Source organism: Sminthopsis crassicaudata, chromosome 5 (assembly GCF_048593235.1).
Source record: "Sminthopsis crassicaudata isolate SCR6 chromosome 5, ASM4859323v1, whole genome shotgun sequence".
In the NCBI taxonomy this organism is placed as follows: Eukaryota; Metazoa; Chordata; class Mammalia; order Dasyuromorphia; family Dasyuridae; genus Sminthopsis; species Sminthopsis crassicaudata.
Window position 1 is genome coordinate 205,156,612 of NC_133621.1, and position 72,089 is coordinate 205,228,700.

The 72,089-nt window shown below is 35.2% G+C and overlaps 1 protein-coding gene across 1 annotated transcript; it reads right to left on the reverse strand.

Moving 5' to 3' along the window:
- Positions 1-8,187: 8,187 nt before the first annotated feature.
- On the reverse strand, positions 8,188-54,507 carry RAP1B (RAP1B, member of RAS oncogene family). The gene is made up of 8 exons (XM_074269691.1): positions 54,211-54,507; positions 23,397-23,485; positions 22,246-22,314; positions 17,965-18,021; positions 16,879-17,019; positions 11,123-11,266; positions 10,445-10,560; positions 8,188-9,512 (listed from the first exon to the last, which is right to left on the reverse strand). Exons 2-7 carry the CDS (start codon positions 23,451-23,453, stop codon positions 10,474-10,476), a joined length of 555 nt encoding a protein of 184 aa, XP_074125792.1. The 5' UTR covers positions 23,454-23,485; positions 54,211-54,507; the 3' UTR covers positions 8,188-9,512; positions 10,445-10,473.
- Between the last annotated feature and the right edge of the window lie 17,582 nt (positions 54,508-72,089).

The window sequence follows — 72,089 nt, forward strand, 5'->3', positions numbered from 1 at the left end:
GGGATATTTAGGTTAAAGATAAATTTAGGGTCAAGGTCTGAGGAGGAAAAAGCATGATAACTGTCTTCAAATAATTGAAGGGCTGAAACATGGGAACATGAAATTGGGTTTTGATCTAGATTCAGAGGTCAAAACCAGGACTAATAAATTCTGTGCCATCTTTTAGATTAAACCTTTTTGATCTTGATGCTAATTCTTCCCTGCTCTCCCTTTCCCATTTCCCTCTCCCTCCTATTACCTTTTATCTAGGCCTATAGAGGTAAGGTGGTAGAGTGTAAAGGGTGCTCAATCTTGAGCTTGAGAAACTGGCTTCAAATTTCAGCATTTAATATGTGATCTTTAACTTCTTTGCAAACAATCTGTCTTCTCCTTTATGTACAGATGGTTTTCTCCAGCTAGATGGAAACCTAAGGGCAGGAATTTCTCCTTTTTAAAAAAAAACTGTAGCCCACAAGTTGTTGAGTCTGTCCAACTCATTGTGACCCATCTGGGATTTTCTTGGCAAAAACACTTAAGTGGTTTGCCTTCTCCTCCAATTCATTTTGCAGATGAGGAAATCAAGGCAGACAGACCTAAGTGACTTCTCCAGAGTCCCATAACATGAACTCAGGAAGATGAGTAGGTGCTAAAGCATTGGTAATGTAGCTGTTTGAGCCCTATCAATCACTCATCAAACTACATTTGAAAGCAACAGACCACAAATTAAAAATCTTAGCTTTTGCCCAGGGAGGTTGCTATTGCTTGTCCTACCACTACAAGCAAAGGGATTGGATTGGAGGGAGGGCTGGGCAGGTTCACCTGCCTCACTTTCCCCTACAGGGTCAGACAGAGATCAGGATGACAGAGACGGTCCTGGAGGCAGGGAGAGTCCTCGGCCTTTTTAAGGGTCTCAGTTTAACTGGACAATGACCCATTCTGCTTGGTATAGTGGGGCCTTCCTGGAATCCCCACCAAGGCTGGAGAATCCTGAGAGCTGACCTGATGGAATAAGCCATTTTTTGGTCCATGCTGGTTGAGCTGGAATAGGTTGTTTTTTTTTGTTTTGTTTTTTGAAATATCAGTGGGATGGGGGCATTAAATTCTAAGAAGAGGTAAAGCAGCTTAAACTGGAAATGGTACAGACCAAAGGCTGCCAACGAGATTAGAGTGAATCAGGTTTGTGAATACTTCTAGCCTGGGACAGAATAGGAGACCTAGTCTTAGAAAACAAAGCAACTCCAAGAATCTCACGAAGGGGGTGGACTGGATCAGAGGTGTCAAAATTGTGACCCTGGAGGATGAGGCCCAACATTGCTAGGTGCAGTCTGAACTAGATCACAATGTAATTGAAAACTACTTAGCAAAATAAGTTAGATATTAGTTTGTGGGTTTTTCTTACCTGCAGAGATCTCTACTATGGTTCAGTTAAAAAAACTACCTGTTTTGATTTGAGTTTGACACCCTGGATTAATGTCCTCTAAGATTCCTTCTTGTTCAAAATAGGAATCACTTAATCAAAAGTTGAGGATTGGGGAAACTCCGATGTCACATAGGTGTAAGATTACTATGGATAATTTTTGTGAAAATGATTGCTTGGCTCACAGTGCCAAAATGTCATTAGCAAAATTATTCAGATTAATATTTAGTTTTCCCTCTTTGGACCTAATTCCAAAAATTCTACATTATTACAACCTGTTTTTTTTTTTTGAAAGATTCTGAAAAATTCTTCCAGAGGCAGCTTCATTTTTGCATTGTTAAACTACTGAGGAGATAGCTTTTAGGGAGGACAGAGGCCAATTTCTCTGACCTTGTGCAAGGGCCAGTTAGCAAATGATCTAGAAGGAGACAAGCTCACACATCAGCAGTCAGATTCAGAAGTGGGAGTGGGAAGGTTCATAGAGGGGGAAGTGGTTTGAAATCATCCTGCTTGGCTGGCCTTGCCCAAGATCATACCTGTGATAAGTTCCTTAGAACCAGAGTTGTTTAACTTGTTACCTAGGTTTCCAGAGTAAGTAAGCAACAGCATCTGGGTTCCTTGTGGCTTAGGACATTCAGTCACCATCACATGAAAGGTAAACAAGAGTGTGGTAAGACCCTTTGGTTTATCCAATTCCATCTGCTCCTTTGTAAGCTACTACTGACAGTGTGATTCCTAGGCCGATAACATCTTGCTGAGGCCAAGTCAGTAAAATTTAGTGCAGGATAAAAACCACTGATGGCAATCTTTAGTGACACAGCAATGTAGCAACAATAGATCCCCAAAGATTTGGGTATTTAGAACTCCTTACATTTTTTTTCATTTAGAGATCTTTAACCCTCAGAAAAAGAAAATAATCCTATTTTCTCCAAAAAGGAAAAAAAAAGGCTTGGGCCATTAAACATAGTTGGAAAAGTTGGACAAAGTGATATATTTGCAAAATGCATTATGAGATTATTTCCATTTAAACTTTTGTCATCTCTGGCTTCCCAAAAGGCTCTTTTATGATCTCTCTAGAGAAGAGTTACAAGCACCCTGAGTTAAGTGATGGGGAACATATAGTTCCAAGGAGCTTAGATCTAACCCCAGGGTTTGTGTGTGTGTGTGTGTGTGTGTGTAACATGCAAACAGAAAAACATATAAGGTGTTCCAAAAGAAAAAGCTTAAAACTACAATAAGACTTTTAGGACACCTTGTATAAAATGAGGAAGAGACTATTAACAATTTGAAGATACCCAATATTCTTAATTATCCCAGTAGGTTGAAAAGATCGCACAGAATTACAAAGATACTTCCACCCTCTCCCAAGCCCTAGTGACACCTATATTTTCCTGCATCACTTTACAACCCTATTCCTGGACCTGGAGCCACACTTAACTTTCATGATCCTGGGCTTGTTACTTCCTTCTTTTGGGGCCAATAAAACCTGTAGGCCCTAACTCACTAGGTTTGTTATGAAACACATTAGCATTTCTCATTTCTAATCATACACTTCCAAGATTCTTCCTGTACCAATAGTAGGGTCCTAAAGAACTTTGTAATGAAGCATGTAAGCCAAAACAGCACATCTCCCATCTAACCCACCACTATTTAAAGCAGCCCTACATGAAGGAATAACAATTTTGATACATGAAAATGTTACTTTCATCAGCCAATGAACACATTTCCTAAGACTGTTAGCAACTCATGATGAAAGATCATTTCCTATACAAATTACTCCCATTACTTTCAAGAGTCTTCCTCCTTTATTCATTCTCCCCCAAACCTATGCTATTTGTCATCATAGAAATGACATATTGACTTAGTTTATTGTCTCTAAAAAGACAAGACTGTAGAAAGTGGGCATTATCAATTGGAGCCAGAGATTTTAAAGTAAGAGCGACATATAGCTGGTATATTTTGCTCATTTGTTGTTTTATAAAGATTCTATGGAGAATACTGAAGTCAGTCAAAAGCCCATTGTTTGTATAATGAAAAGATCTTTAATAACATTCTCTTATTTTTGCTTGTAGCACTCTCCAGAAATTATTTCCCAACATACTTCCACATATGGATTAAGTTCTATTAACATCTAGGAACAAGAAAAACCTGTAGTTGAACTGAGCTATTACTGATGACAGACAATTCTAAAGAATATCGGCATTGTTTAAGGAAACCTAGGAACATTTAGATTCAATAAATTTTTATTAAGGACAGGGGCAAGTTGCTGTCTGAGTATTCATCCCAGGAGGTAAATATACATAATGAAACAGAAGGTGGTTTGAGGAGGGAAAAAAAACAACACAGGTGCAAAGCTTGAAGGGGCAGGTTAGAGCCAGACTGTGGAAGGCTTTAAATGCCAACCTTGTTAAAATTTGCACTTAAAATTAAATGCAACAGGAAGTCACTGTGGATATTTGAGGCTAGCAACATGGTCAAATCTGTCTTACAAAAATTATGATTAGGATGGAGAAAAGACCATTAGAACCAGACTTAAGAGTGACAACTTCTGAGACAGCAGTTTCAGTTTGTATTGAAAGCTACAGAGAAAATGAAGAGCATTGATAAAGGCCAGTAAAGGAAGAGGAGGGATGAACTATAGGTGTCTTTCTTAAGATCAGGGGAAGAGACACAGGACAACAGTGATTATAGATGGTCAGATCAAGTGTATATTGTCGATTTTAAAGACAGGAGTGTGTGCATGTGTAGAAAGTGGTACAGTAGATAGTGAAACTATACTGGAGTCAGGAGAAACAGAGTTCAAATGTGATTTTGGGTACTTACTACTCCGTATGTGACCCTAGGCAAGATACCTCACCCAAATTTCTCTTTCCCCCTCAAGGGCTTTTATAAGATGTAGGCTAGCACATAGCCATCAGGCAAGGAGCCAATAGCCAGAAACTTAAGATGACCAAGTATGATTGGGCAATTTGTTGGAGAAGTTGAGGGGTGATGAGATCAAGTGCACATATAGGAAAGAGATTTATGTTCCTTTTCTTCATGTGGAAGAACTGGACATTGGAAATGTGACAAGTCAAAGGTTAAAGGAATAGGAGTGAATTATAATGTAGGAATGAGTTGATTCACAAATGGTAAATACAAAGATTTGGGCCAGGTAGGTGGTTAAGAGTGCTAGGCTGGGAATCAGGAAGACTCATCATCCTAACTTCAAATAAAACTTCAAACATTTACTGGTTGTGTGACCCTGGTCAAATCGCTTAACCCTGTTTTCTTTAGCTTCCTCATCTGTAAAATGAGTTAGAAAAGGAAGTTACAAACATTCCAGTATCTTTGTCAAGAAAACCCCAAAGGGAGTGAGTCAGCTATGACTGAAACAACCAGACAACAAAATATACCAACAACATAGGAAATAGAGAACCGTCTGCAACCATGACATCTAGGGAAGGAAATGAAGGATAGGGGGAACAGCGGTCTCACTGAGGATAAAGAAACCATAAGGCAGAGATGATAACATAAAAAATATGATTAGAAAAGGGTATTTTAGAATTTATAAATATGGCAGTAGAATACTTGTGTGTGCTGGTATGATCATTTCTGTGTATCTAAGGTGATAACAATGAAATGGATAACAGGGATCAGGTAGATAGAGGAACTATAAAGTAAGGGAATATTCAAAGGGCTATCATGTATGTTGAAAAAAATCATAAAAGAGGGGAAAGGACCCACCATAAGCAAGAACATTACAAGCAGGTCTTTTGGTGGCTGAAACAACCAGAAATTAAATGGCTGACCATCAATTGGGGAATGGCTAAATAACTTATAGTATATGAAAGTAGTATATTATTATTATTCAATAAGAAACGAACAGGCTGGTTTTAGAAAAGCCTAGTTATATGAAGTGATGCTGAGTGAAGCAAGCAGAACCAAGGAAACATTGTACACAGCAGCAAGACTGATTAACTGTGACACACTTCGTTCTTCTCAGCAACTCAGTGATCTAAGTAAGGAAACTCCAATAAACTTTGGATGGAAAACATCTGCATTCAAAGAGAGAACTATGGAGACTGAATATATACTATTTTAACATATTTGTGGGGTGTTTTTTCCTTTCTGTTCTGATTTTTCTCTCCCAACATTTCCTATGGAAATGTTCTTTAAAAAGCCATACAGGCATAACCTAAATAAAAAAATATGTACGAATGGACCATGCACTGAACTTATTGAGGAAAAATGAATGTCCCAAGGGACCTAGAGATAACTGGAAATTAAGATCTGGAATTAGTGATAAATTTGATAATGTGATGCTCAAATTAGCTGTGTCAATGAACACCAAAAAGTAAAAGATCTCTCCCACCATGACCACTAAGTTGGGCAATATTAAGGCAGTGTGATCTGTTTTGGAAAGGGTATCAAGGGAACTACTGGGGTTAGGAGAATCTTATCTCAGTGGTGGCTAACAGAAATGAGACCAAAGCAATTTAGAGACTAATATAAGTTTTAAGGTTAAAGATTGTTAATTCTGGAGCAGGCATTCCATGGACCACAGTGGAAGAGCTGGGCAGATCTGGAGTGGGACACTGGTGGATTTGAGTTAAGGGAATGACTTGGGAAAGTCAAGGTAAATTCCAGTGGGCCACTCATGTCCAAATTTAAATATGTCAAACATGACCACAAATACCATTAAAAAAAAATCTACAAAAACAACTTTTATAACTGGATGAAGATGATTTTAGAATTAACTCTGATACTGTAATCTGGTTTGAGAAAAATGAAAACATGACTGATTTTTGTTATTAAACAAACATAAAACAGTTGAAAACTTGCTCAATAGAAAAAGTTAAAATCCTTTATATTTTAAATATTTAAAAAAAAAAAGATGAGGCAAGAAAAATCAGAAAATTCAACTTAAAACAATTAAAATAAAATCTGAGCATTAAAAAAAGACTAACACCTTTGTCACATCTAAAGACTGGAAGTCCTCTAAGTAAACAATTTTGAAAATCAAGATTCTTGTAAAGGCTCATCAGTTAAAGTGTAGCTACTCTGTTCTAACAACAAAAAGCAAAACCAACATATTTTACTATTCTATACAATTAAAAAAAACTTTCGAATAAAATATTTTCTCCTAAAAATTGAAATTACTCCAAATGTCCTTAGGGAGCTGAACAGGAATTGATACTTTTTTCCCTAGCTAATAGACAAATATTTTAACCATTATTAAGGAGGTGCCATCTCAAAATAATTATTTGTATTCTTAAGCTTCAGTTATTATGCTTTTGAACAAAAACGAACAGTGCTTTTTGTGAAACCACAGAAGTATTACTATTAACACTTTAAAAAAAGTTTCTGGAATATGCAACAGGTTTTTTCTACTTCCTTAAGCAATTTGATGAAATGTTTTTCTCTAACAGTGATAGTTACATTTGAGTAATTCTAAAATCTAGGCCTTTAAAAATATTCACAGATGATTTTATTTAACAACTAAAATATAACTCAATAATGCTAACTAAACCTTTTCCATGAGACAAATTCTTTTTAGACTTTGCTTCTATTAAAAAAAAAAAAACACTAAAATCTTACTATAGTTTATTTCCTCTAACAATATTGCAGAGGAATTAACATGTAAAATCAGTTCAACAATGAATTAAAAAAACAAAAAACAAACAAAACAAACAACAACAACAAACCTGTGCTTTTTAAACTTTCCAGTATTGGAAATTTTTTCTTGTATGGTTAAGGCACCCCTCCCCTCAAATAAATTAATTACAGTATTATTCACTTGTCATGATAGTAGGCTTAGGTTAGAAAAAAGGGACCTGAGATATCACACGCTCCAAACAACCCTATTTTAAACAGATAAGGAAACCTGAGAGGCTGTATTACTTGGGCTCATTTGGAATACATCTATTATGAAATACAGAACTATTATTCTCCTAGTTAGCACTTTTAAATTTAATCTTCTCAACTTGTCCCAAGTGACTGATATGATCCTGCTTTTATTAGAGCAGATCACTTATTTCTTAAACCAAATGAAGACCTTTGGTTGTAGGATGTTTACATGGTACTCATTCTTGGACTATAAGGGAACAATACAGTAGACAGAAATCCTGAGATCAAATTTCACCTTTCCCCCTCATTACTATCACTTGGATGACGGTGGAAGGTGAGAGGGTTGGACGGGATTGCTAAAAAAAAAAAAAAAAAACACAAAACAAAAAAAACCTAACACTTACTCTACGATCAATGATATCCTCAAAGTTAAGTTATGAAAACATCTTATAATGTTCTATTCCAATAGTACAGATCTGGAGGCTATGCCTAACCTAAATCAGAGCATTTCTCCTATTAAGAGTTGATATTCTTATACAGTTGATTGCTATGAAAACTCAACTTGCAGAGCTTTCCACAAATGGGCAACAAATTACAGTGTATCTTCAAGACAAAAACCAATCTTGTTTCCATCTTAAAAGAAAGTAGTACATAATTCCACTTCATTCAAAAACATTTATAACCATGATATGCTAAGTATAATTTCATCATATATAAAAACAATTAAAATAACATGTGTTAAATTATTTGTAACGGCTTACCCATACTCTCCAAAATAACTGCTAAACATTACCAAAAAAATGCTCATAAGTGATATTGCTCGAGTTACAAAATGCTTTTCCAGGTGGCTATGTGGATATTAAAATATAAGCAAAATATGACATCTTTCATTCCTGCCATTATTGAGAAGTTGGCTTGCCCAAATGGTAAATTATGAAACCACACTGTGCAGAATGCACCCATTACATTTAAAAAAGTTAAACCCATATTTATTTACTAGCACTGTTAAAACATTACACAAAACATTCAAGTGGCAGATAATTATAATGCAAGCCCTTGCATGGCAATCCAAATTTATTGAACTACTGATGCTAAGTTATACAAAATTGCACCACTTTAATTAAGGCTTTTAGTTTACATTTGGCCACCTCAAAGTAGTTGTAACATTAGGTTGGTCAATTTAAATACTGTGGCTCCCTGTTGGATATACACACGATCTTTACACCCAAACGTTAAATGCATACAAAGCAACAAGGCATTGTTAAATAAATCTGCAAAAAGTTAGTTACTGCAACTTAGGCCCTGTGACCAATTACACATGATTAAAATTACTTCCCACATTCACATCCACAGTACTCTTCCACCATTTAACATCTCAACCAAAACGTTACACATGTGAAACAATCACTAACAGGCAAAAGTACTAAACCTGCATATTTGGTATTGCAAATACACTTATGCATGAGCAAGCAAGGGATTCACAGTGAGAATCTACAGCTGCAGAAGCCTGAAAATGATTTACAAAATTGTTAAATCATTAAAAAATTATCTGAAAATATACACTTCTTGTTGTAGACCCCCACTGTACACACAACTATAAACATTGTTCCCTATGTAAACAAAAAGGAAACATACAATAAAAGATTGAAAAGTCTGGACATTTCCTTCCCAACAGATATTAAAGGCAACGTCTTTTATCTAAGACATTATACTGAGAGGACTATCTTATTTTTTAAAGACAAGATCACTGTCTCCACAGGTTTTTCAAAAAATTAAAAAAACTATATAGCTGTGTTAATCAAAGCGCTTTTGTACAATGATGATGACCTTGTATTTCTTTTAAAAAAAAATTACAATAAGCTACAAATATCAAAGAAGCAAAGTTATCTGGAGTAGTCTATATAGGAGCTCTTTGGACTTTCTTTTATTATGCTAAAATAGTGGTGCTTTTAGAATTTACATTATTGTACTCTCCAATAGAAAGCATGGGGCATGTTAAAGTATACAGTACGACATTTTCATAATGTACAACATTGGTGGATGAACAATGTCTCTTAGCAATAATACTGGATGTAGCCTCTGGTTTTACCAGTTGCATACTCAGACTACTATAAGTAAAAATCTTTCATGACACTGCAAAGTGATTAGAATGTGCAAACTGATAATAGTAGCTTTCATCCACTTCTTAAAGGGTACCACCACAGGAAAGTCCGTTTAAGATGTTGGTAGGTTTAATTAAAGTTGGAATGCTGCTGGCACTGTTGAATTGGGCAACAGTTCTTCAGACCTGAAAGAATTAAGATCTGAATTATGATCTGAAAACACCTTGAGAAAAATTTAAAACATTAAGAATCACATTAAGGGAGTAACTAACAAGATTTCTGCACCCCGAGTTTAAGAATCCTACCCTTTTAAATTTTTTCTTTATACTTAGGATATCTACTTGTGGATTGAACATACACACTTAGGAGCTGTTTTTCCATTCCTTTATCGTATAATCCACCCTGTTACTTGACATCATAAGCATTGGTATACTGAAGACCTGGTTAAGTCACTGAGACAGACTTAGCTTCCTCATCTGTAAGATGAGGTTCTCCATTTCAGTTCTATTCTGATATCACAGGAAAAGTGTCCAATATTTCATACTTTAAGGCTGGAGTTTATGTTAAATATGATCTGAAAATTTAGTTTAGGTCAAACTAAGAACACAGAAAATACATTTAAAAAAATCTATCAAAGAATGTGAAATTACATGACAATATTTAAATAAAGGCTATTTTCCCTAAAAAGCACAATCACTCATGGAATGTTTAACTCATCAAAACCATGATTATTATCCAAATGTATGTAACTAGCTCATTAATAGCAATCTTACAAACTCCAATAAAATATCAATAACATAATTGGCAATGATGATAATGATACCCCAGAGTCACAAATGTATTACACAAGAAATCAAGCAAGCATAGAATAACTTTTAGAAATATTAAAATTTTTGGTGTCTGAATGTGTGAACTTCAGCTACCTGAAAGATCAACTTATGCATCCTTGCCTCTTGCTAGATAGGACTTCTTGTTCTACTTTGTTAGTGAAATACCATACTAATCTAATGATCATTCTTTTTGAGGTTAAAAAAAAAAAATCTTTTACTTAGGTTCTCCATGTAACAGTAATTTATGAGACTAAAATTGAAAGATAAAAAGTATCTACTAGACATACCTGGCTCAGAGCTACAATGCATCTCTATATTAAAGCAATTGACACGATGACTTTTTACGTGCCTTCCCAGGCACTGGAGTTTTTCTGTTAATTTGCCGGACTAGGTCATAAAAGATCTGCAAATATAAATGTAATTCAGTTAATAAATAAAAATGAAAATAATGCATGGTTGTTCACCAAGAAAGCAAACATATTTATTTAACATGAAAGTATTATAGCAGCCAAATTTATCTGATTGCTCTAAGACATCCAATTCAACAAAGATGTTGCCTAACATGTAGATCTGGCATTCCAGGGGAATATTTATGGTCTCTTTTTTAGAGATATCGAAGAAATTTTCCTCCCGTGACACCTTCTGTTCTCACAGGTTACGCCATGAAAACTCGATTTCTATTAGATCAGGAAAGTCTGTAGGTTGCTAGAAGATAAACCTAACTAAGTAAAGAGAAGATCCCATAAGGATTTTTTTTTTTAAATCTTAATTTGCAATATAAAGAATTAGCAGAGGATGTATTCATATCAATATATCACTGATCATTGAAGTTACTGAAGAAGTTACTGAACTACTGAAGTTACTGAAGAAAAAATCCAAACAATCTCTAAAACTTTTCCTGCTATTTTATGGTGTATTTTCCCCCCTTATGTTAAGATTTTCAAAAATATAGACATTAATCTTACCTCATTAACGTTTATCTTTGATTTAGCGGAAGATTCTAAGAATGCACAGTTGTTCCATTGTCTTGCTAGGTTCTGTCCTTGCTCTTTACCTACAACTCTTTCATCTTCCAAGTCACACTTATTACCAACAAGAATCATTGGCACCTAAAAAGCCATTTTTAAGAGATTTGTCAAATGGACCCCAATAAATATCAAAGGAATGAAGACTTCAAACCATAAGTGTCTAAGCTTTTAAACATAAGTTTAGAAAAACTAAGTCTCTAAATCAACTACTCCTCTTAACATTTTCATTACAAGATTGTAGTAGAGGAAACTAGTACCAAAGATGAAAGGATTTCCTTGACAGCACACAAATAGCACAACTGGAAATTAAACCCAAGCGTCATGACCAAATTCAGAATTGTTTCTACCATTCTGTATCATTTAGCATATTTTAGAAGTTGACTTAATTTGGATTGTAATGTAAACTAAAAATTTGACATCATACAACATGATAACTGACTTAAGATAAAACCACTGGTATTTTTTGTCAATTTTCCTGCTATGCTGCTCCAGGTTTTGTAGGACACTTTAAAGGAAAATGATCAATCTCAATAAGATTGTGGCAATTAGCCTTTTTCCTCCTAGACAAGAAGAAATTTGGCTACAGCAAAAGATGTTATTTGCATCAGGACTATACTTTAAGAAGACTCAAAGTACTAGTTTGTTCATCCTTGTGCCTGAAGGAAGATTTAGGGTTATTGCATGCTATTAAACTCATGTTCACTTAAATATATATTTATAATCTAGTTAAAAAAATTCATGGAAAATTATGTTTAGTAAAATGATAGAGAAAAAAAAAACCACTCATTTCAACTCCCATTCCAGAAGTGCCTACCAGCTGTTGTTAACAGTTATTAAACTATATCTCTAATACAATATTTAAAACCACTTAAAAACATCTGATTTGCTCTTCCCCATTGCTGGCACTCTTTTGTTACTTTTGCTATGAATGGGAACCAATTCATATGTGAGGATATAGCTTCTAGATAATTTAGTTTTAGGAATGGAAGAAAGGAAGAAACTCTGAAGAACAGTAGGATCTTAAACTAATTCTGGGGTCAAGATACCTATATTTGATTACTCTTCTTGCTTATTGAATCCTCCTCTCGAAAACTCATCAAATATAAATAGAAGAGTGTATGCTCTCACATTGCTTTTAAAAATACTAATTTGGATTAACTGGCATCCCCTTTCAAGGAGTTTACTTTCTAATACAGGGATACAAAACAGTTTCTAACTGCAAGTCAGACAAAAACCCCATTGTCCTAAGGGTTTAAAGGTAGATAGCAATTTTAACTATATTGGTTTCTGATGACAAACTATGACAGTGCCAAGGGCTTTGGTGATAAGAACTTTCTCTGCCAGGTCTTTAGTAACTGTGATCCCCTCCCCCCAAAAGGAGAGTTCCAAGAGTTGAGCCAGAAACAAGGCTGATGGCATGGTCAGTGCAAATACTTCTAAAGCAAAATGGCTATTTTAATCCAAGCTCTCACGGCAGGTGGTTAACCCTCCTGGTAAATACTCTCTCTTTCCTTTTTCCCCTCAGGAGGCACCTTAGTATTTCAGCTAGGCTAGCTGCTGGTTTTGGTGGGGATGAGGGACTTCCTTTTGATGGTTAGAGGGCAAAGAGGCGTTGTTTCCAGGATTCTTTGGCTTATATGCACATCAAAGCAGTTGGGCAGTGTTGGTGTAAGTATATATGGTATGCCCTTTTCCCACAAAGGCTGGTCTCCTCAAAGGTTGCAAGTTTTGGAAGCAGATTTTTTCAAAAAATATTTAAAAATTTTTCCTTTGACTGGCCCTATGCCCAGAAAAGAAGGAAATTCCTCTTCTTCTTAACCCTGTTCTTCCCAAAGAAGGGAGGACATTACTTCCTCCTAAACTGTAGGGCCTTTAAGTTCAACTGCTTCATGGATTAAACAGACTTTTGTGTGCTGTCTTAGAAACCTAACTATAATTTACATCCTTTCTTTGAAAAGATAAATAAATTCAGAATCCTCAGCAAATGACTAGAAATTTTCTTTTGCAACAAAATCCTTATAAATTCACAATTATGTGTCTTCCCCACCCTCCTTATCCCCAGCAATCTGTTTTTATAACAACTAGTTGAGATAAAATTTAGAAATTATTCCGGAATAGAGAACCCAAAATATTGAGAAGAAATCATTTTGGAATAGTCATTTACAGAGAAGATTCAAATTCAAAACAATAGTAGGAAAAAAAACACTCAAATCTCATAAAAGTAGGTTGAGATGAAAGGGATTAGGCTGCATGAAACCATAATTCAAAAATCTTAAGTCTAGCAGTCTTTTAGGATAAAATTCAAAGATTATTTCCAAAAGATTATTTAGTGTTCAGCAAGCTGGACAAATCAAATAAAAATTAGGTATGACTTAGAAATGAAAGGGGTGGGTTTATTGACTAGTTGTCCATTAAAAATGAAAATATTCTAAATCAGTATGTTTAGGAGACCTGGTAGTGAAAAATCAACATTTCATATTCTATTTATGGTTCAAAGTTAATTAATCCTCCAAGTTCCTGTTTAAGTTTGCTGAATGAATGATTGTTTCTACTACTCCCACTTGGTACTACAAGCTTCCTCCAAGTAGAAATTGGTCTCACTATATTAGGTACAAAGTTACTTATTTTACTAGTTTTCTACTGAGCCCTTCCTTCCTAATCAGATCTACTTAACCCCCACTCCAATTCAGTACTTCTCTCTCCCAATTCCTTTTTGTGTGCCGTAAGAAATCCTTCTGTATCCTTAGACTCCTTTATATATAGGTCGAATGTTTCAAAATATTCCTGCCTCCTCAGTTTAACTTTTCTCTAAAGATGTCACCTCCCTTAAATCACCTTCTCGACCAGAAGTGGATATAATTTTGTACTCTGTAGATTCTCTAGTAATACTCCTCTACTGTGAATTCTCCACAATCTTTCCTCTTTCAGTCTCCCAACTAGTAGCCAATGCTACTACTGCCCACATGACTAAAGTTGGTCAAACTGGCATTCAGAACTCAATCTCCTCCCTCACCACCTCCAAATACCCATGTCATATTTAGGGGTTCAATGATCATGTGTTGGTGACTAAATACTCCAACCTAACAAATGCTCAATCTCTTTAACTTCAACATTCAACACAGCATTTTTAGCCAATAGCTGTCTCACAAAACAGTACAAAGATCACTAACTTCAGGTATCTCACTGACTTCCACGGATGAAATTACCTATCTATATACATGACTATGAAATCAATTTGCCTAATATAAAGTCTCTACCTGTTATTTCATAGGCATCTTGAACTCAACATACCTCAAAGTAAACTCAGCATCTTCCTTATCCAAACTTTTCCCTTTTCCCTATCGTATTCAAGGTGACATAAATCTCCAAGTTACTTAGATTTGTAGCCCAAGTGTCATTCTAGCCATCTCGCTTTCACCTTCCACATTTAATCATTACCAAGTTCTATTGTTTCTGCCTTCTCACCTCCTATCATTTCTTATATACTCCTCTGACAACAGAAGCATCAGGATCCAAATCTCATATCTCCCAATGCAAGAGTTATTGCAAAGGACTGCTGGGAAGTACCAGATAAATTTCCTACTAACTTTTTTTTTTTTTTTTTGCTGAGGCATTTGGGGTTAAATGACTTGCCCAGGGTCACATAGCTAGGAGTGTTAAGTGTCTGAGGCCAGATTTGAACTCCGGTCCACCTGACTTCAGGGCTGGTGCCCTATCTACTTGCCACCTAGCTGCCTCCCAGGTAAATTTTCAAAAAGAAAATACAAAGTCAATAATGTTAAATTTGTTTTTATCCTAGAGGTCACTAATTAGTTTGATGTACAGAAATGTAGAAAAAAAAATGGTGTGATAATCTTAAAACAAATCAAATTTCTGGGGAAACAAAAACTGTTCTTTTATGTAACTTTAGTATCCAATAATTGATTTATGTAGAAAAATGAATTAACCAAAAACTAACTAGGTGCTTTAAGAGGGAAACAGTTCCTGAATCATTTCAGGAAAACACATTAAAACTAAATCGATGCTAACATAAAATAACAGAATTTTATATGTAGTGCTCTTTGAAGTTTATAAAATGCTTATGCTTGAGATCTCCACAACAACCTTATGAAATATTTTGATTTCAGTCTTGTCTGATGTTTTGTGATCCCATTTGGACTTTTCTTGGTAAATATAATGAAGTAATTTGCCACTTCCTTTTCCAGTTCTTTTTACAAATGAGGAAACTGAGGCAAAACTGAGACAAATACTTGTCCAAGGTTAAGTATATGAGGAAGAGGAGCTTTCCTGACTCCAGGGCCACCACTATGATAAACTTAAGAGGATCTGGCCTTGATCTTGCAGAGTTTAGAATCAAACACAGATCTTCTGCAAGTCTAATATTCTTCATGCAACATCAGACAAAACAGAAAATTCTTCAATGTAAATGGAAGTAAGATTTTAAGCAAATAGATTTTAAAAGTTAATCTAAGGCTGATTTCCCATACTTTGGAGTTAATTCAATATCTTTCTATCTTGATAACCTAAAGAAAACATTCACTGTAAAGTCTATAGCATTTAACTGAACCAATCATTTTAAACTCCTAAATTTTGGGTCATACTATTTTAAAAGCCATTTAATATTCCTAAAAACATTCCCCCCCCCCCCCAAAAGATACCAAAGCTAAGAAAAAAGTGAAAGTATTCACGATGAGGGAAATTAAAATTTGTATTAAAAATTTAATTCCAAGTGGTTTTCAGATAATGAAATATGTCAATTTTGGAAACATGCAAACTTCGAATAAATCAAAAAATTGATTCATAGATCATATATTTAGGTCTGGAATGAACTTTAAAAAGCCACTGAATCAAATGTCCCACTTTATAGATAACAATAATGGAAATATTTCACAATTATATAATATTTTACTATCTAAAAAGTGCCATGTATACATACTCCTTCATCTGACTCTCATAAATATAAGGCAGGGGTGCTATTTATAGATGAGAAAATAAAACCCAGAGAGATTAGGTGACTTGCCCAGGATCATACTATTAAGAATAGTAGGCAAGATTTGAAATCAAGTCTTTTTGACTTCAAGTCTAGAGATATATTAATCATACCCGATGACCTCTAACTCTTGTTAAATTACACTAAATCTTTATCATGGGAAAAGAATAAGTGCAAGAAGACATCACAGTGACCGCTAGACCCTTCAGTATTTTTAAATGTGTTGCAGAAAGGGTAGACATCAAGATTTACTCTTCTCTCTACCTATCATGCACAAGTTTATATCATATCAATTTTATAAGAAAAACTGTTAACTTGAAATTTAAACCTCCAAGTGAAAGATTTTTATGATTTCTTGTGCAGTCATTATCAAAAAGGTCAGGAAGTTAAATTTTATTTTAAAACACTGAATTACAGCTTCAGGATTATAAAAAGGATTTGAGTGCTACAAAAATTCTTTGAAATTTGCACTTAAGAGAAAATAAGACACATATTTGCTGGGTTTTGCTAATAATCTGCTAAAAATCCTTTTTTTCTGGCAAGAATACATTTCAGGCAATATAATGCTCTTAAGAAATGCCAATGCTAATATACTTTGCAAATAAGAAACTAAAAAGCGATTATACTTTATAACACTTCCACATTTTAAAAATAATTTACACATTATTTTAAAATAAAATAACACATTTGGAAGTCATCTTACATCATCAGTATCTTTAACTCGAAGTATCTGTTCTCGAAGATCTTGTAAATCATTAAATGTGGACTGTGCTGTGATGGAGTACACCAATGCAAAGCCTTGTCCATTTTTCATGTATAAATCTCTCATTGCTGTAAATTGTTCCTATAGTGGAAGGGAAAAGCAGTAAAAGAATAATATTGTCTTGACAACTGATCTGACAACTCCAGTTACCAATAAAACTTCACTAATCACTAACATTGTGATATTGTGCAGTATTTCTTTACAATACAGTTGAAAATAAAACATGTACTAGGAAAATATTAGAATGGGGTGGGGAAAAGAATCACATATCTATATCTCCAAAAGTATTTTTAAAAATGTAACTATAACAATACCACTAGGATTAAAGTTACCTGATAATTTTTCTTAAACATCTGACACCTACTACTATACCTAAGGATTGTTAGACACTAACCCCCTCCCCCACCCCCCAACTTACTGTTTCACTTAGAGAAAGTACAAGTTTATGCAAAAGAAATAAAAATTTTAATGAAACATTGTCTATTTAGATCCGTACTTATAATTGTCAAAAGGCACAAATGACATAGATGGTCTGAGTATTATCCCTCTACTTGACAGATAAACAGGACCACTGATATCAAATTGTTCAATGAGTCGTACTTCTATTTTAAGTAAAATGTACTCTTATCAAATAACAATACAATTTTTTTATTTGTTTAAAAATATTGAGTGTCCTATCATTACTACAAAATACTATGAAGAAAACATGTAACATGCAAAAAAGCACCTGTAATTATTTCCTACTTAGATGCCTGCTCTATTCCTATATGTTGCTTTTGGAAGAAATGCATGAGAAAAAATTCAGGAATAATAAAACTTAAAAAAAAAAAAAAAAAAATCCATTGATGCCCAGATTGATTTAAGAAATCTGACTATTTTAATGGCTACTATAAAAATGTCAATATAAACACTGTTTTTAATGTAATTTTTCCATAAGGAGCTCCCAATATGAAATCACGTGTCTGCACAAAAACATCACCCAAATAATGACAAAATGAGTTTGTTTGAAAACAAACAATCCCATACCGTTCCTGCAGTGTCCAAGATTTCAAGCATGCATTGTTGAGCATCTACTTCAACTTGCTGTTAAAGGAAAAAAAAAAAAACCAAAAAAAATGTTTTATAAAAATTATTTCCATACATACGATGATAAAGCTTTAAAAAATAAAACAAAAACAGTTACTCAACAAACATTTATTGAACACTTACTGTGCAAAACACAACTAAGCCAACAGTCCTCCATCCTCAAAGAACCTCTATTCTATCAGGATAAACACTATATACATACATAAGCATCTACAAAATAGATTAAAGGTGATGGACTAATCAAAAGTTAATAGAAATACTCTAGCTAAATTTAAAAAGATTGCTAAAAGTCTTGTTTACTCACTATATTTAGAATAGTTAGGAACCATATTTAGAGCATTTTTTAAGGAGCTGGGAAGGGGAGGAAGGAAAATATATAATTAAATACAATATTTCCTTCCTTTTCATATTATGTCCTTTTCCTTCACCCTTTTTCTAGGGTGAGTTTGTGAAAACTCTGTTTATAAATTTATAATTAAAAAGTAGTTAAAAACAAGGGGGAGAGAAAGATATAGGAAAACAATTGCTGGTGATCAAAATTCCAGCTCTTCACTAATTATGAACGAGTTGTTAACATAGCATGAAGTCAACACACAGAACAATCCACTTTTAGCAGAAATTATACTACATTTAGCTATTTTTTACAGCTTTATATTTGCTAATTTATGAGAAGTTAAATATTTAAAGAATTAATATTCAAGTCAGATTAACCATTATTAGAGTTTCTGAAGATTTGAAGGGAAAATCTCCCTAAATATCAGAAGTAAAAGAAAAAAAAGTAAATTCATTTTAAGGTCACTCAATGCAGTGTCACCATCCCACATCTAATTCTGTTCATGTTGCTGCCCCACATATTTTTATTTTTGAATGTGATTTTAAAATGATGAATAAATTTTGTACAAGAGAATCTGAGGAATAACACAGAACTTCCCTGGGCTTTGATTTCCTCCTCCTTTACAGCAAGGGAGAATTGGCCTAGATGGCCTTCAAGTTTTTTTTTTTTTTTTAAACAGCTCTAAATCTACAAGCTATTTCATAAATTTCGTAATGTATTGTTCACAAAATTTCCTTTCTTTGCAATATATTTAAGAATTTTCCTTCTTATTCCAAAGACAGATCTTTGGTAGAAAAGGGACAGCCAGGGGACAGCAATTATCTAATATACCCTATAGCTACCACTCCTTTCCCCCTTTTCCTTAAGTATCCTTGATGCCATAGCATTTGTAGCACAAAGAGGAACTTAAGTATTTCCTTGACTTATTTTTTTTTTTTTTAACAAAATTCATCAAGTATCTTTTTGTCAGGTGCTTTTTAAAATAGTTAAATGGGATGTAGTATAATTCCTGCTAACAGTGGATTGTGAAATTATTATTTTCAAATAGTACAGACAAACTTGGCCAGTTTACAATTAGTGAAGATCTGGGATTTTGATCACCTAGCAATTGTCCTAGTCAAAATGAAACCATTCCTGACCTCAAAGAGTTTCTACTCTATGGAATATGGACACATGCATAAATGTGAAAGGGACAAGCATTTTAGGAAATGCAAAATAATTGGGGGGTGGGAGGGCAAGAAGACAGAACATATCTATGAAAGGAGAGCAGGGTAGCAAATATATGAGGGTTGTACTTAAGCTGAGTAGTGAAGGAAAAACTAGAAGATACTAAAAAGGCAGAGATGAAAGGGGCCTGGAAACAATGATGAATAAATTTCACCTTGCTCAGAAAAGCTGGCTATATTACATAACAGCCAAGTGTGGTGAGAAATGATTTATTTCTCATCATCACTGGTTAAAAATATCTAACATTCTTCCTACTCTGTCATATTTTGGTGTTTGTGGAGACAGCAAAATGGAAATACCTAACCTCCATTTAAAAACAAAACCAAAAACCTCATTAAAAAAATCTAAACAAAAGCCATTTAGTCCTATGAAAAAATGCTTTAAATCACTGATTAGAGAAATGTAAATTAAAAATACCTAACAGAATAGTTAGTATGTCAGGGAAAAAAAAAGTTGGAGGTGATGTGGGAAAACAAGACACCAATGGCATTGTTAGTGGAGTTGTGAACTGATCTAATCTTTCTAAAGAGCAATTTGAAACTATGCCCAAGCAACACAAAACTGCATACCCTTTGAGCCAGCAGTCTCACTACTGAGTCTTTATCCCAAAGAAATCATAAAAGAAGGGAAAGGATTCACACTGCAAAAATATTTGTAGCAGCTCTTTTTGTGGTAGCAAGGAACTGGAATTGGGAAATGGTTGAATAAGTTGTGGTAGTACATGAATGTAATGCAATACTATTGTTGTGTAAGAAATGATAAGCAAACTAGACTGATTATGGAAAAGCCTGGAAAAACTAATATGAACTGCTGTTGAATGAAGTAAGCAGAACCAGGAGACTATTGTACACAGCAAGACTGTGATGATCAACTATCATAGACTTAGTTCTTTCTTGGCAATACAGTGATCCAAGATAATTCCTATGAAAATGCCATCTGCATAGAAAGAGTACTATGGAGACTAAAAGCAGATTGAAGCATATTTTCACCACTTTGTTTTGTTTTCCTTTCTTGTGTTTTTTTTTTCCCCTTTTTGTTCTGATTTTTCTTTCACAACATACTAGTATGGAAATATGTTTGAAATGATTATACAAGTGTAAACTATATCAGATTGCTTGTTATCCTGGGGAAAGGAGAAAAAAATTTGGAACTGAAAATCTTACATAAATGAATCTTGAAAACAATCTTTACATTAGAAAAATAAAACATCATTAAGTATGTGTGGGAAACCAACCCCCTCCCCTACACATTATTTTCATACACAGAGGAACACTAACCTTCTAAATGGAATTTCTTAAAAAAACAAATAATAAACCTTAAATGTTTACTTTTATAACTGTCCTATGTGTCTATGCTCCTTCCCATTTCTTTGCTACTCAATCCCCCCCAAAAGAGGGGGGAAAAAAAAAAAAAAAAAATCGAACAAATACTCAGTGCCAAGTGTATGTACACCCCCCCCCACAAGAGTGGGCATATTCAAAATGCACATTTCTGCACCTTATTCTGTTACCTCAGTCAGAAGGGAGGTAACATTCATCACAGATCCTCAGGAGATGTGGCTAGTCATTGCACTAATCTTTCACAGCTGTTTGGATTACTATTATTCTTTGTATAGGTTTTTTTCCTTCTCCTGGTTCCTGCCTGCTTCACTTCTTTCATCTTAGAATGCTCTGAAATTGCCTCTTTTAAAAATTATATCGTATTATAGTCACATGACACGTTTGGCCATTCCTGAATTGTATAAGAAATAATCTAAGGCACATTCCGAAGCAATTCTTGGCTTTTTTTTTTTTTTAAACTTTCTTTTGCTCTTCATAATTAGAAATTTGTTTTATTTAATTATTCCCCTCTCAGTGTTAACCAAGCATATTCCTAGTTAGTTTTCCTGCTGGGATTGGGGTATATGTGTGGTTTCTCAACTTTCTTTTACTCATTTCAGACAAGACTAAGGATCTCTTGATAATCACTTCCCCTCTTCAAATTTATATATTCTTCTTTACACAAACCTCATATTTTTTATTGAGGAAAAGAGTGTTTCTAGATCATTTTGGGGGCTGAAGTGGGGATAAGGCCGTAAGTTTTTGTATTACATATTTTAGATTTCCCCCCCACTACATTGTTTTTCTAATGTTCCTTGCTTTCAAAGAATACAATTCTTGGGTAAAGTTACTTTCTCTTCTAATATACTTATTCTCCTACTTTTTTAAGAGCTTTAATCTAATTTAAAAAAAAATCATCTTTAATCATTTCTTCTAGGTAGGAACTCCATTTCCCCTTTTGAATGTGGGCATGTATCTTTACCAGGTTTTAATTTTAAATAAATATAAAGGGATAGTTAAATGTCAGGAAGTCATATACCTGAGATATCCAAACAAGAAACTGACACATTCCCTGTACTTCATTTAATATAACTCTTCCCACAGAAACATTTTATTCCAGTGAAATTTTTTTTAAATTTTTTTAATCAGCAAGAACAAGTATTCAAGAGTGTTCTTTGTTCATCTAATCATTTTTTATAAATTAACTTTCCTTAGTCATGTCTATATTTTATAAATATTAAACAAACAAAACTGGAATAAAGCATTAGCTTTGAGGTATAAAGCAAAATTATTTTGAAATTTTTTGTGAAGTTCTTATCAAAAGCAGTAACTTTTCCCCACCTTTCTATATGAATCTTCTATCGTAGGATCATATTTTTCAACAAATATTCCTTGAACAAACTGTACAGTCTATAAAAAACAAAAACAAAGAAACAAAAAAACACAATCAATTCAACCAATTAGTTATTTAAGTGCTTAGTAAGTGAAAAAGACAAGATACAGAGACAAAAATGGATGGTTCCTATCCTAAAATAGCATTCTACTACATGGAATGGGAAGAGGCTAACAAAAAATTGTAATCTACATAATTAAAAAAGGAGGATAATCTTGTCATGTAGCAAAAGAGACATGGGTATTTATCATCTTAGCATCTATGAAATAATAAAAAATTCAGAAAAATGAATTTGGGCAGAAACTTAACACAGAGATAATAAGTGACAGAGATGGGATTCAAACTAAGGTTCTCTTAACCCTAAAGGCAACATTTTTCGCTGAGCCTGGAAAACAGCTTTCCAAAGTAGGTCGTTTTTTTTTTTCCCCTTAAACTTAATACTAATATGTATTGTTTTTTCTTTTTTTCCAGGGGGGGGAAAAGAGTAAGACATAGAAAAAAGCAATTTCTAAGAATGAAATAATCTTTAAAAAAAAAAAAAAAAAAAAAAATTTCTCAGTCAGTACTTCAGCCTTTCATGGGCATAGAGATAATATGTGGTACTTAACTACAAAGTCGGGAAAGAGATTTGGATGAGTCAGTGTGATCCAACATGAGACATTGGATTCAGTCTCTAAGGACCTCGTTTGAATCTCTGCTTTGTCACTTATCCACTAAGTGACCGGGGGAAAGTTACAATCTTTATGAATCCCAGTTTCTGTTATCTATATGATGAGGGGTTTCTAAATCTATGAGGGTGAAGGTTCATGTACATTAATTACCTGGTCAAGTATCCTATTCTTTTCCTTCTTGTTTAATTAAATCTTAATTTAAATTTGCTTATAACAGAAAAAGAATTTAGAGAAAAGCAAATGCTATTCATTTTTTGTTATGAGCCCAAACTTGATCTGACAACTTAATGGTAAACAACTAGAAGCTTTAAAATATAATGTTAAAAGTAAAAACAAATATAAAAAGACACTATTTGTCTAGAAATATATATCTAAACTTTAAAAGACAGTGTTTCAAAATCAATTTGTTCAAACAGAACCACACTCACCAGGGCAGACTTCCCAACACCTCCTGAACCAAGAACAACTAGCTTGTATTCACGCATGGTGGAAGGTTGTAGTCAACACACTTCAGTATCTAAAATCCAAAAAAATCCATTTGTTTTAAAAGCATATACAAACAATAATTTACTATTCATGTATATTTTATAATACTTTTAAACAATTTTAAATTTAATTTTTCTTTACTTAAGATAAAAGACAAACTTTGCTGCTGCTGCTGCTACGGCTACTGCTGCTACTACTACTACTACTACTACAACAACAAAACTATATACTAATGACCTCAACATTTTAAAAACCACTTTTTTAATGTGGTAATACAAATTATTAACTTTGGACCCTTGTGAAAGGTCAATATTACAAAAAATAACTAAATGATTGCTCCTACTTTTGATCTCATGTAGCTTCCAGGTTTTAAATAAAACAAAAACCTTCCAAATGCACAACAATCTTAGCAAAGTCTTGAGTGAGATCACTCTGAGGTTGGGTTATCTGAGAAAAACAATCAAAGCTTCATACAAAATTATCACTGTACTTTCCCCTCCCCCCCAATCACCAGCTGAAATAAGAAAATGAAATTATCCCTGAAAATCATCTCACAGGAATCTTAAATTGATGACCTATGACATAGGGTATATATAATAATACCACTATACACTAGTGAAACGGGGTAGCATTTGACCTAGACTCAAAATAACAATGAGGCATATTATGATCAAGTTTTACTCTAACTACTTTTTAAAGATCTGAACTCTTTGCTATACTAACACCTAACAATGACGTGCTGACTTTGACTAAGATGAAAAAACGGATTACCTATGGAATATGCATTACATGTATGGAACACTTACAATACTACACCTATAATCAAGTAAGCATCCATCTATTCATTCATCCATCTAGAACTGTAGCTTTACTCACTTGCAAGCCAAAGATTTTGGTTCTTCCATTAATTCATCACAAAAGTCTTCAGATTTGTAGAACCATTTACAAATGTTTTGCATATTTTCCTCCAAATATTACTTCTATTATGCTAACAATTATAGATAGCACCACCAATGTTTTTCCTATTTAATGATACTTTTTTTTATTCTGAATATTTTTTAAAGAAACATTTTACATGATGGAGGGAGGCAAATCATTTACTATCACATGGTTTAAAAAAAAGTTTGGGTTTAGTTTATTTTTAATACCTAAAAAAATGATCTTGCCAATGCCATATCAACAGATTAGATTTCGTGCTCTCTGCTGCTAAACTTAAGAGCTTTATATTTGCAGTTTAAAGTGATTATAACTTGTTTTGGGTTATTTCCATTAAAAAAAAGTTGAAGGGTTTTTTTTTTTTTGAAGGTGGAGGAGAAATCAGTTTATTCTTTTGTACTTGCCAAAATTAATGTTAAGAAATATTAAATATTATTAAACATTCATTTTAATTTCCAAGCAACAATTTTATACTCTGAGCATATAGCATTATATGACCAATTTGAAACAAATTATCATATTAATAAATGTTTGTTTCATTAAAAAAAGATGAACAACTTTATATGAAAGTTGTACCTAAAAATATTTAAGATATTTAACCACATTTGGCTTAAGTGAATTGAGCCAGTTTTGGTTTTGCCACAAATCTTCTGTGTAACTATAGATTGGTCATTAAAATGTCTAAGGCTTCTTATAGGGCTAACATTGTAAGGCACCTATGTTATTTAAAGGCAAACTCTTCTGGATCATATCTCTCTCCATAAAACATTAACATAGAATGAATTTATTATGAAGAGATGTTTTTTTAAAAAGTGGTTAGAGAAAAAGGAAAGAGGATAATAAAAATATTGCAGAGAGGAATCTGGCCCAGTGAATATGCTGTCAAAACCACTGTGGTCATTTAGTTTTTTGAAGTTTCATAGCTTTAGACCTTAACTCATTTTCAACTGGGAAGCAGCCACAAAGTTTTGACAGAATAACCGTAGTAGCCCCATCTAGTTGAATACATACTTGAAATCCATTCCCTCAACACAGTGGTCATTAGTCTTTGCTTAAAGACTTCCACTGCAGCTAGTTCTAATTGTTAGGACTTCTTCATTATACCAGTAATTTTCATTATGTCACGAATTTACCTATTTGCAATTTGTAATTTTACTGTTTCCAATGATTCCAGGCAAGCTACCTCCTTGGACTTCAATTTCACCAACTAAAAAAATGAGGGAGTTGTTCAAGATAACCTCAAGTTCTAAAGCTATGATCCTAATTTTAATTCTTCCAAGTGAATGCCCTTAGAATACCTGAAGATACCTTCCATATTTTAAGGGGATTTAAAACACACATACAGGCACACACTCCAAAAAGTAACTTCACCTGATAGCTTAGAATAGCATTCAGTTTAAAGAACTCTTCTTGGTCTAAAGGTCAATCACTATACTTTACAATTGGGCAATCCATAACTTACTGCTTATGTTAAAGAATTAACTTCTAGAAAAGTCTCTTCAGGTTAATCTTTTGTCTGTGCTATTATAAGGCTCCTTTTCTTAACAACTTATATATTCAATGTGTACTATATTATTTTATACTTACTACTTTGGTTTGTTCCAAGTAATACATACTTGGTTTATCTCTTTCAATTAGGAGAGACCCTCAGGAAAGAGCATGTTTTCCCATTCTGCTAAATTCTTCAGCTCCCCCCCCCAAAAAAACCCTCTTAGTAAACAGTAAAAGAAAAGGTGTTCAATAATGTTCTACATTTCCTATTTACTGAATTTAGAACAGTTGAATTTTCAAAATTGCGTGACAGAAGGTATTTTATCTTGTAAAAATTATTAGGATGCATTACCCCTCGTCAAAAAAAAAAAAAAAAAAAAAAAAAAAAAAAAAAAAAAAAAAAAACACCAAAAAACAAACAAAAAAAAAAAACCAAAAAGTATTTTATCAAAATATATTTATTTTTTCTTTTTTTGGCACATACACAAAATAATAATAAACGAAAAACAGAATATAAATCCATGCCAGGTTTGTTGCATGTGGAAGAAGAGCAATTGTTGGAATTGGCTTCAGATGGATTCTTGAAAAATAAACATAAGGAATTTACTTTAACATCATTCTGGTTACAAATGCAACATGTGTATCATGTTTTAACAGAAAAAGTTCTGAAATACATCTTTTTTGCCTTTTCCAACTTCATATGTATGTGAAGTTGCTTTTTCAGCATTTGTAGACATTAAGTCAAAAAAAGGAACAGACTATTGGATGTGGAGCCTCATCTCAGATTAAAATTAACAACCAGGGAACCAAATTATGACGATCTGTTATCTCAGCACAATTTCATCCTTGTATATAAAAATAATCAAAATCAGCGGGACTTACTATAGCACATAAAGCTTTCCTATAAGAAAAATCACACAAAAGCTAAAAATACCCAGCCGCCTGGAGAAGCCACTATTAAAGAAGTAAGTTGTCTCTGTAACAAAGTGCGGAATATTCACTCAGTGTCACACAAGATCATCTCCCACTTCACAAGATGGTCTTGACTTAAGTCATGAGAACCTATAATTAGGCACAGCTAAGCACAGTGTAGTACATATCCCCAACCAAACTCTGGTACAACACGTACCCCTGGAGGTACCTGTACTACACACTTTGGGAAACAGAGGTATGTATAGTGGGCTCTGAAGTCAGAAGGACCTGAGTTAAAATATGGCCTCAGGCACTTAACACTTCCTGGCTGTGTGACCCTGGGCAAGTCATGGCAAGTCACTTAACCCCAATTGCCTCAGCAAAAAACATACGGAAACAATAACAACTAGTAAACATATCTCTCAAATCATAGCACTTGTTCATAAATGATAATAATTATACATAAAATATACCAAAATATTGTAAGAATACTAGAATATTGATGGCTACAGAGGAAACTTTTCTATTTGAGAGACACAAATGATACCATAAATTAGAGGAACATGGAACAAATTACCTGTCACATCTAAAAATGATTGTGACAAGAGACTCACTGGAGGTGAAACAGAATTTTGATTACATAAGATTCCAATTTTTTTTTTTCATAAACAAAACCAAAGAAGCTAAAATTGTTAAAAGAAAAATGGGATGGGGGAGAAAAGAACTTGTACAGCAAGTTTCTTCTAGAAAGGTCTCACTTTTAAGATACTTTGGAATCAAGTTCAATTTCTAGGGAAGACTGAATTCCATGAAGGACATTAGCTATAACATGGAAAGAAGAATCAAAAAATACTTAGGAAATTCTCAGGAGCATTAAGTATTGCACTAAGAATTAGGAAGTCTTGGGTTTCAATCTGATCTCAAAATAGTTCATTTGGCTTTGAGCAAGTCACTTAAAATCTATCTTACATACACAATTGACAGACTAAGACGATGGAAGGTACTGTCTCTTTCTCAAAAGGTAAGAGGTATGATGAAGGGAACTACTATATATAATTTAACCCAGCTTTCTGCTAATAGCCATGAGGAATAAATAGCAAAAGTTTTTAAAGAAATCTAAATAGCTACAGAATGAGCTTGGTCTTTTCAAGGGCATGTATCAGCCCCCTTGCTGCTTCTCCCTCCCCCCCACCTAGAAAAGAGGGACACATAAAAGACAAAAATAAAATCGCAAAAACATACATAAATAATGTTTAGAATTAGCTAGTGAGGTGAGGCTTTAAAAAAAAAAAAAAAGAAAAGAAAGCAAGCTGTATTATATTTTAACAGCTATAGTATTTAACAATATCAAAACCATTGTAAAAGAACACCTCTCATAATATCCTTTCTAGTGTTGCCCATTTGACTGTAAATCATAGGTTGTATTCTTGTTGGAATTCTTTTTGTGATTGTGTTGGACTAATTTGCTACTCAGATTCCTTCCAGCTTTAAAATTTAATTCTAATGTTTATTCAACTAAAATGTTAGGATTTTTGCCAAGTTAATTGACTGAATTTGGTTAAGATAATTCCCTAAAAAATCCACAAAACCCTGATTTGGTCAAAAGAATGCAAAGTTGCACAATTAACATATGGAGTTGTAAGATAAAAATGAAAATTTTTACACTACAGTACAACATACTGATAACACACTATGGTCTGTCTCACTTGAAAGAATGTTAGAAGTTAATGGGGCTTTGCAGACCCAGAAATTTCCTTTACCTTCAAAGGAAGCAACTGTCATTTGAAGTAATAATCTTTGTTACTGTCACTTCAGGTAAAATTGTATTGCTTAATTTCAAGAATCAATTTAGAGATTTGTTAAGATACTGGTTTTTCTACATGTCACAGTGCAGATAACCTAAACAGTTATAGAAATGATGTGGAGCACTAATTTAATGGATTAAAATAATAAAATTGGAAACTGGAGCCTTGAATAGCACGGATACACTTTATATGAATGAATTTGCCCATATAGAGTTAGTAATTGATTAAAAGAAACAAACCAATTTGTGAAAGAATTTTTTAAAATTAATTTTATAACTTTTTTTTTTTTGACAGTACATATGCATGGGTAGTTTTTTACAACATTATCCCTTGCACTCACTTCTTTTCTGAATTTTTCCCTCCTTCCCTCCACCCCCTCCCTTAGATGGCAGGCAGTCCCATACGTGTTAAATGTATTATAGTATATCCTAGATACAATATATGTGTGCAGAACTGAATTTCTTTTTGCACAGGAAGAATTGGATTCAGAAGGTAAAAATAACCTGGGAAGAAAAACAAAAATGCAAACAGTTTACACTCATTTCCCCAGTGTTCCTTCTCCAGGTGTAGCTGATTCTGTCCATCATTGATCAATTGGAACTGAATTAGATCTTCTCTTTGTTGAAGATAATGCACTTCTTGTGAAAGAATTTAAATAAAATGACAAAACAGTAGTTCCTAGAATGACCTTTTTTTACGATGTTCTCAACAAAATAAGAGCAAAGAATAATAAAATACTCCAGTTGCCTTAAGAAATTCAAGCCTAGTTGATACTTTTTTAAAAAAAAAATCCACTTTTATGTACTTTTTTTTCCTTTGATTAAACTTTCTAAGTCATTCTACAAATGTTTGATCAAAATACTATGGCATAAAGGCCTATACAGATTTCATGACTGTTATGTGATGGTCACTCCCTAAGAATGTTACAGTATGTTTGCTTTGTTACTTGGGGGGGAAAAAGTTGTGATGTTGGTTTATAATCTGAACAATAATGAGTGATCCACACACACACCAGAGTAAAAGCAAATGAATTGAGCCAATGCCAGATATTAGCTTAAATTTACTTTTAATGCAAAACTTTTGGCTTTTTTTTTTTTTTTAAATAAAGACAGTGGAATTATAATTTCATCTTCTGAGTTGTTTCTTGGGGTTGTTTGGTTAGTATTTCAACAATCTCTGTGTAGTACATATAACTACAAGACAGAGAGGCCCTTGTTGGAGGGTGGGGAAATATTTGTAATTTTTTTTTTTTTTTTTAATTTTAAGTTATCTCCTTAATGGAAACCATGCAATCAGATTTCCTCTCACTTAATAAACTTCAAGTTCCTCTTAAAACAAAAAAAACACGCTTCAATCCACATTAAGTCTCCAGAGTTCTTTCTCTGGATTTGGATGGCATTTTCTATCCCAAGTTTATAAGAACTGTCTTGGATAACTATATTGCTGAGAAGAGCTAAGGACACATATTCTTGCTGTTAGGAGGTGAAGTTTAAGAGCTGATTTAATTTGCATATTTTATTATTAGTGATTTAAAGCAAATCTTTCATTTGATTTAATAGTATATATTTTTCTTTCTTTTTAAAAAAAAACTGTTAGTGCATATCCTTTTACTATTTAGCAATTAGGAAGTGTACCTATTCTATTCTTTTATGCATTTCTATCAGTTCTATATATAATCCTGGAAAGAAGGATTTTTATTGCAATGACTCTCCTCTCTCAATTAGCTGTTTCTCTTTTTATTCTGGCACCACTGATTTTGGTTTATAGAAAAGCTTTTTAATTAGGAATTGATTGAAATGACAAGTTTTATCTTTTATAAACTCTCGCTTATTCAATTAAGAATTCTTCCCCTTGGGGGCAGCTAGGTGGCGCAGTGGATAGAGCACCAGCCTCGAATTCAGAAGGAGCCGAATTCAAATCTGGTGTCAGACACTTAACACTTCCTAGCTATGTGACCCTGAGCAAGTCACTTAACCCCAGACTCAGAAAAGAAAGAAAGAAAGAAAGAGAAAGAAAGAAAGAAAGAAAGAAAGAAAGAAAGAAAGAAAGAAAGAAAGAAAGAAAGAAAGAAAGAAAGAAAGAAAGAAAGAAAGAAAGAAAGAAAGAAAGAAAGAAAGAAAGAAAGAAAGAAAGAAAGAAAGAAAGAAAGAAAGAAAGAAAGAAAGAAAGAAAGAAAGAAAGAAAGAAAGAAAGAAAGAAAGAAAGAAAGAAAGGAAGAAAGAAAGGAAGAAAGAAAGGAAGAAAGGAAGGAAGAAAGGAAGGAAGAAAGGAAGGAAGAAAGAAAGGAAGAAAGGAAGAAAGGAAGAAAGGAAGAAAGAAAGAAAGAAAGAAAGAAAGAAAGAAAGAAAGAAAGAAAGAAAGAAAGAAAGAAAGAAAGAAAGAAAGAAAGAAAGAAAGAAAGAAAGAAAGAAAGAAAAGAAAGAAAAGAAAGAAAGAAAGAAAGAATTCTTCCCCTTGAAGCAATAACATGGGAAAACATTTTTACAGTCAAAGGCCTCAGATAAAGGCCTCATTTCCAAAAATATATAGAGAATTGACTCTAATTTATAAGAAATCAAGCCATTCTCCAATTGATAAATGATCAAAGAATATGAACAGACAATTCTCAGATGAAGAAATTGAAACTATTTCTAGCCATATGAAAATTATTAATTATTAATCAGAGAAATGCAAATTAAGACAACTCTGAGATACCACCACATACCTGTCAGATTGGCTAGAATGACAGGGAAAGATAATGCAGAATGTTGGAGGGGATGTAGGAAAACTGGGACACTGATGCATTGTTGATGGAATTGTGAATACATCCAGCCATTCTGGAGAGCGATTTGGAACTATGTTCAAAAAGTTATCAAACTGTGCATACCCTTTGATCCAGCAGTGTTACTACAGGACTTATATCCCAAAGAGATTTTAAAGAAGGGAAAGGGACCTGTATGTGCAAGAATGTTTGCGGCAGCTCTCTTTGTAGTGGCCAGAACTGGAAACAGAGTGGATGCCCATCAATTAGAGAATGGCTGAGTAAACTGTGGTATATGAATGTTCTGTAAGAAATGACCAGCAGGATGATTTCAGAAAGGTCTGGAAAGATTTACAGGAACTGATGCTGAATGAAATGAGCAGGACCAAGAGATCACTATATACTTCAACAACAATATTATATGATGATAAATTCTGATGGACGTAGCCCTCTTCAACAATGAGATGAACCAAATCAGTTCCAATAGAGCAGTAGTAAATTGAAACTGCTACACCCAGGGAAAGAACTCTGGGAGATGAATATGAACCACTACATAGAATTCCCAATCCCTCTTATTTTTGTCCGCCTGCATTTTTTATTTCCTTCACAGGTTAATTGTACACTATTTCAAAGTCCCATTCTTTTTCTACAGCAAAATAATTGTATGGACATGTATGCATACATTGTATTTAACTTATACTTTAACATATTTAACATGTATTGGTCAACCTGCCATCTGGGGGAGGGGGTGGGAGGGAAGAGGGGAAAAACTGGAACAAAAGGTTTTGCAATTGTCAATGCTGAAAAATTACCCATGCATATTATATCTTGTAAATGAAAAGCTATTTTAAAAAAAATTCTTCCCCTTGTCCATAGTCAAAGAAATCTTCTATTCTCTAATTTTAAATGTTCATGATCTATCTGGAGTTAACTGTGATATAGTGATCTAAATCTAATTTTTGCAAGAATGTTTTCCAGTTTTCCCAAATGAAAAAAATTTTAAGACCAGAAAAACTGACTTTTTGCCCCTTATGTTAGAACAACTTAGAAACTTTGCTATTACCCCATTATGATTTATTTTACTAGTTCTGGCATTGAAATGGCACAAAAACAAGATTACAAAAGGAAACAATTCATACCTATTTTATTCTTTCAATGGTAGCAAACAGAAAAGATCTGCAGCCAGTGTCACAATGGAGAGCAATTAGGGACACGGAAGTATTGTGAAACAGAGAAGGGATCTGAACTCAGATCTGACTATTAAAATAAGAGGTATTAAACTCAAGTGTGCCAAATCAGATTGAATCATAATTAGGAAATGTTTAACAAAATAAAAATAAAATATGACAACACAAATAATGCCAATTCGAGTCCGATACCAGTTTTTACATCATGCTATTTCTTCATGAATTTAGTAACTAACTTGCAGTCTACTTCCAGCTGTTGTTATCAAGTTCCATAAAAATAAGAAAGTTGTATTGTATTGATTCCTAAAGTCCCCTGAATTCTCAATTTTAGTATCTAAATACTAAGCCATAGAACAAATTTAAAATGTAACTTTCACAGATAAATGCTTTGCAGTACTTCTTTCCACCACTGTTGTAGAAAATGGAGTCAAATTTGTTAAGAAATATTCCCCAATCAATAAGTGGTCAAAAGATAAGAGTAAAGATTTTTTTGAACTGCTATCTTTTCTTTCACACTGATGTAAAAAATACAGAAAAAAAATGTAGGCAAAGAGCCATTTTTTATAACAAAGATTTTTTATAAAAACAAAAGGCAAAATCTAGTAAAATCGATCCGTACATTCAAAGAGATATTAAATATCATATTCCATATCTGTGAATTATGACTTCTACAAAGGAACCGGGGAGTTAGGAGAGCATTTTTTCTTTTTCCTTTTTTTTTTGAATTATTATTTTTTAATAATAAAAGCTATAAAATGCTTTTTATTTACAATATATATGCATGGGGAATTTTTCAGCATTGACAATTGCAAAACCTTTTGTTCTAATTTTTCCTCTCTTTCCCCTCACCCTTTCCCCAAAATGGCAGGTTGGCCAATACATGTTAAATATGCTAAAGTATAAGTTAAATACAATATATGTATACAGGTCCAAACAGTTATTTTGCTGTCAAAAAGAATGGGACTTTGAAATAGTGTACAATTAGCCTATGAAGGAAATAAAAAATGCAGGTGAACAAAAATAGAGGGATTGGGAATTCTATGTAGTGATTCATAGTCATCTCTCCCAGAGTTCTTTTGCTGGGTATAGCTGGTTCAATTCATTACTGCTAGGAAAACATCTTTTCATAGCTCCTCTTTGGGGACTAAACTTGTTTTTCAAAACACTATTTTGATTACTTTGTGATTATTTGTAGTCAATGTCCATTATTTTCTTGGCTATGTTTATGTCATTTTATATCAGTACATAAAAAAAAAAAAAAAATCTTTTCATGCTTTTCTGTATGTTATACTCTCTAGTTGTTACAATAATATTCCAATGTATTAATTGATCATTTTTTAGCCAATTAATATTTATCTATTTTGTTTGTACTTCTTCACCAAAAAAGTGCTGCTATAAACATTTTGATATATATGGAGGCTTTCTTTTTGTCAATTACCTACTTAAGAGTAAATTCTAGCAGGTAAATCTCCTGGCCCGACATTTTAGTCACTTTATTTGCTTAGTATAAACATTTAAAGGACAAAAATTCAGACAGATTTTACACTTTCCTTTAAAATTAAAATTTAATTAAATTTAAAATTGTATAATCAAAATTTAAAAAAAAAAAATTATTGGGACTTGCTCTGTTGAAACTCCTGGGGGAAAAAGTCCTTGAAATCCTTCTTTCTAATCTCTATGGGAAAAAATTGAACACTAATGGCAATGTACATTACAATTTCAGTTAAGAACGACTTCTAAAAAAAACAAAACAAACAAAAAAAAACAAAAAACAAAAAACCCACACAAATAAAGCAAGTGAAGAAGATAATCAAGGATTTGTACTTTCACTGGTCTGAATACTTCCTATACAAAACTGTAGATTACAATGCAACATAAAATTTAAAAGCTATCTAGGAAAATTGTCAGACAAAAAAATCCCATATACCATGGGCAATATGGCTTCTGACCTTTGTTATCAGAGGATCAATGGACCTATAACTTAAAATCTTTCCAGTTTGAACCTGCTAGAAGTTATGCTCCTTTAGCAAAACCCAAGAACCCAGAATCATTGCCGTACTACTACTGAATAGAATAGAATAGCTGATTTGTATATAATCCTGTAAGCATTTATTGTGATGCATTATTTTATTTATTATTTTATATCAATATCTATTATTTTACATTTGTTTTATTTGAGGATAAAAATTCGGACCAGTGATTTGGGTTCAGGATAGAAGAGAAAAATTACCACCTGAGATAACCAAGAAAGAGCTCTTTTAAAAGGATGTAATCCTTTTTGCTAGAGAAAGAAGCTAGAAATTCCATAAGTGTGTCACACATATGTGAAGAACAATGAGGGGTGAAGAGGAGACAAGAGAATGTGCGGGAATTAGTAAACTAGCATGAATCTTGTGCAGAGTGTTAAGAGGTTTGAAGCAGCTATAGCCAGACTGGTTGGTACACTGGAAATAGCTATGTCAAAAAGAATTAAGTTATGAGGAGGGCCAAGTTTTGGGGGAAAATACTTAATTCTGCTTTTGCACATTGAATTTCAGATGCTTAAAGGACATCTAAGTCAAGTCCAGCAGCATCTGAAGATTTGGATGAGTCCAGACATTAAAAATAGATAGAGGACAGAGATATCTGTGTCAAGATAACTGAACCTATGGGAGGAGTCAAGATCATCAAGAGAGGTTGCAGACCACTCAGGACAGAGATGATATATACACCAAACTGAGTGGATGCCCATCAACTGGAGAATGGCTGAATAAATTGTGGTATATATTAATGGAATATTATTGTTCTGTAAGAAATGACCAACAGGATGATTTCAGAAAGGCCTGGAGAGACTTACATGAACTGATACTGAGTGAAATGAGCAGGACCAGGAGATTGTTGTATGAGCCACTATATATAATTCCCAATCCCTACATTTGTGTCCGCCTGCATTTTTTATTTCCTTCACGGGCTAATTGTACACTATTTCAAAGTCCAATTCTTTTTGTACATCAAAATAACTCTTTGGACATGTATACATATATTGTATTTAATTTATAGTTTAACATATTTAACATGTATTGGTCAACCTGCCATCTTGGGAGGAAGGGGGAGAATAATTGGAACAGAAGTTATGGCAATTATCAATGCTGTAAAATTACCCATGCATATATCTGGTAAATAAAAACCATAATTAATTAAAAAAAAAAAAAAAAAGATTTTCTCACAGCTTACTTATTCATTACTTACTATTTATTGAACATTGTGATAAACTGTATATTAGCACAGGTGGCTTAATCAGGAAGCACAATATACCTGATGTCCTGGCCAGCCCTTATTTGATTTCTATGGAATGTATTCACTTCTCTATCCCAAACCTCTTACACAAAGAGTATTTATATTTAATTGCATGTGGTGCTTTGCACAGCTACTCAGTACCACAGCTGTTTAGACACATTTATCCATAAACAGTACTTACAAGTTCTTTAAAATTCAGTTTAGTGAATTGTATTTGTTTTAGCATCTCCCCTCCCCCCTTTAAGGAAACAAAGGAAAAAAAAAAAAAGAAACAAATCTCATGATAAAAACAATCTTCAATCAAAACTTTCTTATCTAGAATACACCTGTATCCTGGTTCTTCCTGGTTTCCCTCAAAATGCCACTTTCTGAATGAAGGCCCCTAAACTCTAGTTCCAGGAGTCATTGCCCTCTCCTTCCCAAATTATGTATTTATTTTGTATATACTCAGAAACAAATAGTCTCCACCAATTGAGTGCAAAAGATCTTGTTACTTGATTTTGTCTCCTCAGTCCTACCAGAGTGTAAGACTCAATTCTTGCTGAATTAGATTTCCTAAAAAAAAAAAAAAAAAAAAAAAAAAAAAAAAAAAAAAAAATCCAACTGAAAAACAATATACTATTGGGAAGATATACAAGAACACTGTCAATTTAAATAAAATTTTGCTATAGCAAAGGGTTATTACAGAACCAAGAAATGTCAGATGTATACACATTTGTCAAGTATTACTGATAAAGAGAAATTCTACTTCGGGTTTTGTGATATAAATTTCCTTTGAATGTAACATTCTAAAACTCACTATGTTATATATTCCTAGTGTAGATAAATAAAAAGGCATGCTGATCAAAACTTCAACTGTCATTGATGTTTCTTGAAGAAATGTTACAGAATGAGAAGGAAGTAATTATATTCTGCAAAATAGAACCCATTAAGAAACTTATAAAAATTGGGCCCAACTAATAGTTTGTGATTTGGCCTGTCATGAGTATGAGAAATAAAAATTTTGATGTTACTAAGGATATGCACAAGAATCCAGAATTAAAAAAAAAAAAATCTTCATTCTCCTTAGTTATTAAGTTCTTATTTGTGAAAGCAAAGATCACAAAAGTTTCTTTACCCAACCATCTATATAGGATGGTAAAACATTCTCAGAAATCATAATAAAACATGGTAGAAATTCCAACCTATGGCAGAATTCATAAAAAGAAGGAACACAACAGCATCTTCTCTGAAATAATAAGTTACACACACACTCCTTTGCTTCACTCCATTCCAAATTGAATTTACAAGCTTTCCCCCCACCCCCAGGCTAGGGTTAAGTGATTTACCCAGGGTCACACAGCTAGGAAGTGTTAAATGTCTGAGACCATATTTGAACTGGGGTCCTCCTGAATTCAAGGTTGGTGCTCTAACCACTGCACAACCTAGCTGCCCCAAATTTACAAGCTTTTAAATGGTCAACCAAAAAATCCCAAGATATATGCAATTCTCATATTGAGAAATTAATTATTACTGTGAACTCAGGGAAAAACAAAAGATATGAAAAAAATAAAATAAAATAAAAAACACAACAGCTTAAAGGGGGGAAGGAAAGAAAAGAGAGAAAAGAACCTCCCTAAAGTATCTCATCAAATAACTAGCTGTCAGACACTGTACTGGGAGCTAAAAATTATGCAGTACTTGCCCTCAAAGAGATCACATTCTATGTGGAAAAAAAACAACACCACTTAAGTATATATAAAAGGTAATGGGAAAGGGTATTAGCAGCTAAGGTATCACATGAAGTGATGCTTGAGCAGAGCTTCGAAGGATACCTTTTAACCACATAACTAAGGGTAAGAGAGAAGCTTATCATTGCAGTTGAATACTATCAAATAAGTTCTAAAGTCAAAGCATAAGATTCTAGAGTCGCAGCCTTTTATTTAGGTTGGCCAAATTGGATGTTGGAGGAGTGAAAAAACAAGGAGGAAAAACTTGAAAGGCGTCTGAATCTCCTTCAATTTGAGGATGTTATTATAAACACAATAACAGCAGAAGTTCATGTCTGCCAAACATGCACATAGACATCTGAGACAAGCAATGTGACCAGTTTTTAATTCTCAAACAAAGGTCAACTCAAATTATTACGTGAAGTTGTGAGGCAGCACAACTTAATGGATGTTAGTTTCAAAGTCAGGAAGATTTGGGTTCAAGTTCTGCATTGTACATATGTAGCAGTTTTACCTAGGACAAGTCATATCAAAACTTCAGGGCAAATCACAACCTCTCCACGACTTCACTTCATTTATATAAAATGAGAAAATTGGATTAGACGAGCTCTAAAGGTCTCCTCCAACTCTATGGTCCAAGATATATTTTGATATCAAAAGATTAAAGAAGATGTGAAGAATATTAAATCAAGAGATTCACAAATCCATTCAAAGACATTTTCATAAACTTAATAACTGGTTAGTAGTTAATTCATAATTGATGGAGAATTCTTACTCGTTAACAATTAGTGTCAATATGCCCTTGCTGCTATAAGGAATTTTACCAATGTTACACTTTAAAAATGTGCCAATCAGAAATTAGATATGGATCCACACTTAATACCATATATCAAGATAAGATCAAAATGGGTCCATGATTTAGGCATAAAGAATGAGATCATAAATAGATTAGAGGAATAAAGGATAGTTTACTTCTCAGACTTGTGGAGGAGGAAGGAATTTGTGACCAAAGGAGAATTAGAGATCATTATTGATCACAAAGCAGAAAATTTTTATTACATCAAATTAAAAAGCTTTTATACAAACAAAACTAATGCAAATAAGATTAGAAGGGAAGTAACAAATTGGGAAAATATTTTTACAGTTAAAGGTTCTGATAAAGGGCTCATTTCCAAAATATATAGAGAACTGACTAATTTATAAGAAATCAAACCATTCTCCAATTGATAAATGGTCAAAGGATATGAACAGACAATTTTCAGATGATGAAATTGAAACTATTTCCACTCATATGAAAGAGTGTTCCAAATCACTATTGATCAGAGAAATGCAAATTAAGACAACTCTGAGATACCATTACACACCTGTCAGATTGGCTAAGATGAGGAAAAAATAACGATGAATGTTGGAGGGGATGTGGGAAAACTGGGACACTAATGCATTGTTGGTGGAGTTGTGAAAGAATCCAACCATTCTGGAGAGCAATTTGGAACTATGCTCAAAGAGTTATCAAACTGTGCATACCCTTTGATCCAGCAGTGCTACTATTGGGCTTACATCCTAAAGAAATACTAAAGAAGGGAAAGGGACCTGTATGTGCCAAAATGTTGGTGGCAGCATTTTTTGTAGTGGCTAGAAACTGGAAAATGAATGGATGTCCATCAATTGGAGAATGGTTGGGTAAATTATGGTATATGAATGTTATGGAATGTTACTGCTCTACAAGAAATGACCAGCAGGATGAATACAGAGAGGCTTGGAGAGACTTACCGTTTGCACTACTGTCTTTCTACCCAGGTTACTTTTACCTTCTGAATCCAATTCTTATCGTGCAACAAGAATTTCAGTTTTACACATCCATATTGTATCTAGGATAGACTGTAACACATTTAACATGTATGGGATTGCCTGTTATCTAGAGGAAGGCGTAGAGGGAGGGAGGGGAAAATTCAGAAAAGAAGTGAGTATAAGAGATAATGCTGTAAAAAAAATTATCCATGCATATGTACTGTCAAAAAAAATTATAAAATTAATTAAAAAAATGTGCCAATCAACTCATAAAAATGTCTTTGAAGGAGCAGTTAGTTGGCTTCAGACACTTAACATTTCCCAGTTGTGTGATCCTGGACTAGTCACTTAACTCCAATTGCCTCAGCAAAATGGGTGAAAAAAAAAAAAAAAAGAAAGAAAAGAAAAAGAAAAAGGAAAAAAAAGAAAAAGAGAGGAGAAAAGAAACTAAAGGTTTCATGAATTGTCCAGAATGGTTTGACAATCTGAAGCAAAGACAGTGAATGGATAAGTGTGATCATTTTGTCACTCAGAAGGCTTCACTTGCTTCACTTAGAAAACATTTACTGCAGAGATAAATAAACTCCAGAAAAATTTCTTCCTAAATTAAAAGCTCAAATATTTTAAAAACAGAACTTATCCTGTTATCCAATGAATGATATATCTACATAGATATATTATTGATACAGCAACTTCATGAAGGCTGAATAATTAAATGCAGAAGATTATGGTCTTTGTGTCTACATTGATGAAACCACAAACTTAAATTATTCTACTAATCCACTAAGATCTACCATCACCACAAAATCTAATTCCTTTAAATACAAAAAAACCCCAAACCCTTCAAAATGAGCTGATTTGCCCTCTTGTTCTATATCCTTCTTAGATTAAGTCATCAACTACATCTTTGAATTGACAACTCTTGAAATGATGAATACTCTAAATCTCACCAGCTTACTGGATTTCTACACTAAAACGTGTGTCAAATATGCAGCATATTGGCTGTGTGCATCCTGAACCAGATAAATATACAATTAGGAAATACAAAACAAAACAAAGATAGAAAATTATTTATCAATGTCCGTTTTATTGCATCTTTATTTATTTTGTTCTAATATACCATTCATGTATATCTTAGGCTCATTTAACATCTTCCTTAGATATGAGTTCATCTTTTCTACACCAGCAAGAATATGTGGTTCTCAGACAGCCATTTTTTATTTTAAAGGTTGCCTAATTAGGCAATTTCATGGTAACAAAGCAAAAGACTATCACAAACCAGCTAAATTCACACTTTGCTGTCTATCCTTTTGTTGTTGTCATTTTCCAGGTGATTGGAGTTAAGTGACCCCACTAAGGATCACACTGCTAGTGTTATGTGTCTCAGTCCAGATTTAAACTCAAGTTCTCCTGATTTAAGGGCTGGTAATCTATTCACCACACCATCTAGTGTCCCCATTGCTGTCTCAAAGGAAAATCTGTTCATTTATATCTTTGTCAGACCTGTTTAAAGAAGCAGCTTGGCCTAGTGGATGAAAACCTGGATTCAAGTCCTACTCCTGATGCATAGTAGGTAGTATGATCCTTTGCAAGATTAGTCTCAACTTCTCGGTGCTCTTGGCAGACCTTAAATTGCTCCCCTCCCCTACAAAATTTCCATATATATTCTCACATACCCTTAATCATACCCTTAGCCTCCCTTACCAAATCAGCACATATTTAAGTGTCTGTGTAGATGCATGCAGAAACAGGGTTGGAAAAGTGTCCCAAAAAGTCTTAGTGCAGTTTTAAAGTTATTAAAGCTTTGTTATGCCATTTTCTACATAAATTCCACCAAGAACTTTTGGGACATCCTGTGTAACAAAGATTTATGAACAGAATGCAAATTTAATTAGGTTTTGGAAGAGGAATTGACATTTGGCTAAACTGAGAACTGGTGAACAGAACTGAAGTAAAAGTGCTGAGGCTGGACAGCACAGGGCTTAAGTGGTCAAACAACAAGGAATAATAAATTATTAGTTAAGATGTGAGGCTGGAAAAGTACATTAAACCTAGGTTTGTGGGGTCTTTTATATTTACTCTTCCTAGTAAGATTAATTTATTGTCACAGGGAAAAGCTCAGATCGGAAGATTCTACCTTTAGACAACTGAAATAGTTTTACTCAGTCCATTGATTAACTCAAGGAGTAATTCTGTGTGTACAGATCTAATACCATGATAGAAATCTTAACTACTTTTCATAAACTTTAGAGTAGTGGTGACAAATTCAAATAGAAAAGGAGAGTTACTAAACTGATATATTTAAGACATTAAACATGGACACAATCTTAATGGGAAAAATCAACTTAACACGTATTTTCTTCTCTTTCCCTCAAGTTAGCTTGTCATTGCAGAATTTGGTTTATCCTTTGCTTTTTCAGTTGGGCAACCAAAAGAACAGAAATCCTAGCCAATGGCAACCTAGTAATTAATTTTATGTTCTAGATTAAAATATCTTGGCACTCGATGTAACAAGAGCTCTGTCAAAACAGTTAATATGAGAAGGACCAAAGTCACTTCCCTTCCTCCCTTTCCCTCCCTAGTGGGTTATCTCATTTAAGGGTGGGTTCTAAAATATTTAAAACCACTGAAGCTCTACAGTGAAGTTAATATTTTCACATTGGGTCTCAACTACTCCACACCCCTTTCTTCTTCCTGTCAAACTCAGGATAGAACTTTTTAGACTTGTTACTCTTTCTGTCCTCTCTTATATATCTTGGAAGCCCTTTGGCAGGTCCTAGCTAGCTGCAAAAGTTTTTAATACAGTCCTGATTTTTGCTAAGTTAGAGGATGTGTACTCTCTTTAAAAACTTATTATGAGAGCCCCAATATTGATTATTACTTATTAAGGAAGGATAATAACTATAACTAAATATCTACCTGGCGAGCAACTATGTGGCCAATACCAACATAGTTTCAACCTCTTTATTTGAAGTTGGTAATCTGATTCTTAATGTGCAAAAAAAAAAAAAAAAAAAAAAAAAAAAAAAAAAAAAAAAAAAAAAAAAAAAAAATCCCATGAAAATCACCAAGTAAAAATTCAAAAGATGAAGCTAACAAGGATCACTCCTGAAAACCTGAGAGAAAAAAGTATTTATACTTGATGAATTGGAACATTATGTTCAAACCATGAAAGTACATATTTAGGTCAGGATATTTCAGGTGGGGGATTAAAGGAGATCTAAAAGACATTAAAGCTAACCAGAATTGAAGCTTATCCAATTGTCATTTAACCACTAGCATAATCTATAGAAGTTCAAGTACACAAGAGAGCTCAGTCAATGTATAAGTACTTATGGAATAATGACAAGAATTCATAGAGAATTAACGAACTTACTGGCATTTGCAGTCATGTAGTTGTGGTGAGCAAAAATGAGAGGATATGTTGCCACATAAGACAATGTGTTGGGTTGAATAAATATAATTAAAGGATGAGTTGTATTTAGATTGAGGGGGGGAAAAAGTCAGTATATAGGCAGAATATCCATTTTCTAACAACTATGGCTAAAAGCATCAAGATCTAATTTGCAGTCCACCAAAATAATGTTACTTTTAACTTCCAACTATTCTTTAACTGGACCATTCTCATTTCAGTTTCACTTATCTTCATGGTCACCTAGCTATTTTCTAGAACTGAAGGGCTGGAGAATAAAGTATGTGTGAACTCTTGGCTTTTTGCCTCTTCTTACAGTATTCCCTCCCCACCCCCTCGTACCATCAATATAACCTGGGACATAATTCAAATCACTGAGTATACTTTCTTAGCATTTGGAATGTTTTCTTCATTTTACTTCCCTCCCCACTGCATCTGAAGAATTAAAGTAAAATGCAGAAAACTCCATATTTATATTGGACTAGACCAGATGTGTTTAACCTGGACTTCCGTATCTTTCTTTAAAATAATGTTTCCATATGAACAAAATAAGATACAAAAGATTACAGAGAGCAATTAAAAGAGGAAGTGATTAGTTTTAGAAAGGTATTTCTGTAAGGGTACACCTAATCTGACTTTACTATTGCTTTGTTTTAATTTGCTGTAGAATTTTGTCCTTTATTTCAGAATTACTATAAAACAAAAGTGGAAAATGGGCTGGGCAAAATTCTAAGTAGCAGAGGGAACTTTGAACCTCTTTTTCATTACAAATATAGGTATCATTCAAAGTACGGAGTTTTGTTCTTTATATTAATTCTGGATATGTCCAAGTACATAAGTACCTGCTATCTTCCCTGTTACAATGTAAAATCCTAGAGAGTAGAGATTACCTTGTTGCTTGTTAAGATAAGAATAAAATAGTTCTTTTTCTAGCTTTAAAACTTATTAGGGGTGTGCTCTGGGGGAAATGAATTCAAGTTCTTGGGCCTTAAGTTCCAATTTCTATCAGCCCTACCATTCTCACACGGCTAGTATAAGGATCAAAATGAGCCATCATTTGAAAAATGAAGTACCCTATTAAAGATAATATATATAAGCATTACAGGTGGCTGTGGTATGGTATGGTGATTGTAGGATTGTTAGAGGCTATCTTGTAAGGATAATAAATAACTTCAGCTTCTACTTGGATACTTCCATTGAAGAGATCTTTTAAAAACACAATCGTTTTTCAATTCAATAAAAATTTATTTAAGCACCAAAATGAGGTGCCAGGATATGAAGAAAAGAAACTAATCTTGTCTTCATCGGTTATTCATTGTACTGAAGGAAAGGAGAGAGAACAACACAAGCAAGTATACACACACACACACACACACACACACACACCAGAAAAAAGGGGAGAAGCACCAACACGTTGGGCAATCTTGAATAGAAGAATGAGAGGTTTCCAAAAGGTAGGTGAAAAGTAAGAGGAATATTCTCTCTTGGGCTGTGTGACAGAGTCAAGTGATGGAATGTTACATATGGGAAACAGTAAGTAGGCTGATTTGGTTGGACCTAAAGGGGGGGAAAGTCCCATGTAGTCAGCCTAGAAAGACATGCTGCAGCCAGACAGATGATCAGTATACATCCATAAGGGGCTTTGAATGCAGATCTTTTGGACTCTGAGCCTGGCTTATTTATTTATTTATTTTTAGATCAAATACAACATTTTACATTGATTGTTTTAATGTTCTAAAGTGGCCAACACTGATGAAATTTAAGTATGGGAACAATAGATTCTTTTAGGATCATCAATCTGTCTGTTGGGTAGAAGATAGATTGTAAAGAGAGAAAAGGCTAGATGTAGGGAAGTTAATTTGGAATGCTGTTGCTATCATACAGAGGAAAGGCATAAGATCTTGGATTAAGGTAACATCTTAATGGCTAGAAGTAAAGAAATGTGGACTAATGGGAGATATATGAAGATAAAATTGACAAGGCATAATTACTAGAAGTCTTCCCAGCTGAAAAACATGTTTCAAGGATGCTATTTTGTCCCTCTGCTGATAGAGATCACAATCCCTATAAAATTTAATAATCATCGAGAATCCTTGTTGCTGAAAAGTCCATCATCTATTAGGCAATTTAGCGTCAAACATCTATAAAAACATCTGGTCTAGTCCAATATAAATATGGAGTTTTCTGCATTTTACTTTAATTCATCAGATGCAGTGGGGAAGGAAGTAAAATGAAGAAAACATTCCAAATGCTATGAAAGTATACTCAGTGATTTGAATTATGTCCCAGTACAAAAATGTACTCCTCATCACTTGCACTATGATGGCACAGCCTTGAAGAATGCAGGTTCGTCTCCAAACCAAGATAAATCATCAGAACAGGAGTTTAAAGAGGCCAAAAACAGATCTTTAAAATTAAAAGATTCAAAGCACCAACTTTTGTTGTAGCAGTAGTCAATAAACATTTATTAAGTACCTACAATAAGACTATTTGGCTGACACTGTGCTAAGTGATGGGGATACAAAAAGAGGCAAAAGATTATTTCCTGTCCCTAATAAATAGCAATAAACTAAAGGATAAAACTGTATTATGTGCATTGTTTTCTAGGAAAAAATAATAAATGAGAAATGGTGAGAAAGATATGAAGACTTATTTGAACTGATGTAGACTGAAGCAGAACCAGGAGAATACACATTGACTACAACAATATAAATAAAAACATTAAAAACAAAGCCCGAGTCTCTCTAAGCAAACATAATGCCTAATGTTGGTTCTTTGTAATAATTATGAAACCTATCTCCTCCCTTTTCAGAGGTACTAAATTCAATTAAAGTAATTGTATAGGTCATTGTTTTGGTTTTCTTAACTATTTTTCTGTCATAAAGAAACTTTTTCAATGCTTGTTTACATGATATATACGTACAAAAATAGTCATAGCAACTCTTTTCATAGCAGCCAAAAATATAACCAAGTCAACCATCTACTGGATGAATAGCCAAACAGATTATGGTTTAAGAATATAACAGATTATGCCATAACAATTACTATATGAACACTTTCAGAGGAAAATGGGAAAATCTCTATGAACTAATACAAAGTGAATGAACAGAATCCTAACAATAGCCCAATTTATACAATAAAGATCATGAAAGGAAAAAAAGCCTTAACTTTGTAATGATAAACTATGCCAGTGAAGACAAATCACAACACCCAAATGCTACTAGCAGAAAAAGACTTAAAATGAAGAATTATATTTTTTTGGACATGGCCGATGTGGGAATTTATTTTACCGAGCATATTTGTTATGAGAATTTACTTTCTCTAATAGAAAGGCAATGAGGAGAGAGAATACATGCTAAAAATACCAGTGAACTTGGGGGAGAGAAGAAACATGTAACTAAAAATGTAAAAACAAAAAATACATAGAATTTTATTCTGAAGCCTGAATATAGTACATTACAAAGTCAATTTAGTTGATATGTTTGCTGCAGAGAAGGGAGAGAAACTGGGATGACCTTGGGCAGCAAGAACAAAACATGAAGGAAAGTGAGGCACCTGTATGGGAGAAAATTCAGAAAAGTAGGTTGGGATAAACAAATTTTGAATAAGCAATTTTGGTTATAACTTTAAAAACTGAAAAGAGTGTTCAAGTTTGCTGATTGCTTGAATTAAAATATTTAACCTAAGTCAGTTTAGTTGCTCTAATTCAACTCAGTTTTCATCTATTCCATTCCAATTCTCCTTACTCCTTCCCTCCAGGAAGGACATACACAGAAGACTGGGGTTCAAATTTTACCTCTGACACTTAATTGCCTGTGATCTTGGAAAGTAATTTGTTGTTTGACTAACTCAGAGAGCCAAGTATGTGAGTTGCCAACTATATGGACTTATGTTAGTCAAGGGAATGCCCTACTTATGTGAAATCACAGGTATAGACCAGAAAATTACTGAACATGCTCTAATAGATCTATCCAGATCTAGACCTATACTGCCTAAGGGCAATTTAGATATCCCTAAAGCATCTCAAAACCAACATGTCCAAAATACAACTTATTCTTTCTTCCCAAATTCATCCCTCTTTCAAACATTCCTATATCTGCAGAGGTCACCACCATACTTAAGTCACCCACCAGATCAGAACTTGACTCCTCTTTATCCTTCATATTGTTTCCAATTCTTGTTGATTATAATCCAAATCTTCTTTTCTCCATTCATTCCAGCCATCCCAGTACAGAGACCCTTATCGCCATTTGCCAAAATTATTGCATATTCTTCTGATTTCTCTGTCTTGAATCTCTCCCCTCTTCAATCCAAATCCTACATGGTTACCAAAAGTGATTGTCCTAAAATAAAGATGGATCTATCTGACCATGTTCAGGAAGTTACAGGACCTTCCTTCAGCCTCAAAAATAAATACAAACTCTATGTTATGACAAAGTCCTTCATAAAATGGTTTTGATATAGGATCATTACATATTACTCTACTTCATGAACTCTTGGAAACCATAAAAATGAGCCTTCTTGTAGTTCTTCACTCATGACATCTCATCTCCTCTTCCCATGCTTTTCTTTATAAGGGCTTGCTCCCATGTTTGGGATACACCTGCTCTTACTTTTGTCCCTTAGTTTCTACCTTCCCTCAAATTTCAGCTCAGGTGTCATCTCCTTCTCTTCTTATGAGGTAGACCTTTCCTGATTGAACAAACTTCCATTCCTTCATGCCCAACACCTTGGAAATTATTGTATTTTTTACACATACCTGTTTCCTCTCAAAGAACATAAATTCTAAGAGCAGAAAGCTTGTTTTTGTATTGCCAACACACATCTTTCTCAAGATTCTCAAGGGATATTCAGAAATAATGCCCACTTCCAACAGTTGCAAATCAGAATAACTGATTTTGATAAAAGTGTTTTCAAAATGTTCTACATATATTATCCCATTTCCATCTCACAAAAACATTTTGAGGTAAATACCACAGTTATTATGAATCTCATTTAAAGATGAGGAAACTGAGGTTAAGAGTACATTGTCACAGAGTTAAAGTCAAGTGGAACTTCCTTACTTTAAGGCCAATGATCTATTTCATGCTGTCATCTAATCAAAGTTTTAGGAAGGGCTGATAAAAACAATCACAAAATTCCATTTTTGGAGTGGTACTCAGTGTATGAGAAAGAATAGAGAACATAGGAATCCAGGAGATTTGGATGTCAACAATATGACTCTGGGCAAATCACTTAACCTCAGGATAATGAGGCCTGTACTCTGTAAAGCTTAAAGCTTTACTTTGTCCCCCAAAATGCATCATCATCCAGTCCCTAAAATAAGAGATATTAGCCTACTGCCACACAGTTCTAACTTTTTAAAGAATTCAAATTTATTTAATGGGAAAAAAGTTATACCATTGATTTTTGTCCTTTATTTTGCAGGTAAAAAAGACTTCTATCAAGGAAGTCTCTGCTGAGGAATTTCAATGAATCAAAAAACCATGAAGAAGTGAATGAAGGCCCTGAAAACTCAATAGGAATTCAAGTTAGTCTCCAAAAAGTTAATAACATTCTTGGTAAGGCTTTAAATGTAGTTTAATTCAACAAAAATTATGATTGTGTGTTAGGTATAATATTAGTGAGATTTGAAGATAAATTAAGAAGCAACTCTTACATTCCATCAACCTAGAATTTAGCTTTTACTACTTTAAAAGTGTTACTCTATCTCTCACTAGAATTAAAAAAATTTTTTAGCCAAGTCTGAAGATTCAAATGGATTCCCTTATCTCAATATTTAAAACTGAAGTCTCTTTGCCAATTTCTTCCCCTAAAAATACAATTCAACAACACACAGGGTTGAAGTTTACAAAAAATTAATTTTCGCAAATTATTAATCTGCTTACTTTAGGAAATCTGACAGTTTTGGGGCATCAGATAGAACTAGAAGAATAAGAATTTTAAATTTAATTGAGAATTATACTGTTATTAAACCATCACTCAATACTTAACAGGAAATTTAACTTTGTTAACTTTGAGATAAACACATTTCTAACAGCAAAAAGATATAGTATGCACATGATCAAAGAAGTAGAAACAAATCAAATATAGTTCTATATTAGAGCAGTGCACCTTTCTATAGAATAAAATCCAAGGGACCTTTCTGTACCAAATTTAAATTGAACACATTTTTATAAAAATATTTCACTTAATGTCCCAATATCTACATTCCTCCTATATCTAGCTAATTATTATTAGTGTTCCCTAGAAAGAGACGAATTTTTTTTTTTAAACAAACTCTGATAACTGAAAATTTTTTTGCAAGCTGATGTGGAGATTATTAATAGTAACATAGTACATGTTTGACCTTTAAGATAACTAGATACCAACAGTTAAATTATAGTGGCTGGAAGTTTGAGAATAAAGGGAAATTCAATTCAAAAAGATACATTAAATGCCCAACACATACAAAATATCATGCTAAATGCTGAGAATATAAGATAAGGCAAGATGCTACCTTGACTAAGGAGTTTATAATCTAACACAGAAAGGAAGTACAAATGGTTCTGCTTTAAGGAAGAGTGAACTAAGCAAATATAGTCCAAATCAGTAAATAAGCCCAAGCAAAGTGCTATAAGAAATATGCTGGAGAGGAGGGTTTCTTGGGGAAATTTTCAAGAGATGGTATGGAATAATTGGGTCTTGAAGGAATGAAGAGTGTTTAGTTCAAGGAAAGAGAGAATCCCTCCTAAAAGGATTTCAGATGGAGATAATGGATTAAAAAGGAAGCTGGAGAGAACAGTACAATCTGACTAGAAGATAAACTGGATAGATAGGTACAAACTAGATGAGAGGCTTTGATTATCAGAATACCCAATTTATATTACATTCAGAAGGGTACTAGGGACCCACTACTGAAGATTTTTATTTAGGAAAGTGACATGAATGGAAAGAGTCCATTAAGATTACTCAGTAGTAATCATCTATGAAGGATATAAAGTGATTTTATTTGGATTGTTACATTAGTGCCATACAAAATTTTTCTTCACAAAAGAACTTCATAAACCCCCTAAAAATCTCAAACCAAAGAGTCTGACTACTGTATAATAAACAGTTTAATACACTTCAAAAGAAAGAGGCAGCATGACTATGGAAAGAATAGTGACTGGTTTGTCAGGGGACTAGTGATGGAATACTAGCTGTTTCCCTTTGCTCAATAACTACTTGCCCAATATCCCAGCTTCCTAGCCTAAGTTTTTTCTTCTGTAAATGAGGGGGTTGAATTAGATAATGTCATGGTATCTTTAACTCTTAATGCCATAATAATTTCTAATCTCTGAAGCAATTAGACCTAGGCTTTTGTATACAGTTTGGCATCTTATAAATCTAATTAAGCCTGAAGATTTTTTTAAACAAAACTTTAAAAAGTTTTGAAATGGTAAAATTACTATTAACAATATAAATTCAGAAAACTGAATGAAACAACAAATATATATATACATTTACAGATGGTTACACTCAATTTTATCTGTTACACCGACCTCTGAAAGAGTCAAGAAAATCAATGACCACATTTGTACTTTTAGTGCAACTAGTAAACAGTTGGCCTGAGAAACTTCCAACAAGTTTGGCTAGGAGGTAAAAGCTCTCAGTCCCCTAATCCCCATAGCCACTTAGTCCCTCATATAGGAAAAACAAAAAGTTATGTATCATGACACAACTTAGTTCTTTTGCTTCTTCACTAAGTAAAACATGCAAGCACGCCAGTCTTCCATCCCAATCACCAGAATGTTTTATAACAAAGTTCCAAAGCATAATCACAAATAAGTCAAGATTGGTCTTTACTTTGATATATGTGCTTTGATTATATCAATAGATTTCCAGTGACACAAAAATATGGTAAAGTAATTTGAAGGTTGAGAGGGAGAAGGATGGTAAACACTAGAGAACCACCTCTGGTATTAATATGAATAGAAACTACAGTCTATAACTAAGGGTCATTAAAAAAAGACAAGCCAGAAACATCAATAAGCATTTTCACCTATGCTAAAAGTTCATCATTTCTAATTTTTTATTAGTCAAATTTGTTAAGATTATAATTCAAGCCAAAGAGAGTTGAGAAGTTTCCTACTCAATTTCACCAATTTTAAGGTGTCACTAGAGACTAAGAATAATCATTTAATTAATGACATTAGCTGCTAAATTATGAATCTTTACATTGGCTATGATTGTTGAGATCCTTAAGTATATGGCTCAGTGTTTTCTGTTCTGATTCCACAACTCCACAGGAGTAAGAGTAGGTCACCTGGCAATAATTCTGCAGTGTTACTTTGAGGATAAACTAAAATATAGATGGAAAGCATCTTAAAAATTTAAAGCACTTTAAACAAAGGCAAGAGATTTCATAACCTTCATCTGCCTCCCCACTTAACAAATTACTAGCAGTTATCCCAGAATCCCAAATGCTGAAGCTACTTTCATTCCCCATCTGAAGAGGCAGCCAAGTGCAGAAAGGAATGACTCTGGAATCACATCTGGCTAGATGCAAGTCCCTAAACCATTCCATTTTCTATGCAACTCCCTAAGACTTATGCTGAAGAAAAAGTGTGACTTGCATAAAAGGCCATTTCCTTATCTAGAAATTCTCCATATCCATGAAATTATAAAATCAAATTCGGATCTGGTCCCAATGTACAATTTCACTTGCCATTCACCTGTCTGCAGGACCATCCAATTTGGTAAATGAAGACTAAACCCTGTATTTCTGAGTTCCAAGGCCCTCCCTTCTCCAGGCCTGACAAGATCTCTCTAATTTATATATAGGTAACCCTTTTTTTCCCCCCTGAGGCTGGGGTTAAGTGACTTGCCCAGGGCCACACAGCTAGGAAGTGTTAAGTGTCTGAGACCACATTTGAACTCAGGTCCTCCTGAATTCAAGGCTGGTGCTCTATCCACTGTGCCACCTAGCTGCCCCTATAGCTAACCTTTTAATTTCCTATCCCATAAGCCTACTCAAAGATCATTCTTGTCAGACAGAATTTGTCATTCTGTCCTTTATGGTAAAGAGGAAAAATAAAAAGCCAGTGCCATTTATCAGGCATTATTAGATATCTTTTCCTTATCTGGAAAATGAGGAATTTGTACTAGATAAATCTCCAAGGTCCCTTCCAGCTAGAAACATTCTGATTACCAAATTGGCCAAAAGGAAGCCCTGGGTCAGTTTAGAGTCATTAAATTGGGGGTAAAAGGCATTCTTTTTCTTTTGCGCATCATTATCTTGCTAGCATAACGCACATAAAATCACAAATACTTTATAGGTACTAAGCGTAGTAGTTGTAAACCATTATGTACCAAATGGGGTGAAGGAGACCCACTTGTAATGAAGTATAGCCCTACAAGTTTATACTTATATCCACAAACCCCTCAAATACAGAGTAGTATAATTACTCGAAATTCTCATTTGATACAAAAATGAAGTTAATGTGGCTTAATTTAAAGGTAACCTAAATACCTAAAAGTAATTTTATTTCTGCTTGGGACATCAATTTTTGGCTGATGTTCATCTAAAGAGGAAGGAAAAAAAGACTAAGCTAAATCTATCAATAAACATCTGTACTGTGGCTATGAAAGCAAATACAATATTTGCAAGAAGCTCTCCTATATAAAAGCTTGGTGGCAGGTCCCCAAAGAAAATTGTCCTAATATCAAGAGCACTGCTTCCTCCAGTGGTAATGGGGGTAAGGGGAAGAGGAAAATGATAAGTTAAAAACTAACAAACAAAACCCTATTTTGAGGCTTTTAAGAATAGTGTATTGCACTGCCATTATATTTTGAGCTCCATGAGAATAGGAATTGGGTTTCTTATCTTTAGTACTTAGCAGATGGCTTGGTACATAGGAACTTAATAAATGCTAGTTGACTTGAGAGTGCAGTACTCTTCCCAAAGGGTATCCATTTATAAGAGGGGCATGTGATAGGGTTAAAAAAAAAAAAAAGCCCTACAAACCACTTTTGAGCCTTTTAAAATCAGTTTATTGCATGCATTAGAGTATGAGAAAAAGGACTGGTATACACTAGGTACTTAATGCTTGCTGACTTGACAATGCAGTACTTTTCCAAAAGAACATCCATTTATGGGGAGTGGGAGAAGACACCTTTAAATGTCAGTTTATTGTATCCCCTTTTAGATCGTGTTCTCCTTGAGAACAGGAATTGCTTTACTTAAGTATCCCCAGCCCCTAGTACAAGGCCCGATACATAGTAGATCTTAGTAAGTCCTCGTTAAGTGTGAAGCGCTTTTCCCAAATGATATCTAGGAAAAAAAAAAAAGTGGGCCAACTCTGTCGGAGCAGTTTTAAATAACCTACTTCAGCTGTAGGAATTATCACAGTTTATGGGCTCCTCATTAGATTGGGAGCTGCAGGACGGCAGGAATCAGTTTTCTGAGCATCCCCAGCGCCGGCCACGAAATAGGTACTTAAGAAATGTTAACTTGAGAGTTTAATACTTTCCTCAAAGGATATCCAGGGAAAAAAGGGGGGGTGGGGGGTGGCCAGCAACTCCACTGGAGCAGTTTCAAATAACCTACTTCCAGGCAGGGAGGAATCCCGATTAGCTGCACCTCCCCTTGGACTACGGGTTCCCCGAGGGCAGGGGCATCTTCCCGGGCGCCGGTCTGACCCGCCGTGACCCCGGGCAGGCCGAAGGGGCAGAGCAGCGTCCCGGGACTCGGGCAGGGGCGGGCAGTCTGCTCCGAGGAGGACACTTCCTGCCCGGCTGCAGGGAGGGAAGGCCCTTTAATCAATCGTCTCTCTCAGTGCGCTCTGGGTGCAGCACCGGACTAGGTGGGGCTCGCCCAGCCGCCTTCCTCCTACCACTTCCCGAAACAAATGCGAGTCCTCCGGCCGGTCACGAACAAACTTCCCCCCCCACCCGGCCCTTCCCTGTCAGCCTCGCAGCCCCAAGGGAGGGGGCCGGGGAGTGGTTTCCCCTGAACCTTCCCGGCCCCCTCCCGCCCCCACCCCCGGATTCGGGAACGGTCCGTCCGGTCCAAGGACAACTTTTCTCGTTTCCGCCCTCTAACTTCCCCCCACAGCCCGAGTGGGGGCCGGGGACCCCGGCGGCGCCAGGGGGGAGGGGACGGCCGCGGCGGGGGGTGTGGGGAGGCGGACTCACGCCTCACCCCGGCAGCGTCCACGCCCGCCCGCCCCGTTCCTGCCACAGACTGAGTGTGAGCGCGTGAGAGTGTGCGTGTGAGTGTGCAAGGGGGGGTCCTCAGGCTCGCACTTCCTCCGCCATGTTTCAGACATTTGACCCCTTCCGCAAAAAGGAGCGCGCGGCTCCGGGCGGCGGCCGCCTCATCCCTCCCGGCTGTGGGGGGGAGCGCCCCGGCCCGGCCGGCTCCGTCACCTGCACGTCCCGCTCCGGCCCCGGGCTCGCTCAGCCCGCAGCCCCGTCCGCCTTCCGGCTGCGCCTCGCCCGGGCCTCCTCCCCGCCCCGCCGCCGGCCCCCCACTCACTCAGGGCGCTGCCACCGAGTCCCCCGGAGGACCCCCTCCGCAGAGCCGGCTCTCTCTCGGCGTCTCCGTCTCCGCGCTCCGACCGCCAAGGCGGGTGGCTCGCCGGGCTCCTGTCGCTGCCGCCGCCGCCGCCGCCTCTACCGCTGCCGCTGCTGCTACTACCGCCGCTGCCGCCGTCACCTCCCTCCTCTTCCTCCTCTGCCGCCGCCGCCGCTCCGGCTCGTTCCACGCCTGACTCTGGGCGAGGTTTGGCTGGGTCGCCTTGACGTCAGGCGTTCAGCCTCGCTTTCGGTTCCTTCCGCTGGCGGAGAGGGCGGGCGTGGAGCACGGGAGGGGGCGGGGCCCGCGAGGGGGAGGGAGAAGGGAAACGAGGCGGGAGGGCTGGGCTGGGCGGGGCCCCGGGAAGGCTGACCTTTTCTCTCCCTCCCCTTCCTCCTCCCTCTCCTCCTCTCCCTCCCTCTCCTTCTTCCTCTCTCTCCCCCTTCCTCCCTCCTCCCTCCCGGCCAACTCCCCCGCCCTCCTTCCTCCTCCCTCCTACGCCTCCGGGAGCGGAGCGGGGCTGGGCCGGGTCCACGTGGAGCGTGAGTCCGGCCCTCCGGCAGGAAGCCTTCCGTCACTGCGCCTACTAGGTGCCGGTCACTCTCAGTGCCGAGTGCCGTGATAAGAGGGTGGGGGAGGCAGAAAGGCAGAAGTCAGTCCCTTCTTTCCAAGAAGTTATTGTCCAGTGCGGAGATAACTTTATACAAACGAGATATATGGAGAATACATCGGAAATGATCAACGGAGGAAGTGCTTAAATCAGCATTTATTAAGTGTCCGTTACTGACTTCTGAGAGAATAAAGGCAGGAGACAATCCCTGTCCACCAATCAATCAGCATTTATTAAGCACCGTCTCTCGCGCCAGATACCGAAAAATGCATTGAATAGGAAGAAAAGCAAACGATTTTGGAGTCTAATGTAACAATAAGTCAAGTTCAAGGATATGTTGGAAATAATACCGAAGAGGAAGGTTCCAGAATTCCAGAGGAGTCAGGAATCCCGAAGAAAGTGGGATTTTAGCTGGGCAGGCACGTGACCTGGCCCACCTAAATCGGGAGAGATTCTCCCTACTCGGTCAAATTCTGTCAGCAATCTCTTATTAAATTCAGAGTGTGGGTGTGAAGGCCTGGGGGTACAAAAAGAAGAAAAGAGTAGTGCGGTGGCCAGGGAGGAATTTACATTATAATGGGGGATTGCGAGGTAGGAAAAATCCTAGAAAAAGAAAGACTTGGAATTCTTAAAATGGAGGTTTGAGTAGATAACCTCCTTTTCGTCTAAATCTCCGTCCCAGTGCCCTTCCTCCCCTAGTCAGCCGCACTTCCAGATGTAGCCTATTTTCTCATCTATCCTCCTGGAACTTTGTGATGAATAAAAATCATCTGCTTTATCGCTAGCCAAGAAGTTGCGTTGATGGGGTTTTCTTCTTTGACTTTCGATTGTAAGGGAAGAGAGACTGCCCAGAGAGGAAACTCTGCCAATGCCAAATGGTTCTTTCTTTGTAACTTATACTCGGTGTCCCGGGTACTGGAGGGCTATGAGCTGGCCAGGGTCACACACAAGGTTGCAGACTGTGCGAGAAATTAATTTCGGTAAATTCATACTATCCATTTTTCCCTGAGGCTGGGGTTAGGTGACTCGCCCAGGGTCACACAGCTAGGAAGTATTAAGTGTCTGAGACCAGATTTGAACTCGGGTCCTCCTGAATTCAAGACTGGTGCTCCATCCATTCATTTCTTGAACTCAAAGGAAGATGACACGGAAGACTACAGAGATACTGAGCAGATAAGCTACTCACAGACTGCTTTCTCATCCTCTTTCATGAAATGTATTATCATCCCCTGTCTTCTTACAGAATTAGCCAGAATTTTTACCATAAGGAAAACATAAAATACATTGTAAGATATATAATGCACCTTTTTTACATCACTGAATTTGAGCCTCACAGCAATCAGGTGAGGAAGGTGTCATACACATCCCCAGAGGGGGAAACCCAGTGTATGCAAGTGTCAGAGGGGGGTGTTCTCAGGCAGCTGGATGATACAGGGGATAGAGCAGCCGGCTTGCGCTCAAGAAGACCTGAGTTTAAATCCAGGCTTAGACACTTAAGTAACTGTATGACTATGGCCAAGTCACTTAACCTGTCTTCCCCATTTGTAAGATGGGATAATACTAGCACTTACCTCCCAGGATTGTTGTGGGGATCAAGTGAGATAATATTTGTAAAGTGCTTGGCACAATGCCTGGCCGGTAATAAACACAGTATTGTTGTCGTGTTGCTTCAAGTGTGCCCTACTTTCTGTGATCCCCTTTTTGAATTTGTTTTTTTTTTTTGGCAAAGATACAGAAATGGTTTGTCATTTCCTTCTCCAGCTCATTTTACAGATAAGGAACTGAAACAAATTGGCATTGAGTGCTGACCAGGATCCCACAGCTTAGTAAGAAACCGGGGCTAAATCTGAACTCAGGGCCTTTTTAAGTCCTGAGCCCGTGCCAATTAGCCCTAGAGTTGTTGTTGGGGATCAGATGAGATAGTATTTGTAAGGTGCCCAGAACAGTGCCAGCTACATAGTAAGCGCTGCACAAAAGAGTATGGAGCCTGGACTAAGGAAAACCTCGGTTCAAAATCCAGCTCATTTAACTAATTGTGTGATTTGGCCAAATCACTTAACCTCTAGCTATCTCAGTTTCCTCATGTGTAAAATGGCAATAATAGCCCCTTTTCCCCAAGTTTATTATGAGGATCAAATAAGATAACATTTGAAAAGGGCTTAGTTTAGTGCTGACATATAGTAGGTGCTTAGCGCATATTTGTTTTCTTCCTTCCTTCCTTCCTTCCTTCCTTCCTTCCTTCCTTCCTTCCTTCCTTCCTTCCTTCCTTCCTTCCTTCCTTCCTTCCTTCCTTCCTTCCTTCCTTCCTTCCTTCCTTCCTCCCTTCCTCCCTTCCTCCCTTCCTCCCTTCCTCCCTTCCTCCCTTCCTCCCTTCCTCCCTTCCTCCCTTCCTCCCTTCCTCCCTTCCTCCCTTCCTCCCTTCCTCCTTCCTTCCCTTTCTCAAAGACATGTATTATCAACTATTTCACTACAATTCAACGTAAACATGAGAAGGAATCACCACTATGACTGCCCTGACAAGTTCATCTAGATTCTGGTTGATGACCTCCTGGTCCATCTTATATGTGACAATCTCAGTGACAATCAGCCAGTCCTCTGGAAGGTATCTGTTGATATGGAAAAGTTATACATTTAATCAGCAGATCCAAGTTGTCATTCTTAAGTTCCTTTACAATTATATATTTCTAGATGCCACCTAGACCCAAGTGACTGTTTAATTAGATCCAGAACATTTTGTTTGTTGATATTTGATCATCTATACGTAAATACTTTATGCTTCTAAATACTATCTGGGAATAGAGATTTCCTTATGGGTATAAGGTTATAAGAGGAAGATGTCCACATGGAAAATTGGAGTTTGAATTCTTGTTGGGTTCGGTATTTTCTACTAGGACTAGGACTCTTATTTTTCTCTTTAGTTTCTGGGAACTTGATATTTCTTCCTTTACAGAAATCCAAATCTTTCCTCAAATATCTGTCCATTAATCTCACAGCTAAAGATTAGAACTTGCCAGATTTTTTTTTCCTAAAAAATGGGGATGGAGGGAAGTATGAAATAATAGCAATAAAATTACAATGAACTAAAGCAAAAGACATTTCTGATAATGTATTCAACAGTTACATGCCCATATCTCCAAGTTCTTTAATGAAAACAGTTGCATTTTCTTATTTCTTATGGGCTACATTTTGTCATTGTAATTATAATGGAGCAGTTCCATGACATAAGGAATAGAAGCTTTTTAGTCCGGAAGGCTTGAGTTTAAAGCTGGCCTTGCATACTAGCAATGTGGCCTTTTCCAAGTTACTAACTTAATTTTCCTCAACTATAGAATGGGGATAATATTAACATCTGTATACCAGGGTTGTTATGAAAATCAAATGAGATAATAATAATAAGAATGAGCTTAGCACAGGAACTGGCATATAGTAAGTGCTATGTAAATGTTATTTCTATTTAGCAATTTTCTTCACAAAGTATTCTATTTCATTTTACTGTACCTTCTGTTTACATTATTATAGTAATCATCTTTGTACTTATTGTTTTCCTGGCGCTACTTGCTTTTCCATGTTTAAGTTCATATTTGTTTTCCCATGATTTTCTTAATCCTTGTCATACTTTACTGAGCAGACATAGTTGATTCCATTCATGAACCACAGTTTGTATTTCTCAGTTGTTGAAAATGCATCCTTTGTTGCCAGTTCTTTGCTATCACAAAAAGTATTGCTATGAATATTTTGTTATTGTTGTTATTGTTGAGTTGTGTCTGGCTTTTATTAGTGACCCCAGAATAGTTTGCCATTTCCTTTTCTAGCTCATTTTACACATGAAGAAACTGATACAAATAGGCTTAAGTGACTTCTCCAGGGTCACATGGCTAATGACTGAGACTGGTTTTGAACTTATTTATTAAAATGAATTTTCATGATTCCAGGTCTGGCAACTCTACTATGTTATCTAGTTGCTTTCTTCATTATATATAGGTACTTGTTATCTTTGATAAGAATTTGTATCTTTTTTCCCTCCTATTTTGGTAATAGGGAGCAAATGAAGGTATTTGAGCAGGGGATTGTCATTCTCAAATTATTTTAATAGTGTTAAGAGTGGATTGGAGGGAGAGTCTAACAAGAAGACCAATTAGGAGGCTAATAGAAGTGGCTAAGGAGGGAGGTATTGAGACTTTAAACTAATTTGGATCTGTGTTAGTAGAGAAAGGGAATATATTTCAATGATGTTATTAAAGGAGAAGAATGAGGACTTGGCAGGTGACTGATTAGATGATGAGAGGATAAGGACGATGGAAACATCTAAGAAGAACCATTAAAGTTATGAAGTCGGGTGACTGAAAGAATGTTATTGCCCACAAATGAAACATGGAAATTTGGAGGAATAGTGGGTTTAGAAGGAAGATAATGAGTTCTGTTTTGTACACATTCACAGGATTGATAGATACAGGACAGTGAAGTCACATTCAAATGGAATCAAGGCCACTATTCTATGTATAATGATCCTTGCAGGCCCCCTGTTGACTTGCCTTTAATATATATTTATTGTATTTTTACTATCTTGTTAAATATTTCCTAATTACATTTTAATCTGGTTCTGGTTGGACCAGGAGTATTGATCCATATTTGATACCTCTGGTTTCTGGCCTAGAATATCTAGACTTTTGCAATTTCAAGTTGGTTTTCTTCTTCCAATAAATGTAGATCATCAAGATTCTAATTCTAAAGTTCCTTGATTATTTAGAAACTACTTAATTCCAGTAAATTACAGAATTGTATATTTACATAGTTATGTATATTGCATATTTACATATTAAAAATATAAATATCAAATGAGATAACTGTAAAAGGCTTAGCTCAGGGTCTGGTATATATGCCATAAAAATGTTAATTATTTCTATTTAGCTATTTTCTCTATTAAGCATTTAGTATCATTTTAATGTTCCTTCTCTATTTACATTATTATGGTCACTGTCTTTATGTACAATAGTTTTCCTATTTCTTCCCTCTATTTGTGTAGTTGCATATGTCATTGCATAGAGCTATAATTATACTATAAGGCAGTCTGCTACAATGCATGGGATATTAAATTTAGAGGCAAGAACTGGGTTCCAATTCTATCTTTGATGTTTACTGTATGGTGCTGGTTAAACTACATATTTAATCTCATTTTGCCTCAAGTAGCATTTTTAGCATTTAGCATTTTTAGCGTGTATATCATATAATCATATAAGAGTTATTGGCTTCTCCTCTACACTGCCAACTCCTGCTGACTGGATAGCTCCTCCCAAAACCTTGAGTGAAGGTAAACACCAGGGCAGACTGGTCTCATTCCTCTCCAAGATGCACTTAGGACTTCTTCTACCACATTCCCAGTGGGGTACCATTTTCCTTCCCACTTACCAGCTTCTTTTATGTGTTGTCTCTACCCATTAGAATGTAAGCTCCTTGAGATCAGGAACTGTCTTAGAAGCAGTAAAGTGGTACAGGTGAAGAGAGCCCTAGGCTTGATATAAGGAAGATCTGAGTTCAAATTTAGTCTGAGATAGTTACTAGCTATGTGAATCTGGGTAAGTCATTTAAATCTCTGTTTGCCTCAGTTTCCTTTATCTCCCAGTGTCGTTGTGACGATCAAATGAGATAATAATTGCAAAGCACTTGAAAAAGTGCCTGGTACATATTAAGTACTACATAAATTTTAGCTATTATTATTATCTTTCTACTTATCTTTATAGTCCCAGTTTTTGGTATATAATAAGAGCTTAATAAATGCCAATTGGCTGACTAATGATTTTCATCAGCATTGTTAGGAACTCCATACTGGGACTTCTCTATTTGACAACTTACAGATCTGTCACAAATTGTGTGTGATTTACAGTGGATGCTTACATTCATGTGAGTTTTCCCTTTGCGAGTACAGATTATAACTAATCCATAAGAGATACAGTGTGATGCACAATGTTAGGTTGGAAAACAGAGGGACAAGGTACAAATATCAGCTATACCACTTACTTTGGGGTAAATCACTTTAGTACTCTGGGTTTCAGTTTCCTCATCTGTAAAATGAAGAGGTTGGATTAGCTTATCTTTAAGTCCCAAATGGGGAATGGCTGAATAAGTTATGACATATGAATGTAATGGAATATTATTGTAAGAAATGATCATCAGACTGATTTCAGAAAGGACTGGAGAGACTTACATGAATTGATGCTAAGTGACTAGAACCAAGAGAACATTGTATACAACAACAAGAAAATTATGTGATGATCAATTGTAATGGACTTGGTTCTTTTCAACAATGTAATGATTAAGATCAATTCCAATAGACTAATGATGGAGAGAGCCATCTGTATAAAGAGAGAGAGGACTATAGGGATTAAATATGGATCAAAACATAGTATTTTCACCTTTTTGTTGTTGTTTGCTTGCTTGTTTTTTTCTTTCTCATTTTCCCCTCTTTTGAATCTGATTTGGTTTTTTGTGCAATGTGACAAATATAGAAATATATTTAGAAAAATTGTTCATATTTAACCTATATTGGATCATTTGCTGTCTAGAGGAGGAGGGGAGATGAGGAGGAAGGGAGAAAAAATTAAAACACAAGGTTTTGCACAAGTGAATGTTAAAAATTATCTTTGCATATCTTAGATCTTATATACCTCTGAGTCAACTGCAATTGTGATTCATTGGACAAGGTCATTGCCCAAGCTTTTTTTTTTTTTTTTTTTTAATTTTATTAATGAAGTAATTGGAGTCCTATAGTTAGGACACATTCAAACTTTGGTCCTCCTAACTTCAGGATCCGTGCTCTATCCACTGTGCCATCTAGTTGCCCTCTTGCTTTTTTGGCTATAGAGCATCACTTGTAGAACGTCGATTGTTGCGAGATTGTTTTGAGAAGATTCTAAAAATTACAGCTAATTAAATCTTTATGGTAGCCTCAACAGCCATGTGGAGATTTCAAGCATGAAATAATATCAGAGCTCAAGAGAGAGAGGACATAGATAGATATCCAGTTTGGGGAGCCATGTACCTAGAAATAATGAATTGGATCTTTGGAAGTTGATGAAATCACTAAGAGATTGCATAGGCAGGGATACTCCTTTGGCATAAAGCTTCTCATTTCTATTGATATTTCTTTAAAGTTTTGCCTAACTTAAATTTGAAATATTTTAACCAAGCAGAATATTTTCCCCATCAAATACAAGCCCATTCTAATATAATATTTTTGGAATTAACATTTAGTACAATGACAAGAAATCATACACTTTTACTTCCGCATCTATTGATAGTTTCTGGTCATCATTCTTGTTAGTATCTCATTCCCAAATGAATAGTGTTAAAGTTAAATTCCACAAAACTGTTTTCTTTGTAAAGGCTGAAAGAAGAGGTAGAGTTTGTGATATACATATAAATATATATGTATAGATACATATACACATATGTCTTATGTATATGTATGTATGTATATACATATTCCCAATGCTTTTTTTCTTTGAAAATGTTTGTCAATAACTAGTATAAAAATAAAAAATCAAAAGATTATTTTGAAATTCTGAAATAAATTACTTTGAATTGATTTTTGAAGCTGAGGGGAAAAAATGGATGGAATACTTTATTTGGAATTAGGAAGACCTAAGAAATTAAATGGGAAACTGGGGGGAGTTTTGTGGGAGCCACAGACAACACGAGAAGGCCAGCAAATTACACAAAACCTAATGACCAAATATTTAACCCAATTTTTACAATAAGGTACTGTAAATACACCATAAAAGAAAAAGAAAAAAATTCAAACTTCTCTAGTAAGAAGGAAGAGCCAAACATTTTTACACAGATTTTCCAGATTGCAGAGGATACCTTGCCCCTAACCCCCACAATGAAGAAGGGATAACTGTATTGATTTCTCCCTCTCTCCTTTCCTCCCATTTTTTTTCCTATTAGATGACTGGAAAACATATTGTTGGAAAGAAAACTAAAACACTATACCAAAAACAGCCTTAAAGGAAGTTCTCAAGTGCTTTACCTTATTGTAGTGATATTTCATTCAGTGTTTTTGAAGTTTTTGGTCTGGTTTTGCCATGTTTCTGACCCAGTCTTCCTTTAGTTCTCCTTCCAAACTCCATAGCCTAGAATTTAAGACCTAGCCTTGACTGCCTCAGACTTGGAGAATAGGAGGTAGGATCTGATTTGGGAAGAAACCAAGGGTAAACATAGCTAGAGAGGTGGTTCTTCTAAGGGCCAAAATCCAAAGGAGGCAAAAAGAGAGGAGTTTTGTTTGCCTTTCCTTTGACATGAGCAAGTTCATTGTAGAACTAGCATCCACATCAATGTATGTTGAACAAGCCACTATGCTTGTTACTCTCATCCTAGTTTGCTCAGCAATGTTAATAATGAAGAAACATAACTTATTTTATTTAGTCTTAGGAGGAGCAAGTTGTTTCCCCAACCCCAGAAGGCTAAATTTAGGGGGAAAATAAGTTGCTTGTCCTGCCTGCAAAGATACTTATAAACTTTCAAAATATGTTGTTTTCCTTAGGATATAAAAGAGTCTGCTATTTTCCTTATGTGTGCATGCAACCCGCTTATGGCCCTCTTTTCTACAGCTATAACAGAAAGCAGTTCTATCTCTTTGCTTGTCTCCTGATGGTAAAGTATGTGCCTACTGTTGTAATGGTCTCTGCAATATATCTCTGCAACTCTTTGGTGCCATCTCATTTCTTTTCTTTCTTTCCCATTGATATGTTATGCTGAACATATTATTGAGTTGTTTATATCATGTTTACTTCCTCAATGACCACTACCTCCTCAAACTCTTTCAGCCTAACTCCCAATCCCACTATTCCTCTGACATTGTTCTCTTGAAAGTGACCCATGACAATAAAATTTAATGGTGGTGAAACTATGAAGAAGCAGGCACACCATTACACTGCTTGTATAGCTATGAAATGATACAATTTTTTGGAAAGCAATATAGCAAGATATAAATACCCTTTGACACACAAACCCCATTACTAGTAGTATGCTTTAAGAATGTTTTAAATGAGAAAAAAATCTTACACTCATAGAAGCTTTTTTTTTTTCATAACAGCAAAAACTTAGAAACATTCCATATAACCAAGAATTGGGGAATATTTTAACAATTCATGTTATATGAGCATAATGGAATATTGTTACTTCAGTGGGTCTGTGCTTTTACCAATGTAGGTATTCCTCCAGTGGGGTGGAGGACATTCAGGAAAGACTAGTACCTTTGGTGTAAAGGCTGTTAACCCCTTTTAAGGACAGCTTTCTTCCACTTTTGGTGTCTACCTGAACCACCCAACTCTCACCTGTGGCTTCAAGAGATTGTAGCTTGTGCATTAACCATATCCCAGCAAACCATTTAGGCAGGCTGGCTAAACCAGATTGAGGGTAACTGAAGGGTCTCAAATCTGGTTGATGAATTGTCAAAAGACCTCATCCAATTACCATTTTTATATATCTCAAAGCCCTGTGCAGATGATGAAGTAGCAGATGCAGCTATACTGGGACCTATAGTGACAACCCTATATCCAGGTTGCCTAGACCATATTTTATGAAGAACTTATACAAGGCAAGTGGTCCTAAGGAGGTGAGAAGAAGTAATACAAGGATACTCTCAAAATCTCTCTAAAGAACTTTGTAATCAATGGTGAGATATGGGAGACACTGACCCAAGGCTACCCAGAGTGGTATGCTCTCTGAACAATGCAGAATTGCAGTAGCTCAAAACAAACAAACAAAAAACAACAACAACAAAAAAACAAACAAACAAACAAAAAAAAAAAACAAAAAAAAAACCCTGAGATGCACAAATTTACAAACATCTCCATTCCAAATATTCATATGGACTGTTTGTGCCCAACATGTGGTAGAACATTACATACTTTTATTGGTTTGATCAGCTACAGTCAGACATTGCATGATGTCATTTTGGTCCTTTTTTAAGCTCGAAGGACAACATCTAACCAACTCCTCCAGGAGTGCAAATTGCAACCACTCTGTGTCTTCTGAATTATAGAATCTTAGAGTTGGAAGGAAAGTTAGAGATCATCCTAAGCCAATGTATACCTGAACAAGAACCATATCTGATGAGGGGTCATTCAATGTTTGCTTGCATCTTTCCAGCGAGAGGAGTCCATTACTTTCCAAGGCAGTCAGTTCTACTTTTGGATAGATCTAATAGGATGTTTTTTCCTAATATATATCTCTGCATTTCTACTTACTGTTCCTTTTACTGCACTCTGGGCTGAAGCAGAGAGATTCTAGTCCCTCTTCCATGTGCTAGTCCTTCAGATATTTGAAGAGAGGAACCATGTCTTCCTTAAGTTTTGCTGTTGTGGTGGTTGTTTTTCCTTCAGAAAAAACAAAATGCTTTTCCTTCTCTCTCTTATTTGACATGAACTCAGATATCCTCCAGGTACCTAGACAGCACAGTGGGTAAAGCACTGGGCTTAGAATAAAGAAGATTCATATTCGTGAGTTCAAATTTAGCCTCAGACACTTACTAGTTCATGAACCAGAGAAGGAAATGGCAAACCATTCTAGTAACTTTGCCCCAAAAAACTCCAAATGAGGTCATTTAGAATTGGACACAATTGAAATGATTAAAAGACTAGGGTATATATCCTAAGATAATATTCTCAGAACTCAATGCAATGCTTCAGATATGGTCTGACCAGGGCAGAACTCATGGAATATCAACTCATTCATATTAAATAGCACAAGGTAAGTACAGATTCCTGGGGCACTAATGGAGACATCCTTCAGTTCATTTATGATTATTCTTTAGGTTCAGCACATATAAGCAATTCCAAATTTAACAAATTCATCTAATTTGGGGGGAGTCTTTTAAACTAGAATTATTAGCTCCCAAGACTTTTGTAAAATGGCATGCTAAAATCTAGGTAAGCTACATACAGATCATTCTCTGGATTTTGGAGCCTAATAAACATGGTTAGAAAATGAAGTTATTCTGTATCACCTGTCCTTCACAAACCATAGTGGCCCTTTGAGACCATCACTTTTCTTTTCTGGATCTTCCCTTACTATCTATTTAATCATATATTCTAGTTTGAGTAGAATTGAAGTTAAACTCAGTGGTATTTAATTTGTTTTTCCTTCTCTCCTTTTTGAAAATTGGGATATTTGACCTTTTCCAATTCTCTGGTATCTCTTCCAATCTCTGCAATCTTTTAGAGATCACTGATGGTGGCCGAGTAATTACATCTGTCAGCTTTTTTTTTTTTTTCCAGTCCCTGAAGATTCAACTAATTTGAGTCTGGTGACCTGAATTCATCAAGGACAGTTAGATGCTCTCTCACTAGCTCCTTACTTATCTTAGTAATCAACTCCCCATTAGCCATGTTAGTTCTGGGCTTTCCAGTTTGAAAATCATTTTCTGTTACACAGAAAAAAAAAAGTAAAATAGAAATTGAATAGTTCTTTGTTTTCTTCATCACTGGTTATCCTTATCCCATATTTCCTGAGCCAGGGTCCCATTCCTTTTTTCATTTTTCTTCTTAGTGCAATATTATCTTAAAAAAAAAAAACCCTCTTTTTATCATTCCCAATTTTGGCTTATCATGAACTTTAGCACTCCTGACCCTATTCTCGCTAGACTGTGACATACTTTTTTATTCATCTCCTATTTGTTGCCTATTTCCAACTTAAAAAAGAAATTATCTCGGTTGGTTTCATCTATATCAGTCTTTTTCTGCAACTATTTCTTTTCTTCATCAAGGGATATTTTGCTTCTGAACTTAAACATAAAAAGTTATTATTTCCAAACATGCAACAGAATACAAAAAGATCTACATATTAACAATGAGTTTATGTTTTCATACACTTGCTTTTAAAAAAAGCATATAAAAATGTCTTGTTATTTTCAAAAATTTGCTTGTCTATTTCCTTCTGAATTTCCTTCTGTTCTCTTCCATGAGTTTTAATAAATATTTAAGTGGCTTCCCCCCTCCTATTATTGCTAACCCTCCCCCCCCATTCAAATTTAAAAAGGAAGGAAAACCCTTTGTAACAGAGAGCCATAGTAGAACAAAAACAGTTCCAGATTTTTTATAGCCAAAAAAAGTATGTCTTTTCCTGCACCTTCTCTGTCAAGACATGGGTAATTTGAAGACATTATTGGTCATTGCATTGATCAAAGTCTTAAATTTATCAAAGTAGTTATCTTTTTAGAATGTTGTTATTTTATAAATTGTTCTCCTGCTATTATACCCTTAACTTTGAATTAGTTTTTTTAACTTCTCAGGATTCTCTGAAATCATCTCTTTCTTCTTAAAGTGCAATATTTTGTTACACTCATATGTCATTTGTTAAGCCATTCCCCAATTAAGGGACACCCCTTTAGATTCTAGTTTTGTGCTCTTGCAATGATTGGTATTGATAGAATCAATCCATCAAATCATTCCACACTATTTAAAGTGACTATGTGCTGCATTCTGAGCCATTTATCCAATAAAGATGTGTCTTGATTGTTCACTACTTGTGAACTACTTGTGAAGGTCTCAATACCTTCTTGAGGAAGCTAGAAAGTCTGTTCTGATTGACTGAGGGACTAGGTTATGAGTTGAATCTAGAGCATAGAATATCTGATAGTGGAAACTAAACTCCTAAATTTTAATCAGCAGAGAGGAGCAGAGGTCTGGTCCATGGTGGACTCTAGTCTCAGCCTTACTTTCAATCTCTTTCTTCATTGTCAGAGGAGTCTCATAGATTTTGAAGGGATGGAATATTTGAACTCAGAGTCCTTGTAATATCCTGCTGATGGCAACATCTGCATTGAGAGCCAAGGATAAACTAGATTCAATAAGAATAGCAGATTCAAGACTGAAGAAAGTAACAGTAGAAAAAGAGTATCTTGGGAATTTCTACAAAAAGGTTCAAGGATCTGAGTTAGCCATTGATATATATGTTTTCAAAATACAAGCCTACTTTCACTGGACCATATGTACTGGTGAGAGAATAGGTCATAGAATTCTGTGAGGGGACATTTTATATTAATTATTTTTACTATGCTTATCCTTTCCTGGAATCCTTACTATGCTATCCTTAGTATTCCTTTTTTCTATTCCAAACTCTAGAATGAAGTGGTCCCTTTTCTACTCAAGTTTTTATTTTTTAATTTTTAATTCATTTCTCTATTGGTAACCTGTCCCTTCTTGTTGGGAAGAATGTGATACAGATTGTGGATTCTTTTGCCTTTTGACATTACCATTAAGGAAAGGAGATATATTAGCTGCTTTGTTTTTGTCAGAGAGAGGCAGGGACAGGAGAGACAGACTCAGACATCTCCTTTATACTCTTGCTATCCACTTTCTTGTCCTGGAAAACCTTCCACCCTGGAGCCCTGCTCTCTTGATTGGTAACTGCCTCTCTAGACCATTATCCATGCTTCGTTTCCTGCCTGATTTTCAGATGATCTCCCTACCTATACCAGCTGCCTTGTTCTTGGCTATCCTTCCTCTTTCTTTTTTCAGCTTAAAATGCCCTTGTTCAGATTATCAAATCTCCAGGCAAATTTTTTAAAATTATTAGATGCATATATCCCTGGCTAATAGCTCATCATTTCCCACTCACTACCTTTTAAAAAATTATTTAAATTTAAACATATTATATATATATAAATTCTGTGATGATCATTTTTTAATCTTTCTCTGCTGAAATTGTTAACATCAATCATCTGCAGATGAAAATACTACATGACCCCCTAAAGTTTACACTTTTTTATCTAGAACATCATAACACGAACATCATAACACCTATTCCTGCTTTCCAACTTTCTTCTAAAATGGCCATTTACCTCTTGCATCATCATATCATAAACTAGGGGGCTGGACTAGGTGACCTTTAAGGACACTTTAGCTCTAAATCTCTGATTTTACTATCCTATCATTACAAATGGCTAACAGAAGTTTGATGAGGCTAGGTAATTTCTCCATGACAGCAAAAAGGAACAATAAAGGTCACCATCAGAAAAGAAAGAATGTTGAAGTAAAATTTTCTTTTCTTTTCCTGTCTAGACTTTTTTTTAGACAGAGAAATTTTATAATTGCTTTTACATTTGAAATTATAATAAAGTATGTAATAATTACTCAGCTTATTGCTGGGTCAGAATGTTGACCCACTTACCATTAAAAAAACAGTTTTAAAAAAATGATGTGGCTTAACAGGACAAAAACCTTATCAATACATTCTATTCCTCATATAGCCTTTCTATTCAATTCAGCAAACATTTATTAATGTTAATTAATTAACCTAGCAAGTTCCCTTAAGGAGCTTATATTTTATTGGGGGAATAGATGATATATATTATCTATTCCCCCAATAAAATATAAGCTCATATATATATATATGAAAAAGAGAGTTGGGGAATCATTAGTAACTCTCTGGGGTTAGAGTAGGAATAGGGTGAGTATCTCAGAGGAGATCCCACAAAGGTTGAGCCTTGAAGTAAGAGAAGGATTATGAGAAGCAGAAATAAGGAGGGAGTACATTCCAGGCATGGGTCATTACCTATATGTACAAATCCCAGGAGACAGGAGATAGAGTAGTCTGGCTGGATTGTGGCACTCATTAAGAATAGTAATATGCAACAAAGCTGCAAAGGAAGATGGAGGGCTTTAAATGGCAGTTGGGTTGATATTTTATACTATAGGCAATGCAGAAAACACTGATGGTTTTTGAACAAAATTGGCTTGGGCAGATCTGTGTCTTAGGATAATTATTGTGACAGCTGTGTAGAAGAAGGTTAGAAGAGGGGGAAAGATTGGAGTCAGAGACACCTATTAAGAGGTTATTTGTCATCCAGGTGAGAAGTGATAAGGGCCTACACTACAGACTGAGTTGGGAAGAGGGGATGGATAGAGAAAGAAATAGATTTATAGATATCCAGTAAGTGATAGGGCCTGAGAAAGAAGTAAAAGAGACTTTTAGAAGATACCAAAGTAATTGGAAGATATGTTGCCTTTAAGAAGTTTGGAGGAGAAGCACATTTATTAGGGAAGATACTGATATAACTCCTGCCCGGGATAGGGTGAAGGGAGAAGGTCAAAGCTACACAGCCTCCTCCAGTTTTGCCTAGGCCCAGCCTTGCCTTAAGCAATGTCTTTTTCCGAGCCCAACCCAGAGCATTTTGGTTAGGAATGAGGAGTGATATTGAGTCATTTGCACAGCTTCCTGTAAAACCTGGCTTTGTTTAATTTTTTTTTTTTTTTAATATCATTCAAATACTACTTAGGACAGCCTAGCCCTACCTAACACACCTAATTTAGAGTAGCTGCTGATAATATATTTTGAGACAAGGGAAACAAACAGGCTCAAAGTCTCTGTGCCTCTTATTTGCATTGGAAAAAAAAAATAAACATTTCAGTTCAACAAACCTTTTTTTAACACCTTCTGTTTCGGTAAACAGCACAGAATGGCAAAGTGATGTAGCGGACAAACAGTTACTCTTGTTCTCTGGAAGAGTTGGGCTAAAATTTAGGACTATACTTACTGCCATTGATTACTTGGCCAAGTCATCTAAGCTCTGTGTGTCTCAGGACATCTCTACCAAGTGGGTTGGGTTTCCTTTGGTGGAGAAGTTTGTTAGAAAATCATAAGTCAGGGCTCTGTTTCAAAGGAGAAGATATAGAAAGTTTAGAAAAGATACGGCTCGGGGACTCTGTAGAATTTACCATTTATCAGGAGCATTTAACACACATATACATAATTATATTAGAAAATAATACATGATAAATTCATAAGAAAAGAGTACACACTTAACTTAACAGCACTCCCATGTACCTATAGCACTCTCATGTTTTCTAGGAACTCAATGGCTTATGACCTGAGTCACCCTAATATTGTTGTTTCCACAGAATATGAAATAATTTCGTATTCTCTTCTTTGCATTTTGGGGCAATGGATAAAGGGCCCGCCCTGGATTTAGGAAAACTTGAGTTCAAATTGGTCTCAGATAGTAGCTGTGTGATCCTAAGCTAGTCACTTAACTCTGTTTACCTCAATTTCTTCATCTGTAAAATGAACGAGAGAAGGAAATGGCAAACCACACCGGTATCTCTGCCAAGTATCTTCCCAAATAGGGGAAGAGTCAAATATGACTGAAACTACTCAACAACAGTAGATCTGTTTGGAACTAAAAGAAGTATGAACTAATTTTGTATTGTAACTTTTTTTTTTTTTTTTTTTTTTTTTTGGTTAATTGGCATTGTGACCTTAATCGAAGTCATCTCGCTATGCTTGAATTTCCACCTATATAAAATAGGAATAAAAACACCTGTTCCATCCACTCACAGGTTTATTGTGAGGATCAACACAATAATGGGTGTGAGACTGCTTTGAAAAGTAGAAAGCAATACATAAAAGAGGTGGTATTACTATTGATAATCTAGTCTATAATCAAGGGACTGACTTTGCTGTGGTTTATGTTACTAATTACAAAAGATCCTCTAATTATGAAAGCCCCATTTATGGAGCATTATAAAGTTTATATATACAGTATAAAGTATACTGTCTCATTTGATCTTTGCAATAACTGTTGTTATTGGTTTCATTATCATGCCCATTCTATAGATAAAGAAATTGAGACCTATGGTCACATAACTAATATCAGAAGTGGAATTCACTCAGTCAATAAACATTTATTTAATTGCTAGACCCTATGCAAAGTTACTGAGGATATAAAGAGACAAATAAAATCTCTTTCTACTCTATTGTATTGCCCTAAATTACAAATTTTATTGCTTATGTATTTAATATGATTTTCAGAAATTAAAAGCTATTTTATGGTTAGTTAAATTTGAATAGATGTTTCACAAAAAAAATCCAATTTACCTTGGTTGTAGAGCATTTTTGTATATTTTGATAACTGTCAGAAACAGGCCCAGGGCAAAGAGAGAAAATACACCTTATTTTGAAGGAGCATAGAGGGACGTGGGCCACCATCAGTAGTTTCCTATTTTAACTAATTATTTTTGCTAATTAGGTGTTAAACTCTGTTGTTCTACTGGAAGATTGCAAATGCTGTCAACACCCTTTTAATCTGACATCCTGGGAAAAAGCTCTGATAACCCTACCCTAGTTCCAGCACTGCTTGCTCTGTTTTATTAAGTACAAATGACAATTTGTGCTGGTTGAGAAATAAAACGTGCTGATTCTTTGATTTTATTCTCAGTTTAACACCAGTAGA

Excerpts from the sequence above, each read along its gene's own strand:
- RAP1B (XM_074269691.1), bottom strand. The coding sequence starts at position 23,453 with ATGCGTGAATACAAGCTAGTTGTTCTTGGTTCAGGAGGTGTTGGGAAG. Across the intron at positions 22,315-23,396 it reads GTGTTGGGAAGTCTGCCCTG|ACTGTACAGTTTGTTCAAGG; the intron begins GTGAGTGTGGTT and ends TGTTTTTTATAG. Across the intron at positions 10,561-11,122 it reads CAAAGATAAACGTTAATGAG|ATCTTTTATGACCTAGTCCG; the intron begins GTAAGATTAATG and ends TTATATTTGCAG.